General features: G+C 38.1%; 1 protein-coding gene across 1 annotated transcript; it reads right to left on the reverse strand.

Annotated features, from left to right (window-relative positions):
• Positions 1–4,641: 4,641 nt before the first annotated feature.
• Positions 4,642–59,869, reverse strand: Fam83b (family with sequence similarity 83 member B). Its single transcript, XM_052729377.1, has 4 exons — positions 59,426–59,869; positions 18,350–18,514; positions 17,413–17,537; positions 4,642–6,943 (listed from the first exon to the last, which is right to left on the reverse strand). The coding sequence occupies exons 1-4, from the start codon at positions 59,867–59,869 to the stop codon at positions 4,642–4,644; spliced, it is 3,036 nt and encodes a 1,011-aa protein (XP_052585337.1).
• Between the last annotated feature and the right edge of the window lie 12,220 nt (positions 59,870–72,089).

Consider the following 72,089-nt stretch of genomic DNA (forward strand, 5'->3'; position numbering starts at 1 on the left):
GCTAGCAATGCATTTAGGGTATTTCATTACTGTGAGATTGTCTTAGTGAACTTAGACTCCTGGCATGGCCTATAGCACCCAGTATATAAATCTGTACAGCATCTTGCAGTACTGAGTGGGTAACTGTACACACTCGCTTTGGTGTACAGAAACATCTATATATAGAAAAAGTATATTGTAAATATTAGACAATAGGACTTTTAGATGCATGTTCAATAGTGCACATGCACATGGTCCATTGTTGACCAAATGAACATGTAAAGTGAAGAGTACTGTTACTGTGTACCCATTATGGATAAAGTGTTATATGACAGATGTGTTTATCAAATGCATTTTAGAGGTTTTAAAGTCGAGGTAAATATTGTTGTTTCACATGTGTATGAGTGAGTTCATGTCTGTAGATGTGTATGTATGCACATGGAATGATGTATGCATGTGCCTGTAGAAGTCAGAAGTTGACACTGTGTCTCGTAGATCACTCTCAGCTTCATTTACCTTTCTTTGAGCCTTTCTTTGAGTCTAGAGCTCATCAATTGCACAAGTCTAGCTAGCCAGCTTGCCCACGGAACACTCCTAGATTTTCTATTCCTCCTGTATTGGGATTACAGGCATGCCACTACACCCTTCTGACTCTTATGTAGGTAGTGGGGATCTAAACTCTGTCCCTCACTTTTTTGTGCAGTTTAAGTGCTTTATCCACTGATCTATCTCCTTGTCCCCTAAGAAATATTTTTAATATATTATCTAAATCCCTGATTATAATATCTAAAGAGAATACTTGAATAAAGAAATCTAGAGTATAATGATAAAAAACTCAACAATATAGTATTTGTACAAAATTATTTAATATTCATTTATTAATCAAAAATTTATTTGGAATAATATTTCTTTGTAATAGTCTTTGTATATAAAATTTAATAGGTTGATTTATTTATAATTTCATCACTTTTTAAAGACGTACCAAAACCAAACTGAAATTGTAAATTTTAAACATAATCCCACATTAATCATGAGTCTAGTTAATATAAAACAATGATTCTACTTTAAACCCCTTAGCTAAAGGCACATTAAGAGCCAACAGATATCTGTAAACCAAAAATATCTGAGAAATAATAGTGGCACAAAGATAGTTCTTGAGAAAAGTGAAACTGAATGCAACCAAAATTCAGCCCTTGTCTGTATTCATTCACAAGCGAAGACTGACAACATGTACCCATACTTAACACACCATGGCAGGGCCTGGCTATGGCATCAGAGTGGAAAGATATAAGCATATTAGGATATACATCTCCTGTGCTATCATACCACCTGCCTAGGATCCCTTAGGAATATACTCAGTTCCTTGTGTTTCTGCTTAGAAACTAAAGCCTTATGCAGAGGGAGAAGTGTATTGCCAAACTTCAATAGCAAAATACATTTAAGTAACATCTTTCCAGCAATATTAATATGGGAAGTAAAAGAGAAAAATACATTGTTTGAAATTATATCCACCAAACCTGGGCAATATTTAGTAAAAGCTGTAACAATGGCTAATTTTTCTTAATGTATTACATGTTTTCTCAGTGTTAATTGTGGGGAGTTTATCAGTGAAGACATTTTGGGAAACTTCAGACATAAGAGTACTTCCAGAGGAAGATATTAGATGGGGGATAATCAAAGAAAAAAGACTAAGGAGAATAAATCTGACATGCAAAAGCTTAAATTACCCATTAGGCAGATGGAATAAAGCACCCCCCCCACTCCCTATTCCCATAGAAGAAAGAGCCAAGTGACAATTTAAAAAGATGTTTCTACAAGCTAACTGTATTTTCAGAAATTAGGGAAGTTGCAGTATTAGGTGTCACTGAACTTTTGCATGTGAACCTCTGGTCTGATTATAAGGAAATATGTGTTCTAAAAACTTGTTTTGAAGACAAAGTTTCTATGAGTTGGCTTCATTCTCATAATGAGGAAAAGATTGTTCTCAGCATTCTATTTTTATATTATTATTAGTAGTATGGAAAGTTTCAAGGTCATCACACTTCCATTTCTGACAGAATCAGACCAGAATCGCAAAACTTGGCAATTTCCTCAATTATGACGGGAGGTTATAAAGCGACTTTTGCAGTGGTGTGAAACTGAGCATCGAGTCTGCATTCTCATTCATCAACTGTCATTCCTCTCTAGACACTGGCATATTTGCACAGTTTACAGCGAGAGGAGGAGCAAAAGAGGGAGGCGATTGTTAACACTTCCAAGGCAGGCTCTCAAACCCAAGCAGACAAGAAGCGGCCGGGCACAGGATGCTGACCAGGCACAGGATGCTGACCAGGCACAGGAGGCTGACCAGGCACAGGATGCTGCTGTCCTGGAACACGGGCTCTGTGCTGACATCCAACCTACAGCCTGCAGTGCCCCGCACACCTTGTAAAGCACATTAACTTCTGGGAACTGTAGTTTTATATAAATGGATGTCCTTCCTAAGATTATTGCAAATATCTAATATCAGGCTCCTCCCCCCACCTACCTCCCCCTGCAGAGTCTTTTCTTCCCCAAAGCCCAAATGTTACAACTCACTCTGGTTCCTCCCCTTTGCTCTCACTGTCAGAGGCCAACCAGGAGAACAAAATGGCACAAAGCAATTAAAACTGGCCCTGCCAAAGTCCTTCAGAACTGATTCTCCCCTTCCTCTCCTAACTTTACCTACTATAATCCTTTAATCCTAGGGTGCCCTGTTATCTGGTGAAATTTAATTAAACTTTTCCTGGTTTGATTCCTAGTTAGGAAGTAAATGCTTTCTTTAATTCCGATAGAGCGGGTATTGAACCAATTGGGATAGAATGTCATACAGAAATGTTATAATTACAGCCATTAGTTATGTGACTAGAAACATTATCTCTAAGTCTCATATCTCAACTGAAATCTCAATAATTTATAAATAACAGTGACAATGTTATCATAACCACGTGATGGAACATGTTTTTAAGGCATGACCTGGTTATAGTTATGTGCTCAGGAAATGCTAGGTGTTCTATTCCATAGTCTCTCTTGTCAGGATTCTTCTAAGGTAAATTATTTCAACAACATAGACATTGATATTTGATAGTATCAACTGAATATTACATTTAAAAAACAATAATATAGTGTTCTGTGTAGCAATCTTGAAAATATAAAATAAGGTATTTGAAGCCAGGAGGTGGTGGCACATGCCTTTAATCCTAGGACCTGGGAGGCAGAAGCAGACAGATCTCTGTGAGTCTGAGGCCAGCTTGGCCTACAAAGCAAGTTCTAGAACTGCCAGGATTGTTGCATGGAGAAACTCTGTCTCAAAAAATTAAAACATTCCTCCCACACTATCTTTTGCTTCTTGAATTCTACATGTTGTGCATAAAACAAATCCATGTTAATGTTTCTGCAATAATCAGGAAGCTTTTTTTTTCTTTTAAGAATGGCAAATGGTATCTTATGACCTAAATATAGCCCTCAAGCTAAGTTATGGAAATTTTTTCCATCCAGCCTGGTTATAAGGTAATGAGAGACTAGCCCTGATTCTCACTGCCACATCTAATCTTCATGGAAGAGTGCGTCACCACACCATATTAACCCAAACTTTAAAAAAGTGAACAATTACCCACTATGAGGCGTGGATGGGGTAGGGTGGGGGGAGGTGGAAGAGAGCGGGAGAAGGAGAGGGTGGGGAACTGTGGTTGGTATGGAAAATGAAAAAGAATTTTTAAATAAAATAAAATGTGAAAAGAAGTAAAATAAAATCAAGTTCATAAAAAAGTGAACAATTTTCAAACAAAACATTTGCTGTGTCAATCTAACATAAGATTCAGCAGAATCTTACAGTGTTAGAAGGTTTTATAGATAGAAGGGGGGAGAGGATTCCCATACTGTGTTCACTTACTTTAAATTTTAATTAAGGCATGACTATAGAAAATGGACAGTTGATGAAAAAAAAGTGTAAGGCAGAACAGTGCTTAGTTCCTAAGGGTTAGGAAACAAAGCCTGTGTGTGTGTGTCTGTACTACACAAGGCTGAGGCTTCAGGCTGATGTATGTAAGTGCAAACACACTCCAGGTTCAATAAAACATGCTGGCCTCCATAATACAAAGGATACATTTTTGTGTGCAATGCTGCATAGGAAAGATAATAAAACAGTAAAATACACCGTTATTCTACAGGATTTATCAACAAGAAGGCTTTGATCTGTTTTCCTATATTTCTGAAAAATATGGAAAAAAAAGTAAAAGTATATCACACAGCACCAGTGGTAAGTAATAGGAAGTGTTTTTAAATGAAGACTTTGGAATGAAAGATCAAAAATCAAAATGTAGTCTCTTCCCTGAAGTTTCTTCTAATTAAACACTTACAATTTTTAGGAGATAGAAAACAATAAATCTCATCTTCTTTTTTAAAGCTATTGTCATTTAAAAACAACCTTTTAATGTGTTCACTGGGATAGTCCTTTGTAGGCTAACCAAGTACAACTATTTTTACCACAAAAAGATGAACTGTTCTGTACACTACTACACATTCCCCCAATTCCAATACAGAATGCTCTTGGCATGGCACAAAAATCCGTGCAGTGTTCTTTGGATAAATATTTACAGTCACATTCATTTTTTATTTCAATCACAATTTGAAATGAATGTAATTTCACTTGTTTTTGTGTATGAAGTTTCCAAACTTTTGCATGAATCCTCGGAACTTGTTTTCATTGCTGGCGTATGAATGGTAAGCACCAGTCTTGTAATTCAGCATCGGGCTGGACCTGCCGTAACTGCTGCCCATAGCTGTGGATTTGACTTCTGGGCGGTTGACATGTGTATTTGTCATGCTGCTCGCTGGCTGAATAGAGCTCTCAATCTTACAAAATGGCTCAAATCGACTGTAAACTCGCTGGTTGGTTGAATGAGATCTTAGGAGCTCATTGGACTTTAGCACCGGAGAAGAGGTTGGCCGTCTTTGAGGGGCAAGGACTGCGTTGATCTCTTTCGAATCACGGTATTGGATCTGCTCAGTGTTAAATCTTGGGGCAGAGGCATCTCCCGCTCTCTCTGAAAGCCTCCTTTCAACAGGAGTCGGAGAAGGAGCTATTCTCCTACTTTCCTCTGCTTGGGAATTTATCCCTGGAGATGAGCTAACTGCTATGTTCTCCTTGCTCTTGTGGATGCTGCCTTGAGAATTTGATGAGGAGGAACGTTTTCTTCTAGGAGATGAATCAACCCTGGGCTCGGATTTTTTTGGCTTCTGATTCTCTTCACCCTCAGAAACCAAAGTATCAGAACTACTACACATTCTGTAAAACGCAGGTGCCTTGTTCTTAGACAGGTTTTCTCTCTTTTCTGGAGTGAGACTAAGTAAGGACCTTAACTTCTGAGACCCCTTTTTCAAAAAACTTGGGGAGCCTTTAACTTCCTTCTTAGAAGTGAGGTCTTTGCTGGGTTCCTCTTTGTTCACATCAAGCAAAGCAGCAATGGAAATAGATTTGGTGGCCGAGCTACTTGGAGGGGCTCTCTTGATGGCCTCCTCTTCCTCATCTGAGCTGTGGGTCACATTGTGCATGCTTTTAGAACTCTTCAGCACATCCTCCTTGGGTTTTGCTGGTTGTCTAATTCGATTTCTGGTAAGGGTACTATACACATAATTCTTGCTATTTCCATGATCCAAATTGACTTTTGAGTGGTCAAAGGATGGGAAACTTCGCCTTTTGAGCAGATTCTCGCTTTGCTGGTTTTTTATGTTCTCCGTCTGCTTATTTACACACAGATTTGTATAGATACAGTTGTTTAATTCTGCTCGGCCATTGATTATTTGGTTCATGATTGCTGGTTGCTTTTCGGGAACCTGCAAGCTGTGCATTTTTGGTACCTCTGACTGTGCTGGGAGCTTAGGGATTGAGTCAGGCAAGGGTTTTTCTGTCAAGGGCAGTGCATTTGTGGAGTTATCTGGGACCTCCCTAGGTGTATCACTTCCTTGAGAACCGATAATGGTGGAATTTGAGGAGCCAGTTGTACAGCTGTTGACTTCTTTTTGTTCAGGTAAAGTTGGTTTAAACACAAAGGAGGAACGAAGCCTCGAATGAGTGTAGAGTGCATTGGCTTTCACGTTCTCGGGATTATCGTAGCCTTCAAATCTGTCACCCAGGGTGGAGCCATTTGAGTCAGGTGGGGCATCAGAATTATCACTTAAGTAGGAGTCAATTCTCCAGCTGCGAAGGAAAGACTTTGTGGTATTCTCCAGGGTTGGCATCCGCTGCTGTAAAGAGCGGATATGATTATCTGTCCCATTAAATGACCTCCGCACATTTGAATTCCTTTCGGCAAGATTTGTTGTTTTCCTCTGGGCGAGCCGATCGGCAAAACTCTGCGCAGGGATGTTTTTCTGGCTCGCCTGGCCTCCCCGTAATGAAGAGGCCACACTGAGACTGTCTGAAGGCCTTCTCCAGTGTCCAGGAGCATTATGAGTTCGATTCAGAGCTCTGTTGAGCAGCAGATATGGCGTTGTTTCCGGCTGTTCACCAGCATAACTATGCCTTTTCCAGTTTTCATTGAGCTGACTGGGTTGAAACTGACGGATTGTATTCGGACCATTGAAGTTTGGAACAAAATGAGGCTTGTACCCGTGATTTCTCATGCTGTGTTTGTCATGTTCGTTTAGGGTATACATCCCTCTGCCTTTGAAGTAACTAGAGTCTAGTGTGTGCATTTGGTCTTGTCTACCGAAAAGGTTTCTTTGGCTGGAAACAGAAGCTAATGAAGAAATGGAGCGCTGGTAAACGCCATTCTCCCACAGAGGTTTGCCTGGCTTCACCCTGGCTGATTCTTCCTGAGCAAAAGAACTTGGGACACAGGACCTAGCATAGAGCGTTCGGAATTCTTCGTCAAATAACTCCACAAGGTGTCCTGTGATTATCTGAACCATGCTGAGATGAGCTTTTTCAAATAACCACATGTAGCTGAAAACAAAAGAAAAACAAGAAACTTAATTTTGGTCAAAGATTAATGGCGCCATACAGTTCTACTGTAAATGACGTTTTAAAAATGACAGAAGAATTCTTGTTCTTGTTTTTCTTAGTAAGCATAATTTAAAATATTTTTATTACATACCAATAATAAATACATGTACATCTTCTTAAGTAACAAGGCAACTTGACTTCTGGTTTTAAGTCCATTCAAAAATTTCTATACTATTTTCCAAAAGCTGAAGGAAAAGTGGTTGTATATTTTGCATCTACATCTACCAAGATGTTATAGGGTTAAAAATCATTATAATTCAGAAATTCCAAACCAACAGGGTGTGGGAAAAGCCAGGATTAGAGTGAAACACTAGAGAATTGAGTGGCCTCTACAGAGCTGTGTCCACATGATGCCAGCTCTACTTCCCTCTTGTTTACATTGAAGACAGGGGTAGCATCACTGTGGCAGTGCCCTAACATGCCATAATGTGCAAAATGTCTGTGCTAATGCACGGAGTTTGAGCCTCAGTTCCTTTCAACTCTTATATCTGTGAGTTATTCTATGTAATCTGGGATGTAGAAAGGTGTAAACAGAGAAACTGCATTAGTCATTGATGGACAGATTTCACTGTACTTAATCCACACAGGACTACAATGCTCCTCATAAAACATGCCATTTAAAATGCCAATCAGGATTTCTGAATATAGTATACACCTTCTGAAAAATTAAGGTTTATAATGATTTCACAGTATTTTATACAAGTTTCAACCCTACATAGTTTTGAAGTGAGAAAAATCTTGAAATTTCATACCAATTTTTGAATTTGGCCTTTGAGTGCCTAAATTAAATAGAAAGAGTCACAATTTAACAATTTAAAAATAAATTGTTGATATTCTCTATATCAAAGAATATATATGACATACTGGAGTTTATTGAAAAACAAAGTGAGACAAGTGCTCTATACTGAACAAATGTAATATTTATATATGCAATATTTATATAGGGAAAACAAATACAAACACAAACATTTCTTGAATGTTTACAAAATTATTAAAATAAATTAAAAATTAATAAAATATCACAAATCACTTTACACTTTGAAGATTTGTCATTCTGTATGCTTGAATTTGTATGCTACTGCCCGTGAATTCATGGTATGAGAATAATATTTACTAGGTACCCTTCATGTGAATGTGTGAGCCAGCAGGATGACTTCAAGAGAAATGAAATGGAAATCAATAGTTAAAGAAATTTTCTGGGGAAGCCAAGCAGTGATGGTGCACACCCTTCATCTCAGCACTCAGGAGGGAAAGGCAGGCACATGTCTGAGTTTGAGGGCAACGTAGTCTATAGAATAAGTTCCAGGACATCCAAGGGCTACACAGAGAAACCTTGTCTCAGAAAAAAAAAGAAAGAAAGAAAGGTTCCAGGACATCCAAGGGCTACACAGAGAAACCTTGTCTCAGAAAAAAAAAGAAAGAAAGAAAGGGAAATTTTCTTAACGCGAAGTCAGAGGTAGAAAACTAAAAATAATTTTTTCAAAAAAGAATTTCTTTTTCAGTCAAACTGAAGCTGTGAATAAAGCAATGTTGGGAACAGTAAGCAATGAATAAATGTTAAATTAGCAGGTATGCTGAGTTCCCCAGAGAAAGTGGCAGTAAAAAGATAGGAGCAGGCAGTTTGTTTGGAAGAAACACAGTGAAAAGCAGAGGAAGCAGAAACTGCCACTGTTTAGTCACACACACACACACACACACACACACACACACACACACACACACACACCAAATTATACTTATCTGGTATAAAGAAGTGATATGAGGGACTTGTGAGGTGTGTAGGTAAGTTTGAAAGCTAAGCAGAAAGTTTGTTGTTTAGGATTTGTCCCCAAATTCAGATAAATTGTAAGAGAAAGAAATGTTTGGGGATCATTTGCCTAGTGGTTGCTTATAGCACACACTTGACAGATCAGGGATTGAATTTACTATAAAGAGAACATTAGAATAAAGTACAACCCTATAAGTTATAAAATAAAATAACCCCCAAGAACTGAGTTTAGGAAACTGAGAATATAAGACAGTTGGAAAAAGTTTCCTTTGAAATGCTGTTTAAATTGCAGGTTACAGAAAGATATTCAGTTGAGTGTTTTAAAGGTGAATGTGAATGACCAATACAGCATCTGCAGGATTTGGGAGGGATTCCTGTGCTTCTCTGTCACTTTAGGTGACTTGTGTTATCTACAAGACAAAAGCTACAGATCTGCACTGTCAGTACTGAGCTCCTCTGTATGTGAAGACTCAGTGTCCAGTGTCTGCTTGTAACATTAACCAGCCTCGCCAGACTACTGTGTCCAGTTGGTGACTCTTCATCCCACCCCATCCTTCCTAGACCTGCCATCGTTTCAGTCTTACTTGAGACAGTGTTTCAAGTACAGCTTTAGGCAATCCACCCACACAAGGCGCTTTCTACCTCAATCTTAATTAAATCACTCTTTCAAGCATCCTTTCAGTGGTCCACATGAAGCAAGGAATCACCTCTGAATATTCTGGCTCCCAGAACTAATAGAAATAAACAGATTCTGACATTTTGGAATTAGTGAATTCCAAAAATCCTCACAATTCTACATCACCCAAGTCAAAGTGTCATAAGCTAATCTCAATCTTTGCTTCTTCATTTCCTTATTTGTTAACTGATATAGATATCACATTCCAATATAGGATTTTCTAATTTACTTAAAATAACATGCAAATCCTCGCCTGGTCTAAAAGAAAGCTCTCATATGCTTTTATCCCAGGCTGGCCTTGGGGATCTTCTTGACTCATCCTCTAGAACACTAGGGTTAAGAGCAAGAACCACAACACCCAGCTTGTTTCTCTGGTTCCTTCTGGATAGCTTACCCTTTGCCTAAGATGTTCAATCACATTTTTTTTCTTTTTGTCCCCAATCGTAAAATTTATCACAGGGGCCCCATATAGCTTGTTGAGCTCTGTATCTTTGGGTATGGTACACTGAAGATACATAAAATATTTAATAAGAAGTGATAAAATAAATGTACTATTATCAAAGTAAAAAAATTAAAAGTCAGAAACGTTTATATTGGCAGAAAGAATATAAGTTTCGTTAAATCTGTTATTGTACACATTGGTTTCTTTTTTCTTCTTTATACATTGTTTAAAAGATATCAATTATAACAAGGAAGGCCACAGATTGGGAAAAATAACCCAACACATTAAAAAAAAAGATTCAAACTAATGGTGAAGTAGAAACTGTATCAGAGGATGTTTGTATAAGTTGAATGCCAATAATAATGAACCAATAGAATTTAAGCCTAGAATCTTATGATACACACTCAATTTCAGGTGGTAGGTCATGCTTAAGATCTTAGTACTTGGGAGGCTGGGGCAGGAGTTCCATGAACTCCAGGACAGCCTAGATTACAAATTGAAATCCTGTCTTAAAATGAAACAAAGCAAAAAAAAAAAGTAGCTATAGGACATGAGAAAAGAAAGAAGAGAATCAAGACACATCCCTACAAAGATGTCACCAAAAAGAAAGAAAACAGTCAGGGGAAAGGAGTTCCAGCTTGCCCTGAACACAACGATGGCAATGGTAACTTTCATGTTAAGAATCATTTCTGACTCTCCAACCAAAAGACATAACTCAAATGAGTGGATAAAAATTCCAGTCCCAAACATTGGCTGTCTTCAAGACTCAGATCTAAGGACAGAAAGGAGCTGAAAATTAAGGACCAAGAAAAGCAGCATCTTGAAGAGGATGACTAAGATAAGGACAAGAGGCATCATGATATCAGAGACAACAGACTTTGAAGTTTGAGATGTTATGAAAGACAGACATCATATGATGATAAAAGGGTCAATTTACTTTAGAGAGAAGATCGTGTTTAAAATGACAATAACACTCATTCATAATTAATGAGTAAATATCACTCATAATAAAATTTAATTTATGCATCAGATCTTTGAAGTATATTAAGCAAATTATGACAGAATTGAAAGAGTGATCAAAATATAATAAATAGTAGCTGCTTTCAATAATAGATTTATAAATAGACAGTTGAAAAATGCTACAGAACAACAGGACATAACAGAAACATTTAGAATGTCTAGCAAAGCAGAATGTACATTCTTCTCAGTGTTGAGAAAGAAAAACAAGGGAAAATGGAAGTTAGGCAAACATGGGTCAAAGCACCAGAAATGTGGACCATGCTGGGACCCGAGCTTGTGCTCCTGACGTAGGCCCCACCAGCCTAGATTGCACATAACACAATGTCGTCAGTTACTGAGTATTAGGAAAAGTCACTCACGGGCTGAAAACCGTGCAGTCAACTGTAAAGCAAGAGCAGTAAGTAGGAGAAGGCAATGAGTGGGAAAAACAAGGAGGCAAGAAAAAAATACAAGCAAACAAACAAACAACCCAAGCCTTTTGGAAAGTCCTGGGGAGTGAGAAACAGGCTGACTCCCAGCCCAATGGAACTAAACCTGAGATTGATCTTTGTTCTCCACATAGATGTGTGCATAAATCACACACACACACACACACACACACACACACACACACACACACACCCACCCCAAAACCACACAAAGGGAAGGCATTAGAGGAAAGACATCTGAGGTAGTCCTCCTTTGGCTTACAAATGCAGCTGTACCTAACTTGCTAACACATGTGCACACACATGAAGCAAAAATAAAATAACTATTAATTTTGTGAAGGCAAAGGAAACACTTCAGCAATGTGCAGTTTTGACCCAGTTTTGATCATGTAAACCTGGATTTCTTGTGAAGCAGAAATTTGTGATAGCACTCTACTGGAAGATTGGCAATAAGAAAGGAAAGTGGACACAGGTGGGTGGGAAATACACCTCAGTCACAACGAAACAGGAAGAGATAGTGACAAATTCATGAATTGGAGAAATCAGTCTAATAAGATTATTGAAGATTTTGGCATCAGTATCAGAAGACCTAGGCAGGAGAAGTGAGTAACTGCACCTAGAGGCCAGGACCAAGGGCAACTAAAGGGAGAAAATAGCAATTACACTTCAGACTGCATGTCTTTAATATCATTTACATTTTAAAAACATACACATAGATTTACTTGGGTTAAAAACACTTTCTCTTCTCCTAACAGGACATCACACATCAGTCATGAATGCTGAGTGGAGTTATTAATTCACATACCAAAAGTGACTTAAGCAGCTGGGTTCCTGGCCAGGGGTTAAGAAGGAAAGGCAGTAAAGGTCACTGGAGCAAGTAGTGAGAGTATGTTGGTTGTAGCATGAATCTCAAATGTGACCATCCTCAAGCCTGATTAAAAATGGAACCTTGGAGACACCAACTTTAGGGAAAGTCTTGCAAATTTTACAGAGGTCCTAATATTTAAAAAGCAGGAGATTACAATAATTCTTTTTCGGTGGGGTTTAGAGGCTCACATCTGTAACCCCAGCACTCAGCAGACAAAGGCAGGAGGATCTCAATTTAGGGGCCCTGTCTATAACAAACAAGAAGTTCTTTGAGTTGAATTTATTTAAAATAACTTATAAATATCTCCAAAAATGTCCCTTACAATTTCACGTGGGGATACCAAATTCAAAGTATTATTTATACTCATTGACTATAAAATACGTGTGTTTTATATATTAAATGCTTGTGTTTTTCTGATAAGCCATCATTGTGTGAGCTGTTATAGACATGTGACTGTGAAGACGGCAGATTCTAGGCATCTCTACAAATAATGGGACTTTATAACCCAATGCCTTCTATGGTGGGGGTATCAATTAAAGAACACATTTTCAGCTGAGTGTGGTGGTATACACCTGTAATCTCAATATTGGCCCGGCAAGAGCTAGAAAATTGGGAATTTAAGGGCAACCAGACTACATAGCTAGTTCACAGGCAGCCTGGGCAATCGAGGAATACTTTGTCTGAAAAAAAGGAAATAAAAGAACTCAAGAAGGAAAAGGAGAGGAAAGGAGAAAACGGAAGCAGACAAGGAGAAAACAGGAAAAGAAATACAAGGGTGTCCACAAGGAAAATGGGGAAATGAGACGCGATAGTATACGGAACTCAAGCCCCTTTTTTTCTGAGACAGGGTTTCTCTGTGGCTTTGGAGCCTTTCCTGGAACTCACTCTGTTGACCAGGCTGGCCTCGAACTCACAGAGATCCGCCTGTCTCTGCCTCCCGAGTGCTGGGATTAACGGCGCGCACCACCACCGCCCGACTGAACTTAAGCTCCTCTAACTAGAAGGAAACAGGTTTTGACCAAAGCGGTTTATTACTATTATACAAGAACGTTTGAAATATTTTTTACAATATGAAACTCAGCCAAGGATGACAGGAGGGATGGCTTAACGGTTAAACACCCTTACTGCTCACCTAGGGCACCTGAGCTTGGTTCAGCAGGAGGAGAACAAGGTCATCAACAGACACGCTGAAGTGGATAGGGGAAAACCATGAGGCTTCAACCCTATACAAAGTATTACAGGGAACTAAGGAGTGCCGAGAGAGGGCAGGAGAGCATCCTTCCCCGGGGAAGAGCACAGCATTTGGTTGTCAGTTTCAGCTCTGAAAACGCACATACAAATATCATTACATAGACTGACTGAGCAGGTTGTATTTATGTAGTTAGGAATATGTGTGTGTGTGTGTGTACGTGTGTGTGTGTGTGTGTGTGTGTACGTGTGTATATGTGTGTATGTAATAACGACTGATTTTTTTTAAAGAGCCCATGAATTGGAAAGGGATCAAGAAAGGGTATATTGGCGGGTTTGGAGGGAGGAAAGGGAAGGGGAAAATGATGTCATTTTGTTATAATCTCAACAAGGGAAAGAAATAAAAATCACTTAAGGAAATGAACTGGGAGGTGAGGAATGATTTAAGGGAAGTTGAGGGTACAGACAGGAAACATTCCATGCACAACATACACTTGGGTGCACTGTGTAACAGTTCCCTGGACAACAAATGGCACAGGGAAAATAAAAACAAACAAAAGTGACAATGGCTTACAACTAACGATGTTTAAAGATGTGTATTTAAAATGATCTTGCAATAACACAGAGAATGGGGTTACCAGAAAGACGGCTAGATGAACCATAATATTCTCTGCTCTTAGAATATTCTGCTCCACTCCTCCCCATGACCTGGGGTTAGAGAGACTTTCTAGATTTGGCTTAGCTTATTTATTTATTTGGTTTTGGTTATTCTTTTCTTTTTTTTGTTAAATTAATTTTCTTCCCTCCCTCCCTCCCCCTCCCTCCCTCCCTCTCCCCCTCCCTCCCTCCATTCCTCGTTCGTTCTTTCTTTCTTTCTTTTCTTTCTTTCTTTCTTTCTTTCTTTCTTTCTTTCTTTCTTTCTTTCTTTCTTTCTTTCTTTCTCTCTCTCTTTCTCTCTCTCTCTCTCTCTCTCTCTCTCTCTCTCTCTCTTTCTTCCTTCCTTCCTTTCTTTCTTCACTGCCCAGTCGCGCATGCCCAGCATGACATTTAGTCATTTCTGGGTCAAATGTCCTACATTGTTACATAAAGTGTGCAGTGCAACCATGTGATCTATGCGCATGCGTGGAATAGCCACGTGGGTCTGTGTGCGCAGGCGCAGCTCAGCCTTTATAAGCCGGCACCATGATTCCTTGGCTCCCTTCACACACGAGTCTTTCTACAGGCCTGTGCACATCTATCCCTCTCTCCTCATCTTAATAAAACTCTTGTGAGTGGATTCTGTCGTGTTTCATGACTTTTCCTCACAGAGTAAGAACTCCTTTAAAAACCAACACATATCAACCTAAGTAGCTCAGCTCCAGTAGTCATGACATTTAACTATCAAATCCTAGTGGCAGCAGCAAAGAGGTAAATTCAGTATTGAAAATATTGTTAAACATCAAAGAGTGAAAACACAAAGAGCAATTGGGATGTACTTAAATAAGAGACACCATGTATAAGTAAACTCAATCTTAATTAAAAGCTTAATTAAAAACTCTTTAAAACTAAGGGTGTCCGAACAAATATATACATATATAATGAGACTTTAAAATGACTCATTAATTTCAAGTACTGGTTGTAATTTCTGGTCTTTACAAGTTTTCATTTGGAATGCCAAATGGCTTTAGAGGAGGGGGAGTTCCCTGAGCCTATAGCAAACACAAGCTAAAGAAAGTCCTAAAATAATAGCTAATATTATTGTTTGGGAGATGAAATTGCACAGAAATATCATGTAGTATGTTCCACGATCATTCTAATTTTATATAAACAAAGGGAAGAACAAGTTGAGCCACTTGCTCAAGACTTCAAGGTGTTATTTCTTCATGGATGTTTAAATTTGTCAAAGGGCGAAGCCTCTGCTATTCTGGCCTGTTCACTGCCACAGCTCACTGGAGTCTTGACAATGTCTTCTATGGTAGGTCTACAATAACTTGGTGACCTGGGCTTTAGAAGTATTTGTTGGTGTTTTTGTTTGCCTGTTTATATCAATACACTATGTACCACATTCAGGAATAATGCCTTACTGGACATTACTGAGCAATTACTAGACAATGTCTACACTCCAGATCAGCCTGACCAAGATATGATTGCAGTTCTGGTTTTCTCAGAACTGACCAACCCTACAGGTACATCTCGTGGTGGACTCTTCAAAGTGCTAAACAACTTCTATTTTTTTCTTTTGAATAACTTGTTTTTTACATTGTTTTGTTTCTACAGGTGTCTGATATTTATTTTTTATATTTTATTCATTGATTATTTATTGTGTGTGTGTGTGTGTGTGTGTATGTGTGTGTGTGTGTGTGTGTGTGTGTGTGTGTGCATGTGCCACAGTGTGTATGTGGATGTCAGTGGATAACTTGTTAGCATTGGTTCTATCATGGGAGTATTAGGGATCAAACTCAAAGCATTAGGATTGGAAATAAACACCTTTATGGGCTAAGTAATCACTCCAGCTCTTGTTTTGGTATTTGAGACAGGATCTGGCTATAACCCTAGCTAAACTCAAACTCACTACATAGACCAGGCTGGCACTGAACTTGTGGCAATCATCCTGCATGCTGAGATTACAGGCATACACTACCCAAACTGGCCGAAGTGATTGTTTCTCAGTTCATATTACACATTGCCTTTGTAGGACTTAATACACTTTTGTTATTTTAGAGTTGCGAAGCACCTTAAATCTTAGCTAACTCCCTTACTGTTTTGATGAACAGGAAGCCAGGTTACAAGATTGCCCATAGTCATGTGAGTAGCCTAAGGACCATGAAGAAGTTAGCAAAGCCCAAGTCTCCAAATCTCCATGCTATAGATTCTGAATCATTTTTCAAATTTTAAAAAGGATTTTTAGAAAAATAGGTAAGATCTCCTGAGTATACTGGGGACATGGGGGGGTAGATAAGGGGAGGTGGCAAGAGAACTTGAGGGAACAGGATGGTCAAGGTGGGGGAGGGACAGAGAGGGAGAGCAGGGAAAGAGATATCTTGACAGAGGGGGCCATTATGGGGTTCGGAGAAAACCTGGTGCTAGAGAAATTCCCAGGAACCCACAACCCAACTAAGACTCCTAGAAATAGTGGAGAGGGTCCCTGAACTGGCCTTCCCCTGTAATCACATCGATGACTACCCTAATTGTCATCATAGAACTTTCATGTAGTAACTGACAGAAGATGCAGAGATCCACAGCCAAGCAGTGGGTGGAGCTCCTGGAGTCCAGTCGAAGAGACAGGAGGGATTATATGAGCAAAGGGGTCAAGATCATGATGGGGAAACCCACAGAGACAGCTGACCTGAGCTAGTTTGAGCTCACTGACTCTGGACTGACAGCTGGGGAACTTGCATGGGACAGAACTAGGCCTTCTGAATGTGGGTGACAGTTGTGTAGCTTGGGCAGCATGTGGGGCCACTGGACCAGGATTTATGTGCAGTGCATGAACTGGCTTTTTGGAGTCCATTCCCTATGGAGGGATACCTAGCTCAGCCTTGATACAGGGGGGAGGGGGTTGGTCCTGCTTCAACTTGATTTGCCAGACTTTGTGGACTCCCCATTGGAGGCCTTAACCTCTCTGAGGAGTGGATGGGGGGTGGGGTGGGGAGAAGGTGGGGAGTGAGCAGGAGGAGGAGAGGGAGGGGGAACTGTGATTGGTATGTCAAATAGAAAAAAAAACTACTAAATAAAAATTAAAAATAATTCTAATTATGTGTATGCATCTATGTGTGGGTTTATAATTTTGAGTGCAGTTCTAGAAAAGGCCAGAAGAGGGCTTAGATCCTAGGGCTGGAGTTAATGGTGGTTGTGAGCCTTTACAAGGCAGCTGCTTGGAAGCAAACTCAGGTCCTCTGTAGGAGTAACAAGTGCTGAGCACCCCTCTGGCCTCTTTTCTTCTTATTTTTGAGATACAGCTAAGTTGATTCTGCTAAAATATCAAAGTAATAGCTTATTTGAATGAATGGAAATGTATAAGATAAATGCAGTATTCTTACCTGTAAGAACCGTACATCACTTTCTGGCAGTCAACTAACAAAAATTTCTGTTCCATTTTCCCATGGAATTTTGCTCCTGTTTTCGAAAGATAATCTTGGCCTTTTACTGTCCGTACTCGAATGTTCTACAATTATATGTAAATATAAAGTAAAATTATATCTAGAAGTGAGACATTTTGAAAAGTAAATAAATAACAGTGTAAACACATCAAAAACACTTTTTTTTTCAAGACAGTGTTTCTCTGTGTAACAGTTCTGGCTGTCCTGGAATTCATTTTGTAGACGAGGCTGGCCTTGAATTCACAGAGATCCACCTGCCTCTGTCCCCCAAGTGCTAGGATTAAAGGCATGTGCCACCATTGCCAGGCCCCAAAACGCTTGTTCGAAACAAACTTTTAAAACACATAAAAAATCATTAAAGAAAATTGTAAGCATTTCTCTAAAATTAAATACTCAAGAAAAAGAACCATTTCAAAATATATTTAACACAGTTTAAATGGACATGTTTTCTGTTTACACAGAATTGTTTCACAAATGATATTAGATTTCACTGTGAGAGATACTTTCTGATTATAATAGCATGAAAATCTTTTCATAAGTCAAATATAACTGAATACACTAATTCAAATGCTTTGACAAAGCAACACATATCAAATTGCAGGACTGCTTGCCAGAGGTTTCAAAGCTGTATATGTGAAACAGAATCACTCACTATTCCTGGTGGCAACTAACTCCAAAGAGTGCCCAGGCATCCTCTGTCAAGAAGCACATTCCAGAACAAACAAGTCTTCCAATCTTCCAATCATCACTCTGTCTTCATTGTTTTGTCTTCTTCTTTTAATTTTTTTCTGGCTAATTTATCTTACCATGACTCAAATTTGAATAGAAATGAAAATGGTAAGCAAAAGAACTTGAGGAAAAAAAATTGAAGTCTTACCCTGAGACGTTGAATTTGACAACCCTGTTTTTCAGTCATAGTTAGAAAATGATTAAAATTGGACTCATCAAGTAAAATATATACAGATATCCCTCGAGTTGATGCCTCCACTATTTCTTTGAAAATATCCACATCAGTAAATATGTCCATCACTATAGCAATGACCTGTTAAAGACAAAAATATGAGACAGTTTTAGAAACATAGTAAAGATTATGAAACTGCTAAGTTTAAGTAGAAATCAAAGAAAATAGAAGGCAATTAAACATGTCACTTAGAAATGCATAAACACGTGTGTTGTTTTTTAAAGTACATGATAATGAATACAAATAAAAATAAAATATGTGCAATTCTATAACTCGGAAATCTTCAAATCAGTCTAGGATAAAGGAAATCTACATCTCAGTCGTTCCTGCAATTAAAGGCAAATCCAAACACGGTCTCCAGAGCTGTTTATAAACCCAAGATAGTAAGGGAGTTTTTAAATTTTCCTTGGAAGGCATCCAGGCAAAGGTGGGATTGTAGACATTGTTGAAGAATGAAGATGTTAAAAGACTGGAAGAGGAGACTATCTAGGAAAGGATGGACGGCAGAAATGAAGGAGATAAAGAGGTGTGAAGAATATCTAAGCACCTGGAGTTAGCTTACCAGACAGAATCATCAAAAATGAACAAAAAACAACAAAATCAACAATAAACCCAACAGTCAAGGTCAATACGACTAAGAAAGAAACACCCTTAAAAAACAGGCCTCTAAACTGGAGTGCATCTGGGCTACTCACTGGTGGAGGGCAGATGTCCAAAAGTGCTGAGAGCGAAAGCATGTTTAAGAACAAGAAAATGGCTTAATTGACTTAGCGCTTACAGTGCCAAACATACTTACTGACAACGTATCATGTGATCGGCAGTAAGGTAAAAGTCCCCAACCTTGTAAAACTTGCATTAACCTGTAGAAAGACACTTTTGAAGGACATGGAGCAGTAGGTATAAGGGATCAGGGTTTCCTGACACTGAGTGGTGTGACAGCTCAGGGCAGGAATTGCAGAGACGGTGTTTGCTTTCAAGGAAGTGCAGCTCTCCATGTGGAAGAATGAAAGCATTTTTTATTTACCCTATACACCATTTAGGCAGAACACTGGATCATCCTTCAATTATATGAGATGGTGACATTCTTGAGACCCCTTGTAAAATACACTGCAATCAGGCTTGGGGGAAGCAGACTCTCTTGCTCCGGCTTCTCCCATTGCTTTCCTTTACATGGACTGCTATGAGGGGCCAGAAGAGGAGGAAAGCAAGAGAAAACCATTTCACTTGTCTTGAGTGATTTCTCACACTCTCAAGTATGTGATATCTTCAAATCACATCCATGGGTGTGAACTTATTTACTGTTCTTGAACAAGTGATTTGATGAATATTAATGATAGAAAGTTTTTTTAATTCATGTTAAAACAAATTCTAAAATATATTTCTGACATAGTGTGGCAGTACTTCTTGGCTAGAAAACAAATGAAATTTAAAAAAAAAAAAACATTACTATCCCAAATAGTATTTTTAATCAGTATGTATGAAGCCATTTTAATTTACCAGCACCTCTCATGTAACAAGTTATTTTCGACTTTGAGAATGATCAAAAGCTCATTTCACAGGGTTTTGTTTGCAAAGGTAATTGAAATCACTCAGCCGGTGAATGATTCGATCACACTGAAAGTAGAACAAATGCCAGTCTTTCTTGTGTGACAGAGAAGAGACTAAGTCAAGATCTAGATACTAGATTATACATCTTCAACAAGCTTATCTGCAGCCAGCCAAGTCTGGCAGCTTCCCAGACATCTGTTTTCTGACCCGTCACTCAGTGTTTGGAAGTTGCATGAGCTCTACAAAGCTTCCGCTGTGCTGCAGAGGGCAACACAACATGAACCGATCTGTACAGGGATTAGTCTTGGTATATGGAACATTGACCACAAGTGATGGATGCTCAACTTGACCTGAACGTACTGCATGCTCACTGTGCTCCAGAAAATTATCACAATGACTACATTTAATCAAAAAGAAGTGTAGAAATATTATATCTAGATTTGATATGAAATACAATACAAATTCTGAAAAGAGAATACTGGTCATTGCAGTCTACTAGGAAAAAGTGTCTGATAATATCTGATAATGAAAATATCTATTCTACAGATTCATGTGCAAGGAGGATTGTAAGACTTTCTTCATGAATGGTATCACAATGTTCATCTTTATAAGTATACCAAGACTAAGCCTGCTGTCTCAGTTACTGTTCTATTACTATGAAGAGACATCATGAACAAGGCGACTCTTATGAAAGAAAATGTTTAATTGGGGCCATGCTTAATGTTTTAGAAGGCTGGTCCATGTTTATCATGGTGGGAAGCAGACAGGCATAGCACTGGAGCAGTAGCTGAGAGTTTTCCATCCTGATCCACAGGAAGCAGGCATTGAGAAAACCAGACTGATCCTGTCTGATTTTTGAAGACTCAACCCACTCTCAGTAACTCACCTCCTCCAACAAGGACACGCCTACTCTTACAAGGCCACACTTCCCAATCCTTCTCAGATAGTTTCACTAACTGGGGAGCAAGCATTCAAACATATCAGCCTATGGGGGCCTTTTTCATTCAAACCATTACATACACATAGTGCAAATCAGTGATAAATTTTAAGAAGTGAAAACTTGGTATATGTTGGAAAGAAAAGTATCCACTATGATGCTGAAGGCAAATGCCTGATTTTTTTTTTTCCAGAAAAAAGGTCCATGATTGCCAGGATTTTCTTTTGAGTCTTATTTGGTTTCCCTTGTATAACCTGCTGGAAACACACTTTCATAGGACCTATTTACTTAATAACACACAGCTGTAGCCTGGGTTAATATTCTGCAGTCACTTAGTGGCCGCCACCACTCTCCAGATGCTTCATTTAAAGGGATTCTGACTTCCCTGGTAATCATCTGAAGTGAGACAGCAGGATTTATTTTTTTCTGGCAGAAGAAATAAAACAATGGTAATGGTAAAATTAATTGTGATTTTATAAAAAAAGGTATTTGGAATAAAATTGAACATAACTGAAAACTTTTTAGAACTGAGTAATAGAGATCAAGGAAAATGATGACTTAAGGGATATATATTTCTAAGTCTGTAAAGACGTGTCAAAAATTATGAGCTAATGGGTTTCAAAAAAGAAAATGAAGCTGCTATGGTGAGCAAATGTCTCTGGCCCTTATTCTTGAACAGCTTAAGTAAGAACTAATAGCTTGTAACTGTATATCAACTACTTAGATTTGTCATAAATTAAATGGAAAAGTCACTGAAATGACTCCTTCTATAATAAATCAACTAAACTAGAGAAGATCTTAAATGCATTAAATTCTAAAATTTTATGCTGCAGCAACTCTTTTCTACACTTGATAATGATGACTAAAATGATGTAAACAGGGCTTCTATCCTGAAATGTATATAATAGGTAGCTTCACTCTCACATACTGAACATGAGAGTTAAATTATCCTAGAGATTCCAGGAGTTTACTATTCAAAATTGATTTACATACTGCAAACCAAACTTCATGTCTATAGTCTAAATGATCTAGAGTATGTAAAGAAACGTATTTCATTTTTCTTTAATAGCTTAACAAGATAAATTGTACATTGTTTACAAAAGGATAAACTATCACTAACTGGAAAAAGTGAGAAAACTCTAGATATAAAATATATAATAAAAGTCAACAGAAGAAGTGAAGGGAAAAGAAGCACCATGGCAACAGCTGTAGTTTACAAAAGTGATACATATGTATGGCAACTCGGGAGAAAGTGAGTAAGGGATTCCTACATTATTTGCATAATACAGGATCCAGATTGCTTAATACACACATGAGATTTTTGCTTTTACCTTTATTTTACTTAAGCAAACTTTTATACCAGCTCTATACAAATAAGCATCCTTGCTTTTGAAAATAACTTTAATGGGGATTTGAAAATGAATTATGAGGAAAGAGACAGAATAAATGAAACTGCAAAGGACCCATAGTTGTTTCTTTGATTTCAAAAATTCTATCATTTCACATGTTCTAATTTCTTCATACTTCTTCCAAATTGTCTTTTTCTGAAACTTGTGGTAAGTAGATTTAGCATGGGATCTCAAACCAATTGTGTCAGCAGAGGTCTTAGACAAAGTGGGAAGAGGGGTGGACTGACCTCAATATCATCCACCCCTATTTTCTACTAAGATAATCTAACTATGTGATCACACAGTCTGCCTTACAAAAGCTCACAGGGAACTCTGTGGAAAGGCAAAGGCTAGAGGGGCAGAAATGGAGAGGAGGAAACACCAAAGCAGATTCTGCCCTACCAAAAATCAAACAATTAAAATGCCTCCAACTGTGTGCAAGCCAGTTCTAGAAGCATCAAAGGGGTGTTCTATAAATAGACTTCTATTACCAGTCACAAAATCCAAGTCAAATTGGATAGAAGCCTTAAACATAAGGCCACAAAATATAGTACTTGCAGAAGAAAGCACACCAGAAATAAGTCAGAACCATAGAATGAGCAAGAGATTTTGGACAACACCCCAAATTTTCAATTAACTTTGAATAGTAAGTTTTTAGGATACTAAATATGACTTGGTTCTCCTATTTTAATGTGTTAAAATGAAGCTCTTCAAATATGGGCAAAGGGCACTGTATTATTAAAACAATATCAAAAATAAAAAGAACTCCACAAAACTTTTGTACAACAAATGAAGTCAAAATGGAGAAATAATACAAAAATATGGGAGAATATATTTGCTAGCTACATGCCTGAGAAGGGGATGGCACCTGGAACATGTAGGAAACTCCAAAATTCAAAAGCAGAAATATAAATAATCTAATCTAAAATTAGGCAACATAATGAAACATCATTTACCAGAAATTAATACAAATAATTAAATGTATAAAATAATTAATAGGTATAAATATAAATAGCTAATGGGTATAAAAATTGCCCAACGTTATTAATGATCAAAAAATGTGTATTAAAACTATAATGAGATATTTTTCTCATAGTAGCAAAAAAATCACTATTACCAAAATATTAACCATAACAAGTGGTAGTAAGAATATGGAGGAAAGAAGACCTCAATGTACTGCATACTCTTAGTGGGAAGGTAAATCAGAATAGTTGTTATGAAAAACAGTGTGGTGTTTCTTATTAAAGAGGACTAAATTATAGAACTATCAAGCACTCCCAGGTGGGTGGGGACCTAGAACACTTGGTAGAAGATAGAGAAGCAAAGAGTGGATGAATCTTGATCCAAGATGGATTGCCCATCTGAACAGGAACTCACCAGTGGCAGAAGCTGAGGAAGCAGGGAGCAAACTATTATCTAAGCAATGATGATACACCCAGGTACATAAGACCCACAATATTAGCTGGGGACAGTGGGAATGTGGATCAAATGGAGTTGCTTCGGGTTAGGGTATCTAGGTGTGGAGAGCCAAGGTGGCAAAAGCAAAGTTCAGGCAGAGGTGTGTTGACCCATGGACGTGACTCATAGTTACTGCAGATATTTGCTGATTCTTGGGGGGAGAGGGGGAGACTAATGATGAACCTTAAAAGCCTAAACCAGTTCCACAGAGGAAATCAACATTTCAGGCCAACATACCTTAGATCTCCCCTGAACATTGCAAACCCCTATATAAAAAATAAAATGGGAAACTTGAATTAAAAAGAAAATGGAAGTGAGAAAGAGAAGGAAGGAAAAAAAAAGACTCAGGCAACACTGACTCCAGACACAAAAGTCCTAGTGTAGAAGCAAATAAACAATGATAATACAAAAAGCAAGACCAAACCTACCCTCCAAAATGCACCAGTCTCATAGGTGTGGACTCAGAGGACGTGACATAAAAGAACCCTCAAAGAGTACAAAAGAACCATAACAAATATGTTCAATCAACATAAGACTTCATGAAGGACTACAAGAGAATAAAAAACAAACAGCTGAATGACATAAGGAAGTCAATTCAAAATGTGAAAGTAGATTTCAATCAAGGCAACTTCAGAAGGAAAGCCACGCTGAAATGATATGGAAACAAAAACCTCCATGAAAAGTGTCACCAACAGATCACATCATGTGGAGAACAAAATATCAGAGTTTGAAGAGAAGAGAGAATAACTGGGTCATTTAATCAATGGGAAAAATTTAAAATATGTGAGTGGAAATGTAGGAGAAATTAGACCCTATGGGAAAGGACCAAGTCTTTGAATTATGGGAACTGAATTAAAATTGGCAGTCAAATGCATGGAATGTTCAATAAAATTATAGAATATTTCCCAAAGACAAGGACATTCAGGTTCAAAAATTCACAGATATTCTTCACAGAAGATTGCACCTCATCAACTGATGGGACTCAGTGATTCACAAAGTTGAATTCAGTTCACAAAGTTGGACTCAGTGATTCAAAAAGCGAAACTACAACCAGAACCAAAGACATGAAAGCAGAGATTAGGAGATGGCTCAGTGGCCCGAGTCCAGTCCCCAGAACTCACAGAACTGAAACCTGTCCTCTGATCCCCATATATGCACTGTGGTACATGCATGGCTACACACACACACACACACACACACACACACACACACACACTAAACAAACAAATAAATAAATCTTTTTAAAACAAATACAGATAGATGTGGTGGACACTTGAGGGTTAGGGGTTGAGTAGGAAAAGGATAAGAGGTTAAATGAATGAGTGTGACCAGAATGTGTATAAAATTGTCATATATTAAATTAATAAAGGTTGTGAAAAAGTAGAACTACCACATTATCTAACAATCCCCCTATCAAGTATATAGCCATAAGAAATTAAATCAGTTTCTTAGGCATCTATACCTCCATGTTTATTGCAGCACTATTTACAACAGCCAAGAAATGGGAACAAATTAAGTGTTCCCTAATTGATAAATGGAGAAAGAAAATGTGGTACATCCATACAGTGTAATACTATTCAGCCACAAAAATGATGAAGTCCGACTACTTGTAAAACATGGATGGGATGGATGTGATAAACACTGCAGGGCTTCCCCCATATGCATTGTGGTGGTTTAAATGAGAAATGCCCACCATATGCTTGGATACTTGGTCCCCAGTTGGCACTGTCTGGGGGAGGTTATGGGGAGATTTAGCCTGGTGAGAGGAAGTATGTCACTAGGGATGGACCTTAAAAATCCAGAGCCTCGACCCACTTATAGCTGACTCTCTGCTTCCTATGTGTGGACCAAAGCATGATGTCTTAGCTCACTGTTCCAGGTTCCGGCTCCCATGCCTCTACTGTCATTGGAGACTTCCCTTTGGAAACAGTAAGAAAGACAAACTCTTCCTTCTATACATTGCTTTGGGTCATGGTGTTTTATAACAGCAACAGCAACAACAACAACAACAATAACAAAGCAGCTAATATATGCAGAATCTAAAACTGTTAGCATCACAGAAATGGGTAGTTATGGAGGTGCCATGACCTAGAGAATGCAGAGGAAGGAAGGCATAGAGAAAGCCAGCAGTGGGTACTAAACTGTGTTTAGACTGGGATTGCTGATATGCTATTGCATGGTAGGATGACTACAGATATTATTATGTGCTTTACTTTCTCTAGAGGAAGGGATTTTTAATGCTTTCAGACTAGTAAAGTAATAAATGTTCAGTAAATTGAATTTGATATTGCAATGTATACATGACATAGTACTCCATTAAGATGCACAGGTTTGTGTCTATAACACATGGATAATTTTAAGAATTAAAGTGTAAAGATTGTTGCTAAATAACTACAGAACTAAAACTGTCTCTTCAGTGGTACTGCACTAAAGAATGAGGGCCACATTTAGTCAAATCCTAGCAGCGTATAAAAGATAATGGGAAAGCTGAGTTTGTTTGCATACTCCAAAGAAATCACCAATATCACTAGGAAATCATGACACACTCATGGCTCTTCAAAACCAGTGCCTGTTACTATATTTTAATATCTCAAGATGTACAGACGGCTGAGGTAATAGGTGTTCTGTAGCAACACCCCACTACAGAGTTTAAGAACCCCAGTATCTAATTAACATTTTGCTTTGTAAACTTTGCTTTTAATTTTATTATTAAATTTGTCAAACCTACAGAAAAACTGAAAGAACAAATCTATACTCTACCATCAATATTTTATAATATTGTAATTTATTTAATTTTATAGATAAATAGCATGATCTGGGATCAAAATTTAGAATAAAAGTAGATAATGTTATCAACTATATTTTTCAATGAGGCTTGAAGAGAAGGCATAGAGTCTATAAGGTAATGTGCTAAAACAGATCATTTTTTATAGACTAGAAACCATTCATTAAAATTGGTAAACGTTTCTTTACTTAATTGCTTGTTACTTAATTGCATCAGTGATATTTTAAAATGAAACATTATGGAGAAAATGAATATATTGTAATGAATATCACTTTAAACCCTTAATTTGAACCAAAAAATCTATTCAAATTATGATTAATGAGGAAAGAATACAACAAACATTTAAAATTTCATTAATCATGTGTATAAACATGGCACTAAAGTGAGAAACAATTAGAATTAATTTAAATATGATAATAAGTTATTATGATTAAAAATATTTAAAAGCAGAAAGTTTAAAAAATCATTTTAGAGTTTGTGAAATCTTTCTGTGTAAAATATTTACATTGGGTTAAATAATAATTCATTTACAAAACTGTATTTCCTCAGATATATCTAGCTTTTGACATAAGTATACTTGACAAATACCAAATGTTGATAATTTTGTTGAGATGCAGGGTATACATATCATGTCTGCTCTAGGAGTACAGTTATGTGAGGCATTAATTCATAGAGCTATAAAGGAACATGTCATTTTTATAATAAAATTACAATCAAACTACTGCAATTTACATGTAGTTAATTTCCTCTGTATTTTGCTTGACTCCTCTATTATCTCTTGTACTATTTTTTCACAACATCAGCTTTCTTAAATTACGTGTAGCTGGAACTTGAGAGTGTGGCTCTGGTGGTGAGGGAAGGCTATCTTCAAAGCTAGGAAGTATGGGGAATATTTTTCAGGAGATCGTCAAACTGAACTGGACAAGTTTACCCACGCTACTTAGAATGTTGATCCACCACCACCCACTTCAAGTATCTCCAGTATTTTGAATATCTAATGAGAAGCACTCTATAGACAAGCAGTACATAGGCACAGAGCACAGCTCGTGCTTTGAGCTGAAAGTTGCAGATTCTCTTCTCTGTTACAGTTTCTACTCGGGTCATCAAGATTATAAAAGATCAAAAATTTCACTGTCCAATTCTTAAATTTTTTCACACTGAGAAAATCATAAACTATAACTATTTTCCTTCAACTGGTTCATAAAATATGTTTGTGGTTAAAAAGGCTTTTTTTGCTTGTTAGTCTACATTTAGAAATTGCACCAATAAAAACTGAAATAAGAGCATGCATTCCAAATGTTCTCATTAGATTAGATCATATTGTTTTATTAAAAGCAATTACAGAAATTGTATGCCTATATGCATTGCCCTTCATTGGTATTCTACATTCATGTTATTGGAAAACAAATGATCCATATAAACAACCAAAAGCTCACAGTTAAGCCATAAACATAGTGGAGACGGATTATTAAAGAAGAGAGAGCAAATGATGAGGACATAATGGGGAAGAAAATCCATATAAAATTATCTTGCAGTAATCGTCAAATTTGGTTTCTTTAGCCATATAAAGTACAATTTTAGAACTTACTTATTCCCTAGGTGAATTTCCAAAGGGTGAATAATTTCAATTTTCATACATATGCACAACTAACACTCTAAAAGCTCTCTCTATTCTAGCTGGCAAAATTCAAATTGGAGTCTCAATTTGGTCAAGCAGAATATTTCTGAGGCAATTATAATATGCCTGAAATTTGGGTTATTTGAGACTTTGTTGGCAAATAAATCAAAGGGTGTAACAAAAATATACAGATATTCTTGAAAGCATTAAAAAGTCAAGGAAGAGGAAAAAATTATTCAAATTATTAAAGTGTGAGGCACTGCAGTAAGACATCTACCCTTTAACTTGGATTATTGAGCTGATTAAACGCAATGGTAAGCCTGGAAACTCTGGTGAATTAAATACCTGATGGGCTGTATCATTTTCAATAATTTAGTTTTAACCTAAATTACAATTAATGAGCATGTAAAAGATCCCACCTCCGTTCATAAAGTGGCTGTAAGGTTCAGAGAGAATCTCACTGCTGCTACAGACGTCATGCCATGTCAGATTGCATTCTGTTTATTTTTAACATGGACAGCAAACCTCGTATGTCAATATAGGGCATTTCTTTCAATGCTAGGAAGCCCAGCACGTGCTTAGTAACATTCTTAAGACATGAAAAATATTATTAAAAAAATACTTCTAATATTTACCATACAGTCTGTCCTTCCCCCTCCCTTCCTTCCTGAGCATGTAGATTCTATTAAGAGCAAAATATATAGAGAAAGAAACAAAACCCTAATTTCTCAAAGAATGATGTTTTTTCCTTTTCATTTTGGTATACATTCATTTTCATATGGTTAAAACCATTTTATATAATACTGTATGTTTTGTATTTGTGAGTATAGAGTATTTTCTTCTCGTTAAAAACTGTTGGAATGAGCCGGTGGTGGCGCACGCCTTTAATCCCAGCACTTGGGAGGCAGAGGCACTCGGATCTCAGTGAGTTCGAGGCCAGCCTGGTCTACAAAGTGAGTTTCCAGGTCTGTTATACAGAGGGACACTGTCTCAAAAAACCAAAACCAAGCAAACAAGCAAAAATTGTTGGAATGATCTCGTGTGGAAAAGACTTTCCCACAACGCAGTGTAAAGATTGCAGCATGAAGATGAAGATGAGTCAAAATCTGTTACAAATATGCAGAACAGAGCATTAAAACCTAATTGGTTCAGGAGATTCTGCCGTTCAGAGTTCTGGAAGGAATCCAGATTTTCCTAGCAGCTTTCATAGTTGAGACATTTATGAAAGAAAGAAACCTATCTACAGAAGCGTATGTATTATTAAGGAAGGCAGCAAGAGAGAACTCTAGTGCTTTATCAGGAAGAGAGCAAAGAAAAACAAGTAAATGACTCCTCTCTGGCTGGTGACTCCCACCTGACAACTTCTCCACAGTAGGAAGACAAGCCCCAGGGAAAGTGATGTCTGGGCTTCAAAATCTCAAAGAAGGCAGAGAACATTGGCTAGGAAATATAGATCCCACCCTGAGGCTGGGGATGGGTGTTTAGAGAAACCTCCCCAGGGCTTGTGAGTACATAATAGGCAGCAGTGATGTTTAGGAACTAGATGGTTAAAAACTTGACAGTCTATGGGACAGCAAGGGTTCTGAGGTGAATGTACTCTCAGACAACTTTCAGATTTCTGGAATGAGTAACCAAATGATGAGTGGTACCATCAGTGACAGAAATATGCAAATTAAATGTTGGGAAAAATGAGTCTGTTAAGGTTCAACCACCTATGATCCTGATGGGTGGGGATTCTCATAGCTACTTGGGATTAGGGAGAAAGCTCTTAGCCTTGGTTTTTAAAACTAGTTTTATTATTAGCATGTATCACATAAGGTTTCATCATGATATTTTCCACACACATGTACAATGCACTTCAATAATATTGACTCCTCTTCAGCCTTCCCTGTCCTTCAGCTTCCCACTGCTGTCCTCATGGCACATAGGCCTTCCATTTATAAAATTGTTTTCAGTGTGTGTGTGTGTGTGTGTGTGTGTGTGTGTGTGTGTGTGTGTGTGTGTGTATGTGTGTGTATGTGTGTGTGTGTGTGTGTGTGTGTGTGTGTGTGTGTGTGTGCGCGCCTGCATGTATGTGTCAGATCCCCTGGTGCTAGACTTACATGAGATTTTGAACCATCCGATGTGTTGCTGGGAACTAAACTCAGCCTTTTGAAGATTAGCAAGTGGTCTGAAACACAGAGCCATCTCTCTGGTCCCCTTCATTAGAGAGAAAACACACAATATGTACTCTCTGAATAGATCTCCAGTTTCTCACCTATGTATCAATTATTTAAAAGTAATATACAGAATAATATGTGAATTCTTACAATGTCATTTGTAATCTGCTAAAATCTAAATGCCTTTCTTCTTGGTTTAACACTGTTTCGGTTTGAATATGAACTCTCCCTCAGGAACTCCTATATTTGAACAATTATTCCCCAGCTATTGGCGCTATTTGGAAAGGTTGTGGAACCTTTTTAGGGGTGGAACTTCACCAGAGGAGGTAGGTCACTGAGGAGGGCCTTGATGTTTTATACTTTGGCTCCACTTCCTGTTTGCTGTGCTTCCCAACTCTGAAGATCCAAACTCAATAACTTCTTGTTTTTCCCAACTCCCTAAAAAGGGCTTTAAATAAGTACTGTTAGTTTTGTGTGTCTTAGGCTCATGTAATTTTTCATAGGTTTATATGTCATATTTTGTGTCATTCATTTGAAAAAATCATATCATATAGTGATTTATTCAAGCTAAACATGTTAATCGTGAGTGTAGTATTTAGGTTTTTCTTAAAACAATCAAGCCAATTTAAAAGCATTAGCATTAGAAATTGAGAGTTCTTGAAATTAAAATATATTCTCTGATGTTATAAATGTTATAGTGTGCTGTGGGATGGTCTGTATGTCAAATGTGTTGCTGATTGGTCAATAAATAAATCACTGATTGGCCCGTGGCCAGGCAGGAAGTATAGGCGGGACAAGGAGGAGAATAGAGCTGGGAAGTGGAAGGCTGAGTCAGAGAGACACTGCCAGCCGCCATGATGACAAGCCGCATGTGAAGTTGCCGGTAAGCCACGAGCCATGTGGCAAGGTATAGATTAATGGAAATGGATTAATTTAAGCTGTAAGAACAGTTAGCAAGAAGCCTGCCACGGCCATACAGTTTGTAACCAATATAAGTGTCTGTGTTTACTTGATCGGGTTTGAGCGGCTTGGGACTGGCGGGTGAGAGAGATTTGTCCTGACTGTGGGCCAGGCAGGAAAACTCAAGCAACAATAGTGTTTGCCTAGAACCCTGCATGGAATAGAAGAAAATCACACACTGAACAAATACATAAACTAGATCAACTTTGACCACAGACATGCTATCAAACTGATTCTGTGATTCTATGTCTTAAGAATCTTTATAAGACATTGTCTTTGAAAATATTATCATCATTATCCTAGGTCTCTTAATATTAGAGGATCTAAGATACTGGGTCTAGATAATGGTTCTCAACCTATGGTTCTAGATTCTGCTGTGGGATGTTCTGTATGGCAAATGTGTTGCTCTGATTGGTCAATAAATAAAACACTGATTGGCCATTGGCTAGGCAGGAAGTATAGGCGGGACAAGGAGGAGAATAAAGCTGGGAAGTGGAAGGCTGAGTGGGAGAGAGACACTGCCAGCCGCCACGATGACAAACAGCATGTGAAGGTGTCGGTAAGCCAAAAGCCACGTGGCAAGGTATAGATTTATAGAAATGGATTAATTTAAGCTGTAAGAAAAGTTAGCAAGATGCCTGCCACAGCCATACAGTTTGTAACCAATATAAGTCTCTGTGTTTACTTGGTCAGGTTTGAGCGGCTGTGGGACTGGCAGGTGAGAGAGATTTGTCCTGGCTGTGGGCCAGGCAGGAAAACTAGCTACAAATGGCGCCCAACGTGGGGCAAGAGTTTCCACCTAAAAACTGAGAAAAAAGATTCTAAAACGGAGCTAAAAACAGTTCCTAATTGTCTCTCTCAAATGAGCGGCAGCTGCGGGTTTGAGCTGCTGGTTTGAGCAGCTGGTGGGTTCCTAGTGTGCTTGCTCGACCTGGTGCCGTATGATAGGAATGAGGCCTCTGCAAGTGGCACATTAAGCTGCATGGTGGATTTAGCCTTTGCTAGTACAAAACAAAAAAAGAGGTTTCTGGGCTACATGCTGCTTGGATAAAAGCATAGACCCAAGATAGCTCCCAGAGCTGGCGGTAAACTACCACCGCCATGTTGGGAAGCTGAGGTGGGCGGAGCCAGCAGCCACAGCTGCTGCAGTATAAAGCAATAGATTCACAATAAGACAGATTCAGATGTAATAGTTTACAATGTGTGTAAAATATATGTAGGCTTAAAAGAGACAAAAAAGGTGATATATACAGTTATAGAAACAAATACATAGTTTTAAAAAATAAAGTTTTTAAAGAGACAGTAAAATTAATATAAAAAATAAGCCACATAAAAATGGATATTACACAGAGAATCTGGATTGTGTTGTCTTTGGGATTTTTAACTGCAGAAAAACATTTGATTGTAAAAGCTGTTGAGTTATGCCAAAATGTATATTTTAAAGGTACCTTCACTTCAAAATTTGGATATAAGGATATGTTGCTTTGGAAAAGAGTCTCTGCTTTTGTTCCCACAGAAAGCCGAAGGCTATGGATTTGTTCCAGATTAAGATACATCGGGTTTGACCAGCCAAGACCCCCTGAAAGGCCTCTGATGACACCAAGGCTCAGATGATCCAACATCCAGAATGGTTTCAAGGCAACTGGCTCATACAATACAGCCTCATGGACTATTCCATAATCCTAAAATTTTCTTTGTGTTCCCATAAGATACAGCGCCCAACTCCAGCAGGAAGTAGGAAGAAAAGCTATGCCCAAATTCCCAAATTATATGTAATTTTACTTTGTTAAGGTTAAAACCTTCCTTTTTGAAAAAAAAAAAAAAAGGGGGGGGAAGTGCTGTGGGATGTTCTGTATGGCAAATGTGTTGCTCTGATTGGTCAATAAATAAAACACTGATTGGCCATTGGCTAGGCAGGAAGTATAGGCGGGACAAGGAGGAGAATAAAGCTGGGAAGTGGAAGGCTGAGTGGGAGAGAGACACTGCCAGCCGCCACGATGACAAACAGCATGTGAAGGTGTCGGTAAGCCAAAAGCCACGTGGCAAGGTATAGATTTATAGAAATGGATTAATTTAAGCTGTAAGAAAAGTTAGCAAGATGCCTGCCACAGCCATACAGTTTGTAACCAATATAAGTCTCTGTGTTTACTTGGTCAGGTTTGAGCAGCTGTGGGACTGGCAGGTGAGAGAGATTTGTCCTGACTGTGGGCCAGGCAGGAAAACTCAAGCTACAAGATTCCTTTGATAAACATATGTTTACATTATAATTTATATTACATATTTCTACTTTACCAATTATTAATGATGCTTTATGGTTATTTTGCTACTTGCCAATGGTAACATATACAAACCATTGAGATCTTGTTATGTATTAAAATATAACTTACACACCATTTGATTAAATAACACAGTGATAGTAATAACTTGTTTCAATTAAAAATATAAGATAAATTCAATGCCTTTCTTTTAAAGTAACAGTTTTTAAAAGCTGAATTATATTTCTAGCATATACCTTCTTTTTCATTTTGCTTTTCTGGGGCTGAGTTTTAGACTGAACTGTCATTTAGTGTGGGCGACAGAGAAAAGATGTACATGGTACACAGTAAGAGGACACTCTTTCCATATTACTAGCTGAGATTTACATCTTTTTAACCATACTGCACTATTAGAATATAAACCAATGAATTTCAGAGGAACCATAAAAGAAGGTCTAAGCAAAAAATATTCACAAATATACATTAGATAAAAGAGACTCTATACTATCCAGCTGTTCCCATGAGTGTCTATTTCTGCATGCTGTCATTTAGTTATAATGTAGTAGCAGTATTTATATATAATTGTGATCAATATCCTCTATTTATAAAATCATCATAGTTTAAGATCACTACTAACTGAAGAAATACTTAATAGCTTGACTTATTTAACTATAGAGCATACTATACTAAATTGTATTTTTAATTAAGAAAAACAATTTTTCTTATTTTGATGACAAAATTAGATGAAATATATACCCAAACACCCAACCCAAATGACTACATATATTCTATCCATATGGGGTCACTACTATAGGTTTGGATACTTTTATATTTTCTTAGTACTATAAATATTTAGTCTATTTCTACGTAAACTAGACATTGTATATGTTGTGATTTTTTTCAAACCCAATTACTTAGAATTTTGATTCTTTATAGAGATAGAATAGTATGACAAGTTGAAACAAAACATTTTCTTCACTGGAATATCATCTGAGCTTTCAATAAGTATATGTATATAACACACATATATATATATAGAGAGAGAGATACAGAATATATAAGTATATTGGGATGAATGGGAAACAATAGAGGAATGGTAATATATAAAAGCTACCTTTTAGAAAACTTAATTATGAAATGAAAGTGTAAAGGTCATGGCTAACATAAACAGAGTGAGTAAGAGGCATTTGTTTCTCTACATACATGAATGATATGTTTACATGTGCAAATAAAAGAAGTGGCCAGGTGTGGTGGCACATACCTTTACTGCCAGCATTCAGGGGGCAGAAGAAGGTGGATCTCTGTGAGTCTCAGGCCAGCCTGATCTACATAGTGAGTTCAAGGACAGGGAAAGGCTACATAATAAGACAGTATCTCAAAAAATAGACAGATAAATAAATAAAGTAAGCAAGGTTCATAATACAGCAAGAATAATTTGTGATGAAAGATTGTGATCTTATATCAAATCTTGATATTGTTTTAGCTTTACTGTAATTTCTGAAATCTATCCTGATTACTTACATTCTTATAAGTTTTGGCCTTTAACTCATTACACCGCTTCTCTAAATTTCGTATTATACAGGACCAATACATTTTTGAGATCTACTGTACAGTACAGTGATTATACTTAATAATAATATTGTGTATTATTATTAAAACATATTTTAAAAATTTTAACCAGTATTTATTTTTTTATTAATTTATCAATATTTTAATAATTTTAATTATATTATTACATAATATATTGTATTATCATAATGTATTATAACAATACTATAAATTATTAAGAAGAGTTTAAAAGTCTCAGTGAAAAATGTTATAAGGATAGGAAGCAACTAATATATTCATTAACTTTGTTTAATAATTGTACAATACATATGTTAAGATATTACATAGGAAGCTCGCAAGTTGGCTCAGCTTGTTAAGGTACTTGCTGTCAAGTCTGACCATCTGATCCAATCCCCAGGATATACCTGGTAGAAGGAGAAAACTGACTCCTGCAAGTTATCCTTTGACTTCCACACTCACACCTTAGGACATGCACACATGAGTATACACACACACACACACACACACACACACACACACACACACACACATACACACACACACACACATACACACATACACACACACACACACACACACACACACACATACACACACACACACACACACACACACACACACACACACACACACACATGCACGCACACCAGTGTGAAATAAATGAATAAATGTAATAAAATGTTTTCCCACTTTAAAAAAAAACTCACATTGTATGCCTTAAGTATACATACATAATACATATCATCTTGAAAATATTTTAGGTTTCTGTTTATGTCTGTGTAGCACAATCAGAAACACACTGAGGACTTCATGGGCAAGGCAAATTGGCTTCCATTCGAGTGTTCCTGGCACCTGGCTGATATGAAAGCTATTGAGAGGTATCTCAAGAGTCAAGAGTGGTTCTAATCAGCTCAATAGTTATACTTTTCCCTGCAGCAGGTAAATAGTCTCTGGCTCCTCAGCATCCCTTTCTCTGACTCTCCCTCTTTGAAGAGTAGAAAGGGCTTTACTCTTGAGGAGACAGCATGTCATTACCAGGTGCTTTCAGCCACTTTTCATATCTGCCTAGCTGGTTCCCACCTTCAACCCATTGCTTTTGCATCTGGGAATCCTTTGGATATATTTTACTTTGCATTTCTTCACTGATTTGCATGTCCATACATTTCTTACTGTTTGTCCCCCAGTCCTAGTCTGCCAACTTGGTTTTTCCCAAGAGCCGTGCAGCTACCACCAGACTCTGGTTCTTAAAAATTCTTGGCTTTGTTGTTCTAGTGGTAACAGTACAGAGCCCAGTCCTTCATAGTGTAATGTTCTAATAATCAGGATGATACTGACTGATGCACAGAACAAGAGTGATGAGCAGCCTAGGCATGGGCCTGTCAAACTGATGCTTAATGATAAAGTATGTACTGAGTTTGCCAGACAGTGTAAGTATCAGTTCAGGGCTGGAGACAGGAAAGGTGTGAAGAGGAGTGTTTTATCTTCAACGTTATTATTAGGGTTAGCAATGATCTACCTTCGACGAGTGCTCAATATTTGGACAACAGTACTTCTAAATGGAAGGCAGTACCCATGGATTCAGTCTACAGGGTACCCTAGGACCCTTGGAAGATGATGGTCCTTACTAGTTTTAAACAGGTTTTTATCTAAGATAGGCTTTTTAAAAATTTAATTAATTTGTTTATTTTACATCCTGGCTGCAGTTTCCCCTCCCTCCTCTCCTCCCCCTCCTTACCCCCATCTCCCCCCTGCTCCCTCTCTGAATCCACTCCTCCTCTTTTTAAGGTAAACTTTTGGATAAATGGCCGCATGCTAGCTTATGTCCTTGGTTGGTTAATGCTTTCTAAGTCACTAAATACCGTGAAGATGAAATATTCTGTAGAGTGTTTTAGAAGAGATAATCTTTCGTTTGTAAATTAAGAACAAACAAACAAACAAAAAATCAAAAACAACAAAAAACTGACCTATTGTTTAATCAGGCATTGAACAAAATCTAAACAGAGTTTAAACTACTAGGGTTAGTCAAAAGTCTCTTAAAGCGTATAGAAAACTGTCTTGACTTGTCATATTGGAACAAAAACAGTCTGAGTTCCCAGGATAATAAAGAGCCCTCCCCTAGTTATGACACAGAAGTGCTAAGCATTCATGGTGTGAAGGCTCTGAGATTGTTGAGAGTGATATTAGAGCCTACACATGTGGACATATCTGGTGTATAGACACATAGAGCAATGATTCTAACATCTACGTGGAAAACAGTGTGTGTGACTATACAGAAAATTTCAGAGAAAATCCTATTGAAAAGCATTATGTTAAATAAAATAGTATGCTACAGGAATTAAAAAAGCAAAAGAGTAGAAAGTAATGTAGAAAAGTAAAGAAGAGTAAAAAAAATAGTGTGAATTTTGTTATGTTGCTGATTTTTGTTTTTTGAGACCTGGCCCTATTCTGCAGTAAGGATATTTGGACTACTCACAGCAATTCTTCGGAACCAGCCTCTGAACTATTGAGATCACAAATCTCCTGATATTTTTTGATTAGGATGATTTTAGATTGCTTATGATAAAATGTTTTACACTAACAGAATAATAAAATAAAGACTAGTTCTCCCAGAGAAATCCGATTAAGAATAATACATGTGACTATTAAACACATAAAAGGAGCATAAAACCTCAACAGCAAAAGACTGAATACCAAGCTATCCATTACCTTTTAGAAATTGGTATGAAACATACAGACTCACATGAAATCTCAGAAGTAAGGCTCAGGGAACACCAAAAAAAAAAAAAAAAAAAAAAGAGAGAGAACAAACAGACTGTAAGAGCCAGAGGACCAGGATACCTGGGAAAAGATAGACTCATCTAGAACTGACAGGGGGTTGCACTCATGAAATCTAAGCGGCACGGTCTACTGAGACCTGCACAATGTCAACGTGCCAGCATGGATGGGTAAATGTCATAACACCCCAGCCCTAGATGAAGAGATCAAGGCTGCTGAGAGAAGGAGATTCAGTCTTCTCCAGGGTCAAATTCCCTGATAGCTTCTCCACCCCTAGGTGTTCCGGGCCAAACACATATACAGATGAGCGACACTCAATGAACTATTTACAGAAATAGATATAGGTATAGATGATATAGATATAGATAAGTTATAGGAGAAGAAATGAGTTTGACCAGAAGTAGGGAGGGGCAGGGAAGCTGGAGTCAGAGAGGGTTAGAAATGATGTAAATAGTTATATATGAAATTCTCAAAACACTGAAATTAAAAACAAGGAGAGATACCTGTCACCTTCCAAAAGAAAGGAGACATTGAGCAGAACTGTTAGAAATACTTTAATCAATGCAGAATTGAAGACTATCGTGGCGCCGAGACAATCTGTAATGATGGGTCTTCAGATAAGAAAGCATCTCATATGGTAAATCTCACAACATGGATCCTGATATCAATGTCACTGAAGTACAGGAAATGTATTTAGCCCCCCCCCAATTGAATTTCTTTGCTAATGATTAAATTAAAAGCAACTACTGAAAGTGATTCAGGTATATAAAACCAAACTGATTACAATCAAAAGTAGGTTTTATCCACAAATAAAGAAATTCAGGATGGGAAGATAATTGACTTCTAAAGGTTTGAAAAGATGCAAAGGATGGCTAGGAGGAAAGAAATGTATTCAAGTTATCTACTAGTCATAAAACAATATTCCTGTCATTACATATCAAACTGTCAAAGTACAAAATTACCTGCATTATTTCTCTATATAGAAATGGTTTAATAAAAACCATCTGTATGCTCAATATGCATTGTCTTCCAGGTCATGCCAAGGAAAGGCTTAGTATCTCAATGGTTTACTTTTAATTAGCAACTGCCTTTGTTTTCTTTCTGTTCTGGTTTTTCAGGAATGAATAAAGAAAGCAAGGTTTTTTTTTTTTTTTTTTTTTTGGTTTTTCGAGACAGGGTTTCTCTGTGTAGCTTTGCGCCTTTCCTGGAACTCACTTGGTAGCCCAGGCTGGCCTCGAACTCACAGAGATCCGCCTGGCTCTGCTTCCCGAGTGCTGGGATTAAAGGCGTGCGCCACCACCGCCCGGCGCAAGGCTATTTTTAAGAAGAACCCCCATATTACTTTCCATTACATTTCTATATCATACAATGTTGAGTTACCACAGCATTTTAAAATGTTTTCTTCTGCCAACATGTGATTCATGATACATTTTATTCACATATTAGGAAATTCTTTAATTTCCTAATATGTAAATAAAAAGGGATAAGGCTAAATGCTACTTACCATATTATAACAGACAAAAAGTTGTTGCAAAAGAGAATTGTGCGTAGAGAGACAAATTTGTAAACATGAAAACCACTGTTAAGTGAGAACCACTTTCCTTACTTTTTACATGGATGTGGTGTGTTTACCAGATTTCCCTCTGCATTGATGTTTTAGTGAAGCTACACATGGAGCAAAATCCCGAGAAGGTAACAGTATTTAAGGGTGATAGCCTGAAAGTAGGACCAATAGAAGTATATTTCAAAATACTTATTACCTTTAGCGTCAGGGTCTTTTCAGACTATTCAAGAACCCTAGTTGAGCTAGGATAGAAAGATACTCAGGTCTTCCTCCACAAGTGAAGAATACCTGAGATTGCCATTAAGTCAACAAAGATTTCCAGTGTCGAAGAACCATCATGTTCTATTGAAAAATGCAAATTTTGACCTATGATTGCCTTTTAATGTCTGAATACACAACTATAGTTGCCTTCAATATTCAGCATACCCCCCTTAGCAAGTAGTTGGCTGCACATGTGGCTACAGTTCTCCCAGTTCAACACTCACATACTTTCTTACTAGTAGCACAGGGCTGGGAGTAGGGAATGCTTATCATATCCATCAGTTCCAGCATCACTCACTTCCTTGTTTAAGGGAACAGTTAAAGTTTCTCATATTTGGCTGTGACCTGCAGAGTTTATTAAGAATCTATTAAGTCTTCCTAAAGCAAGCAATAACAATCAATGCGTGTGTGTGTGTGTGTGTGTGTGTGTGTGTGTGTGTGTGTGTGTGTGTGGTGTGTGTGTGTGTGTATAAGTATGTATTCCCATGTTTTGTCAATGACGTACTTGAATCTGTGGCAGGGCTTTATAACTCTTTGGTCATCAATGATTAACAGGATCCATGGAATAGTCAGCACTGACATTATGTTTTAAGAATTCCATTGAGTATAAAAACAATTTTATACTTGGTAAATATAAAATAAAAGATAAACTAATGACTGTTCTTCAACAACACCTTTTTGTGCCCTGCCCCCATAATCGTCAGAGAGAGCAAAGTCCCATCAGGCAAAGCTCACATTACAACTGATCTTTGTGCTGAGGCCAAAGAGACGGAGCAATTTGACAGGGAGGCCCTAGAGACTCTGATGTGCTGGCATGGGGTCAGATGAGGCTGGGAGTGCCCCCTTCTTCTCTCATCAGTCTATTCCATTCTCTTTGTTCTTGTTTGCATGCCTCCTTTTAAAGAAAGATTTATTCACTTTTATTGTGTGTATATGTGCGTGCCTGCATGAGTTTATGTTCACCATGTGCATGACAGTGTCCAGAGAGGCAGAGACATTAAATCCCTTGGAGCTGGGTTTACAGGTGGTTGTGAGACACTTGATGTGGGGGCTGGGAACCAAACCTTGGTACTCTGAAAGAAGAGCAAGTGCTGTTAATCACTGAGCTATTTCACTTGCTCCAGTATGTGCTTTTTAGATAAAGATAACTGAAGGAACATCCCCTCAGTAAGTTTAAATGTGCTGTAGCAGTAATTTACATTCATTTCTTCATATATGTTGTAAAAGCTGCACATCTATGTGTGTTAAAGGTTTTAGAAGATTGATTGACTAGTTAGAACTTCAGCTATGGAGAGCTGGAATGTTACAGGTCCACAGCTAGTGAGCAACAAATATTATGTTGTGCCATATTTAACTCACTAAATACCCATTTGTTATCTACCTCTTGTGTAGACATTCTCATTCTATTGGGTAAAATCCCATTTGGAATGTGCAAATAGATCCCTAGCTTTCACCATCCAAAAGCTAAGAACATCATCAAATAATATCTGAGGCCTATATGGGAGCTCTTCTGCTTTGCTATAACCTGCCTATCTGGTCTACTCATTAAGGTATTTTTTTTTTTTTTTTTTTTTTTTGGTTTTTCGAGACAGGGTTTCTCTGTGTAGCTTTGCGCCTTATCCTGGAACTCGCTTTGGAGACCAGGCTGGCCTCGAACTCACAGAGATCTGCCTGGCTCTGCCTCCCGAGTGCTGGGATTAAAGGCGTGCGCCACCACCGCCCGGCTCATTAAGGTATTTTTAAATGTCTTGCTTTATGACTTTCATTGTCCTATTACTATACAAAGCTGACAAAACTGTTACCATATTGGAACATTTTATTTGGGGCAACCCGAATTGGCTTTCCTAGGCCATGACCTCTCATATTTGGCTTTAGAATTAACGATCTTTTATTCCCTTTGGAGTTGGAACTGTGCTTTTGAAATTATAAATATCATTACTTTGTACACATCTAATTTGAAATTTTGGCACCAGGCAGCTCATTGGCTCCTTCTACCACAAGTGGACACAGTAAGAAGATGGTTAGCATCAAGCCGTGCCTGGCATTACTTCTGACATATGGAAATGTGACAGTGTGTCTCCTATCCTCGTCCAATCCTTCTGCTCACTGTGGGGCATCTTTATTGTTCACCCCACTGAACTCTTGTCTCAAGGATAGTAGGAGTACAGCTGGAGCCTCCTGGATCCTGGATCTCAGTTACCCCTTCCCTCCAACACTTTCTTACTGAAGTTCAGTAGCATGAGATGCCTGGTTCCCAGTCTGAGCTCCACGTCAAATTCTCATGAGAACTTTGTAAGAGGCCCCTCATGTTCATGGCCATGAGGACAGGCATTAGTAATTCTTTAAAAGCTCCCAGGTGATCGTGCTGGGCAGCTACGATGGGACCCATGGCTGTTTCCAAATTTTGTCTAATCAAAAACACCCTTTAAAATACTGGCCAGCAGGTAAAATACAGCACTCAAGTAGAAGCATAGGATCAGGAGTTCAAGACCATTGTTCCTGGGGGGGGGGGGGGGGGAGGGGGGTGTCAGCTCTGCTGGTTGGGGACAATACTTTGAAACAACATCAATTAGATTCTTGGAAAATTGTGATCGGGGACTCTGAGTGCCAACCTTGGTGATCTACCCCAGGTTTTAGATTCTGAAAATATGGGGTAATTCAAGATGTATTTCTCAGGAGTCCTAGGTGCTGCTGGTGGTGGTGGGGGGGATACACTTTGCTGGCTGGTGACACAGTCCCGACACTTTGTGCTTGGATGACATGAGGCTCAAAGCATGACACCTCAAGCATTCCCTGGTACCAGGTCTTATCAAAAACACCTGAAATTGTTCTGGACTGTAGAAGAAATCCAACAAACAAGGAGCTCAGTTTTCATAGATAAAAAAAAATAGCATCTGCATTTATTCCTCTCCCTAGTGTGGCCACATTGAGTAAATCCCCTTTATCTGATTTTCACTATAAAGTGTCTCTTTAATTGGCATACTGAGGACAGTGAGCTGAGCCTACTTTTTGAGGGTACTAGGATCCAGGATCGGACCCTAACACACTCCAGTGACAAGGACAGTGAATACAGAACCAATTAGACATATGTGAGTAATAGAATTAATTAGTCCTGAGAAAACTTCACATGAGGTTATGGGAAGATAAAGGGGAGAAAATAGATTAAACAAATGACTTCAAGGTTTGTAATTTGAATGTGTGTTAGATAGTGATAACATTATCCTACAGAGAAAAGGAATTCAGTCTCTAGTTAGAAAGTAATGATAAACAGCTCAGTTGAGAATATATTAAGTTTAAGGTGTCTGGGACACTCCACTGTGAATGTATAGAAGCTACTGGACATGAACAGAGATAGTGGACAACGCCTCATTCTTCCTGGCCATTGTCCCAATTCCAAACACATGCTAAATGACTACAAAGACCAGCCATTCCCTTCTCTGACTCCTCTGAAATATAAGGAGTAGCCAGTGGTACGTTGTATCTACACAGAGGAATAATGATGTTCATTATCAGCAAGGAAATTACAATACTTGTGGCTAATCATGATATCCAAGATTGTATTCCATCTGTGAATTCACCACTATCCAGATAGTACGTGTATGGGTATACATCTGTTATATCTATATGTCCCCTACTAAGTTAGGCCATTGGCTATTGCAAGACCAGTATAATAGAAGATTGGCCAGGAAAGTATTCCAGCTCTGCTGAGAAGTACCGATTTGCCTAACGGGTCTCAGATAAAAAGACCTTGAAAGGACCTGGCAGTGGTAACAGCCCCAAAACAAAGGATCTCGGTAAGGAATAGTACAGTGGCTTCCTGATGAATACGGTCAGAATTGTGTTAACTGTGTTTCATACTGCTCTGAATTCCTATTATTTCACTATGACTTCTAAAACTTAGAAATGCTATGATTCTGTTGTGTTTAATCAGCAAACTAATTTTCATTAGACAAGTTCCAAGGACTTTGATTGATGTGTAATCTCAGACCTCATGAGTTTCCCTGACAACAATAAAAATGAGACTTAAAGTATCACAATATTTTGCCATTTCCATTCTGTTTTAATGTAAAATGCTTGTAAATGTGTACTACTCTTCCACAACTTCTAGAAACTATTACCAAGGAGTCATTAAAATGTACTAGAATGAGATGACAGTTGTAAGATTTTCAGCATGGACTGTCAGTATATTCTAGGGCAGTGGATCTCAACCTTCCTAGTGCTGCAACACTTAATATCATTCCTCATGTGGTGACTCCCAATCATAAATTATTTTCGTTGCTATTTCATAACTGTAATTTTGCTACTATTAATGAATCATAATGTAAATATTTTTGGAGATAGAGGTTTGCCAAAAGAGTTACAACCAACAGGTTGAGAACCACTGTTCTAGGGCCTTCCTTAGAGAAACAGCCATTATACACAGCACACACACACACACACACACACACACACACACACACACACACACACACTCTAAACAGAAGGTAGAAATATGAACATCAGGTGATTATTTTCAGAATAAGTAACTGTTCAGGCTTCACAAAGGAGTGAGTGTGTTTGAGCACACACTACTTATACACATTAAAGTAGAACACAGGAAGAGCCAAACTGGCACAGCTATGTAAGGGTATAGAAACTCATATATAAACATGAATGTACATGTTTCAAGGAAGCACAGGGAGAATAATGTAACTTTTGTAAAAATGAAGGGACCTGGAGATATCACAGGAATATCCCTCTGTGGTCCTCAGCTCACAGCTGTTTCAGCTTAATCAATCTCATTCTCTCTAGGCTGAGGAGTAATAATTTTTTCAATATCTCTTTATAATGTCCCTTCTGATTTATTAGGGTTTGGATGCTATCTTAGGTAGGGTTTCTATTGCTCTGATGAAACACCATGACCAAAGCAACTTGGGGAGGAAAGGGTTTATTTGGTTTACCCTTCCACAGCACTTTTCATCATGGAAGGAAGTCAGGACAGGAATTCAAACAAGGCAGGAACCTAGAAGCAGGTCATCGAGGGCTGCTGCTTACTGGCTTGCTCCTCATGGCTTGCTCATCCTGCTTTTTTTGTAGAATCCAGGACCAGAAGCCAAGGGATAGAATGTGGGGCGTTTGGTTTTTTTTGGTCTTTTAATGGGTTTTGGGTCTGGGATAATTTTCATTGATTAGGGTGTTGGTTACAAGTTGTTGTCAAGGGTTAGGAAAAAGGCTAAGCAAAGGAGATTAGATTTAAGGTTCTTATTAAAAAAAAAAAGAAAGAAAAGAAAAATGTAAATACTTTACATTGGATTGGATTGTTTTATATTGTATACAAATTATATATATTGAAATTGATATTGTTAGAAAATGTTATATATATTTTTCTAATTGTACCGTTCATCTAACAATGTAATGCAATTTTCTGATCCTTGAATGTTATTACCAATTATAAGGATATAAAGAAATGAAAGTTAGTAGTTAGATATTATAATAGAACTTGTAGTTATATTAGGTATGTTTTCAAGATTGAGTAGATATATTTTAGATAGACAGGTTATCTTCAAACCCTTCAGAGATCTACAGAATATGGCATTTAAAATGTTTTAATAACTTAGAAAATTTTTCTTTTTTGTTATGACTATGAGACATGTTGGCTCCTGGCAGTACCAATCTACTTCAGAGAAAAAATGGGCATTGAAGAAACTGCATATGGAGTTAACTTTCATTGTGGCAAAAGTTAGCCACTGGACAACAAAGTATCCTCGAATCAACAGGACAAAATGGACAGACAGGACATAAAACAAAGGATTACTGATTCTTGCCAAAACAAGTGTGGTTATGGCTTTATCAAAAGGCATCTTCAGAGGCCAGGACAATATGGCACCATCCCTGAAGTGGCCTTCGCAATTCAAAAAAGGTACAGTGCCCTTTTCTTCGAAGGCAGCTGAACAGGCAGTGGGCCGATGGCTTCTGATGTGCAATGGAACAGTAGCTGAAACAGTTATTCTTGAAGAGTAACTAAGCTCACGCCTCTCAATAGTAGACTGGCATTTGATGGAGGGATATGGAGAAGAATGGGATGCTGAGATGAAGCCATATATACACAGCCAAGAAGAATGGACAGCTGAATTAAAAAACCATCAACAATTTCCAGAATTTAAAATCCTGAATCATGACATGACACTAGTGGAATTCAGGTGTTTCTGGTACTGGTACATGGACTACTCTCACTCAATGTGAGGTTGAACTGTTGACCTTGTGTACATCCTACTTCACAAATGAGTCTGTCAGATATGCTAAGCCTATAGGCTGAAGATGATGCCCCAGCACTTCGGAGAAACCTCAGGTGACTGTCCAGACAGCTGTCTGTTTCTGTCAACTCACAAATTTTTTGGAAGTTGCTTATGTGCACTTCCTGTTTTTATTTTTGTTAGCTAATATTATTTCCTTCTTGGGTCTCTGAGGGAGTTGAAGATTAGTTAGTTATAGTTGAAGTTTAGTTAGTTATAGTTGAAGATTAATTAGGATACATTTTGGACTTACCAAAATAGGATAGATAATGAAATTATTTTCTCTGAATTTGTCAAATACAAATGGACTAGACATTGTTTAGGTATTTATTACTTGTATATATTGTATATAGTTATTGTACTTTTGTATATAGTTTTTCTTATATTAGTTATAAGCTTTTTCTTTTTTTTCCTTTTTATTAAAATAGAAAAGGGGAAATATGGTGATATTTTATTTGTATTAAAATATTATTTGTATGTTAATAAATAAAGTTGCCCGGGGGTCAGAGCTCTTAGCAAGCCATAGGAAAGCAGGGCAGTGGTAGCGTACACTTGTAATTCCAGCACTTGGTAGGCAGAGCTGGGTAAGTTTCTGTGTGTTCAGGGATACAGCCATTATTGGATACACATGCTTTTAATCTTAATACCAATCATGGAAAACCTGGAGGCCTATACAGACAGGCCGTGAGGAGGCGGTCATGTGGTTGGGTTTACAACCAATGAGAAGGCAGGACAGGAACTCTATATAAAGACTTTAACACAGGGGTAGCTCTGTTTTGGAGAGGTAGGACCACCGCAGGAGGAAGGGTAAGGTTTTAGCTCTTAGCTCTGACCTCTTGGCTTTCTTCTTTGCATTGGTTCCGTGTTTATTATTTAATAAGAAGGTTGGATACATCTACAATAGAACCACCCATCATGGGCTGGGCCCTCCCCTATCAATCACTAATTAAGAAAATGCTCTACAGGCTTGCCCACAGCCTGATTTTATGGAGATATTTTGTTAATTGAGGTTCCTTCCTCTTAGATGAATTTAGCTTGTGTTAAGTTGGCATAAAACTACCCAGCACAGATGCTGTTTGTGTTTCCTCACTTTCCTTCTCTGTCACAGTCTACACAATGAAGCATTTTCAAAGGCACCAGCCATAGCTGAATCAAATCCTAACCTTTGGAATTGGAGATTTACTTCGCATTCTCAGACAACACACTTATCCCACAACATTTTAACAGTCAACTTAAATACTCTTTGAGGCTTACAGGATCACCCCCAAATATATGATAAAGCTAAGGAGCAGAGCTAAGACACAAAATCAGGTAAACTTACCTAGAATTCAGGTGTTACGCCTGTGTATGAGCTAAAAGTTCTTTCTAAAAAGTTTAATAACAAGTTTGTACCCGCTCATTTCTAATACTTCTTGACCAAACAAATCATTTATTTTATTTTAATCCTGATTTCTAGGGACTTGCTACTCTTTCCTGAGTCATTTATTAAATAAAAACACCTAAGGAACAGGCTTCATATTGTACTCCAGAAAAATAACCCACAAAAATATTAAGCTAAACACCAGATGGCTGAGGACAAACCCCTGTAGAGTTGTATTTCTTAGATTCTTAATTAAAATCACTTCAAGTGAATCCTCTCAAATATGACACCTGAACAGACTAGTTTTACATCTTGCATGGCATGTGTGTGCATACACTTCTTGGCAGACACCATGCACATATGTTAAAATTACACAAAGTTGATTTTCTTCCCCTAATTTACCTTTGAGATTGTCAGTCTACATAAAATCAACAGATGATCACAGTCCAAAGAGCTGGGGGCTACACTTACAAATTCATGACACATCTATTCTTATGTCGGATATTGAACAGTTGGGAAAGCTGTGTAAGTCTGTGGAGACCATGCCACAAATAGTGTTTACGGGACTCAAGTTAATGCATGATTGAAGCATCATACACAATGTTAAATAGAAGTCCTGAAAGAATCTTCCCTATCGAACAAGTAACCCTTTAGCAATGAATATAAATGACAATGTAAGACAGATCATACTGTACTTCGTGGAATACTAGTGAAGGAATGTACTTTCTGTGACTGTAGGTTTAATTTAAAAGACTATTAGTACTTTAATGTATCTGTATATGTTGTACACATATCGGAATGAGAAATAAGAAATTTAGGTGTGATGTGATGGTAAACCTTTATATCAGTAAATACATTAAAATACCAAGCTGATAACTAAAATTTTGCTAATCTTTTAAAATTTTGTGTACTTACATGATTTATCAGGTAGTTTACAGTTGTAAAATTGTATTGATATAGCATATTATTCAGTATATTAACAAAATACTACAATATGATTATAAGAAAAATCAGTGATTAAAAATAATCATTCTCAGGAGTTATATTATCTCACCAGGAAAGACAAGACTTCTTGGAAAATATACTGTATTTTCTATCTGTTATTGCACAACAAATTATCCTCAAAACTTAAAATGGTGACATCTTTATCTCATAGCTGAAGAGGATGAGGAATGTAAGGGAAAGCTGGTAGGTGCTAAGAGGCTCTTCTGGCTCCAGGCCGAGTCCTCTGCAGTTGGTAGGAGGTGCAGTTTCCAAAATGGTTCATTGGCATGGCAGTTTGTAGGTGACCTCAGCGCCTCATTCCAAGAACACTATGTAAGCTCCTAGGTGACCTCATGAGGTAGCAGCTAGATTCCTCCAGAGTGAAATGCAAGCCAAAGGTAGATGAGACTGCCTTATGTCCCGAGCTCACCTCATCCGCTCCCTGCTCTACTCACTGGAAAGGAGTCACCAAGCCTAGCCCACAGGAAGCGGGAAGAGCGAGGCTTCTCCTTTTAAAGATTGCTGAAAACCGTCATTAGTGAGTGCTCTCCTTGGGCGCCATTTCCTGCGATGTTACATTGTTAAGACCCTCAATTTCCTGATATCACCCTAAAAAAATAAAACTCTGTAGAGACATGCATGAATGTGAAACTAAGCACAGGGAAACCTGTGGCTTTGACCTCCAGGGATCATGCCTCAGAAACTATGTAAATAAATCCTAAAACCCTTCTTCTGACTGAGTCAAAATTGGTCTACTTTTACAAAACTATGGAAAGGCAGCAGACAAAGTAATATTTAATTCTGGGAATGAGCTGCAGAGCTTTTAAAATCAGGTTGTTGCCAGCTGAAACAAATACTTAAAAATGTGACTGGAAAGAGGAAATTGTGATTAGCTTCTAATGGACAATTTTTAATTTCAATGTGACACGTGAATGGAAAAAAGTTAATCCATATATAGTCCACGAAGGTTAACATAGCACTTCCTCAAACATATTTTTCAAAAGTAAAATATTTGTAAAACAACTATAATTAATATGATGTTATAAGGTTCTTGTATTTTGTTGCATTTATGGATATACATTTTGATCTTCACATTTACTTAAATTATGGGTTTATATACTTTTTAGCAATCATGTTTAACATAAATAGATTTAATGTGATATATATATGTATGTATATATACATACATATATATATCAGAACAGTCCAGTACTAAATTTCACATGGTTGTTTAACTTTATAGTGTTACTTGAAACATGCTTTAGCCTGTAGCTACAGAAGCCTGGGGCTGGAGAGATGGCCAGGTGGTTAACTGAACTCATGGCTCCTGTTTGGTTTGTTTGGTTCCTAGCACCCACAGGGCAGCAACAGCCACCTGTCACCCCAGTTTCATGGGGCCCAATACCCTCTTCTGGCCTCCACAGTCTCCTGTACACATATGATACATATACACACACCCAGGCACAACACATGCCAAAACTTAATAAATAAAAAATATAAATACATAAATCTTTAGATTCAGAAGTGCACAAACTCTGTTAAGTTTCTCAGAGTTAAAATTTCGCAATGCATTTCAAGGACTTGGTGGGCTTTCTAAGATACTAAAATTGAGGGACAGAAGTCCAAATACCCCTTCTTAGCAGTGCCATCTTAACCACAGAAGCATAACATATGCAATTTTGATTCACAGAGCTTCATTAAGACAACGTTGGAAATAATATGTTTCCTCATGTGCCCTACATTAAAAAAAAGTTAGAAAAGTATATGCAAACTAGGTGGTAGTGGCACACACCTTTAATCTCAGCACTCATCAAACAGAGGCAGGCAGATCTCTGTGAGTTCGAGGCCACCCTGGTCTAAGAGCACATTCCAGGAAAGTCAGGGCTATACAGCAAGACCTTGTCTTTATAGAAAAAAAAAGACATAAAAAGAAAATACAAAATGCAGAACAGCTCCCATCTACACAAATGTTGAAAATACTCAACATGAGAGTAAAATAAATGCAAATTTCAAGATTCCCTAGATGAACAATATCTGTATTTTAGTACTAACATTAGTTTAGACAATTGTCTGGTGAATTTTTCTAGTGATAATTTACTTTCATGTTTTAAGTCCTTTTAATAACTCCTAAGGTAGAAGCATTTTTATTAAATTCACATGTGGTTCAGACTACAATGGTTTGCATTAGACCAACTGTCTGATAGAAAAACTGATCTGGGCAGAAAAAACAACTTTTAAAATAAATAAGGTCAAAGCCAAGGGTTGTGGAACCAAGATCCCGATAAGGGCAGATTCTGCTCCTGTCTCATCTCCCACAGCTCTCATTTGCTAGTTCAGGGCAAGACACTGAGGCCCAACAGTAACTATGGTCAAGAGCTGTCCTTCAATCTCAGAGGAAAAAAAAATATCAGCTCATAATTACCAAAGTAAAAAAGCCTGAAGAGTACTGACCACACAGAAAAGGCAATTCACATGAAATCAGTGTCTAGGCAGTTAAAGCTTGCACCAGATTCCACACAGCACAGTGAGCAAGAAGGAAATCTACCAGATCTAACAGAGAAAGTGAAAATCCTAAAAGCACTTTTGACACTCACTAGGGAGCTGAAAGTTGCAGTCATGATTATACTAAGGAAAAGTAGACTCTGGCAAACATTTAGGCTTTTAGGGAGAGCCCAGAAGGGTTACATTTACGTGGTATAAGGAAAAATAGATGTAGACCACTATTTAATGACAGCATCATAAAACCCCAGTCCTTATCAGAAATAGGATGATCTATCTAACTGTCAAGTTCTTCTTAAATCCCTCATGTTTTGCACACTAAATTCCTAAAGGCACTACAATATTCCAGGCATGTAAGAAGACTGAGCCAAATCACCAACAGCTTAGAGAAAAAAAATGGGTAGAAAATACTGGAAAATACACATAGATGAAAGCTTCCGTATGAACAACTAGTGGCTAGTGGAGAAACCATGTAAGTTGTAGTCTTTTGGTAGATCCCATCATCAGATGATGTCTTGGGCACCATCCTAAAATGGTCTATACCATGGCCATCAGAAGTCCAGAGGACAGGGCTGGAGAGAGGGTACAATTCTTGCAAAAGATCTAGGTTCAGTTCCCAGCATCCACATGTTGCTCACAGGCATGCATGTGGTGCACACATGTGCATGCAAACAAAACACTCATACAGACAGAATCAAACAAATCTAATAATGATAATAATAACAATAACAGCAATAATAGAAAATTTAAAGGTAAAAAGATCCAGAGGTGTGAGTCTTCTTGAAGGACTCCATAATAAAGGCTACCTTTTCCCATTTTTAGAGGAGTAAATATGCCATGCCTGAGCTCTGTAGGCAAAGCACAGTGATGCATAATAGTCCAGAGCCTGGCTACTGTGAGTACTTATAATTACTGATCAGCTGGGTGACTGCAGACTTTGGACTTTCTCTACCTCTATCTGCCTGTTTGTGAGAACAGAAGCATCATGTGTTTTACTATCAATTGCTTTAGAGTTTCTGTCAGCTGAAATATGACTCCTGTGTCGCTGATGGTTTCCATTATGGATTTTTCAGTAGTGAATATTGGATTGATATTTAGCCAAATGGCAATGCTTTTTTCTTTCACAGTGATTGGCTTGTTTAAGAGATTCCTTGCATTCCAATCCAAGAGGCAAAAATCAAAACGATTACTAGTAGGAAATTAGTAAAACTTAAAGGAAAGTCCTGCCTTGTGAAAGAAGATAGGGAGACCACATTTTCTGCTTTTTAAAATTCAAAAGCCAAGTAATGATTTAGTAGCAAACATTTATGCACAGTTAGGAGACTTTCCTCATTCCTAAAGGAATCCTGCTGGGGGACTCTCATCTGAGAACTATTATTGGGAGGGATACTAATAAGTAAGAGATGGGTGGGGGAACAGCGATGAAGTAGGCCTCCTTATCACTAATGCTCTTCTCAATTGCCAGTGCTACACTGTAATAAAAAGCCAGAGGCCTTCTAAGCAGCCTTATTACCAGCAATTTTCAAGTTTCCACACAACAGGGAACCCCTTATCACTTGTACCCAGGGTGCTCCATACTGTTAAATTATTGCATCACTACACAGAGGTTCTATCACTTTATGGCAAAATCAGAAGCAGAAAGAGGCAGAGGTGGTTGTTCAGTATTATTCACAATACGTATATGGACCCAGTACTTAACAAATGAACACTCTCTTTAAAGATATGTGAAAGGCATTAAAATAAACACACACACACATAAGCACATACTTGGGGATACTGATGCTTTTACATTAGCGTATTTAGCTCGCAAGGAAGAAATTTTTTCACCTGGAAACTGGCTAAATTTTATTTTCTTATCCCATTTACTAATATTTTCAGTGTTTTCCAGAGAGGATATAAGTATTCCGAAAATAATGAAGAGAAAAACGAATCTTAAATATATACATTTATAGAACTAATAAGCTTGCCAATATCTATTTTCATGGCATTTTATTACATAAATTATATATTATGTTTTTCTTTCTTATCTATTTTTTAAATGATTTTCTTTACTTTTTATCCTTGAAACAAAGGTCTTAATACATAGCACTGGATGGCCTGGTATTCACTATGTACACCAAGCTGTCTTTGAGTTCCTGTCAGTAGTTTTGCCTCGGTCTCCTGAATGCTAGGATTAAATAGCTGTAACATAATTTTTCTACTTTGAATTTTCAGAAAAATGTCATTTCCAAGCCTGATGGTAAGTCAGGCTCATGTTTCTAGATCACTTGGGGTGACTACTTAAAAGATCCCAATAATTGATATAAAAGTATATGCTGAATGGTGAAACTGAATAGCAGAGTCCTATAATACAGAATGTCACATCACACATTTATCATCCCACCAAGACTCCCTTGCACACTTGCACCACTGTCTCACTGAGAAGACTGGCAGGCAAAGGAAGCCATGCCCCTGTAGTATGAAGAAAGCCAACGAAGTTATTTCTGCTGTTGCTCATTTTGTTTGTTGCTGCTGCTCTTGTGGTTTTGGGCATTAGTGTCCAGCTGTGCAGCCTTTGCTGGTCTGGAACTCACAGCATAGACGGGGCTAACATTTTGCCTCTGCTTACCATTAGACATATGGTTCTACCACATCCAGCCTGAAAAGTAACCTTTGATATGAAGCCTCAGTGAATACAAAGGTCTTTAGCTTATCAAATCTATAGTGTTTTAAAGGGGAATACCCATAATCAGGACATGTTATCTCTTCTTTGTCAATGTTCTTTCATTCCCTAGTGCAATGCCACCTTCTCTTCCTCTTTGTCCTTATTGATTATCATCATCAACATCGTCATCATGAAAGCATCTAACTTTGCAAAGTGGTTAAAATTTGTTCTTATAAAATGTAGTGGCAAGCAGGAGTGCTAGCACACACACCTTTAATCCCAGCATTCTAAAGGCAGATGAAAGTGGATCTCTGAGTTCAAGGGCAGCCTTCTACAGAGCAAGTTCCAGGACAGCCAGGGATATACGGAGAAACCCTGCTTAAAAAAACACATCTCTTTTCCTTTCCTTCCTTTTTTTTCTTTCACTTATATTCTCAAACATAAATATGTGCCACCAAAGAATACACTTCATTCAAGTAAAAGATACTCAGTTCAATGCCACTGAATAATGATGTCATTAAATCTGACGAAGAAAATATACTTCCAGGAAGGAACTAATTTTGAGTCAAACTCAATGAAAGGATTCACAGCGAGAGTGGGAACAGAGATGAGGCAGAAAGGAAACTCTTAACAAAGACTGAGATCATTGAGAGAGAGATGATCCTAGTGTAATGAAGGTGCGGATAAATACGTAAGTGTCTCTTAGCTAGACAGGACATGCTTGCAAAGTGATGCAAAGGGGAGTAACTCTGTGACACAATGACACTCACATCGTACGCTAACTCAGCCAGGAGAATGATACATTATAATAACCTTGAGTTGCTGAGAACTGTCAGAGGCTTAGAAAGGGATAGTGGACTTAAAAAAACACCAGAAAGATTTTGCTTTATATCTTTTACAAAGTAAGTGAAGATATTGATTCTAAAAAGGTACAATACTTGTCCGGTGTCACAATTAGTGCAGAGTCCTGGTGACCAAATACCTAACAAATCACTAATTTTATACAAACAGCTGATTCCCAAGAAAAGCAGCCATCATCTGCTCACCTTTACCTCTGCATTTGTGGGGCCCAGTGATGAGCAATGTTCTTCTGTATTGCTAACAACTAACAAGGCCAAACAAACACTCCTAGGAACAGTGACTCAGGGTGGAGCTGAGACCTGAACCTCAGTGATGTGGTGCTGCAGGAATGACTCCGCCCTAACTCATACTACACTTCTGCTCACGAGCCTTCTGGATTCCATATGCCTAGGTGTAAGATTTTTTTATCTCACAAAATAAGCTGTGTTAGCATGAGGATGCAGTAGGAAGCAGAAATGCAAACAGCATTCTGAACACACTTAGATGCAGTATGATCAAAAGTAACAGCTCTTGGAATGCGTACCTCGGAATTACTAGGAAATATACTCCAGGCAAAGATAACTTCTTGAAGTAATCAGTAGGAGCGCTGCATAAGAGGAGTTCACAGTAATTAGCATATATACATATATAATCTTGGGAGTACTTCTTGAGATCTTAATAATTGCCTGGGAAAAGTCATGCTAGACACTATCAGAATATATGAAGATGATACACATGTAACTATGCCAACAGCACAGAGAGGAGCTTAGGAAACTGAAATACATTACTTTAGAGAACATGTATGAGAGTAGCTACAGTTGGCTTTTCCAAGGTGAAAATTCAGAAGAGAACAAAATAAGAAAGCACATAAGAAAGCACATAAAATAAAGCGGAGGGGCCATAAAACAACTTTTAAGCAATAACTGGTAAAATTATATTTATAAATTTTTAAAACCTAGATAATTAAATGCTATAAAGTAATATTCTAGTTAGAAAAACAAAGTGATTCATAGACTGTATCACAAGCCAGAAAGAAAAATTTAATAGTAACATTCAAAAACATTTAGGAGCTGGAATCAGTAGTTCAATGGCAGAAGGTGCATGCTCAGTTTCCTGTGAGGCACTGGCTTCAATCCCAAGCACAAAACAAATGGAAAAATAAAGTAAAAATAAATGGTGAGTGTAAATATATATTCCACAAACATACACAGAGTCACACACACAGTCACAGACAGACACAGACATTCATTCTGAGTAAAGACAGACAAGATAAAATACAGTGGAAGTATCATCTCTTTGTCCAAGAATGGGAAGGTGAGCTTGGTGTCCAATAAAGACCTCACCTGCTGGACACTGCAGCACGCAGAATTTACACTCTTTCCCTGAATGTCATATTTTTACATAATGAGGCAGGCACTTATTTGTTGTGGAATATTAGTTTAACATGTGTTACATTCATTTATGCTGTGGGATATTTGTTTAATGATGCAAAGATGTGCTGCACTCATTTATGTTGCATTTGTTTAACTCTGTGAAGCTGTGTTACTTTTGCCTGTCTAAAACACCTGATTGGTCTAATAAAGAGCTGAACAACCAATTGCTAGGCAGGAGAGAGGGGTAGGCAAGGCTGCCAGGCAGAGAGAATAAATAGGAGGAGAAATCTAGGCTGGGAAGAGGGAGGAGCCAGAGGAGGAGAGGGAAAGGAGGACTCTAAGGGCCAGCCATCCAGCCACTCAGCCAGCCATAAAATAAGAAAGAAAGGCATACAGAATAAAGAAAGGTAAAAAGCCCAGAGGCAAAACGTAGAAAAGAAACAGGTTAATTTAAGTTAGCAAAGCTGGCTAGAAACAAGCTAAGCTAAGGCTGGGCATTCTTAAGTAAGAATAAGTCTCCATGTATTTATTTGGGAGCTTGGTGACAGGCCCCCAAAGAGTAAAAACAAACAAACAAACAAAAACTACACTTATTTTCCCAAGTGTCTTAACTTAGTTACTAATGGATTTAACTTACTTCAGGACCACATCCTGGCTCTGCTGTCCCTTGTCCTAGCCATATTTATTTAGTATTGCATTTCTATAAAATTTTACAAGACTCAAGACTGTCCTGAGAAGTGCTAAAGCAAGAAATTTGTTTTTACCACTTAAATCTATCTTATTCAAAAACATTAAGATAAAAGGTCATCCCAACACAGTATTATGAAAATATATTGAGTTACTAATAAAGAAAATTAATCCTCTGAAAGAAATCCAAAACAAAGTTTATCACTGATTAGCAGGTTCCCATGACTTTTAAAGGATAAGAATATGGCATGACTTCCTGTTGTAGAGATGACAGGCATGAAGACCACAATTCATACTTAAACATCCATGTGCTAGCTTTCAGAGTAGTTTTTTCTCATTATATAGTTAGTTAACTTAGCCTTTTGAGACAGCATCACACTACAGAACCCATGCTGATCTCAAAGTTCATAATACTCCTGCCTCAGTATCCGGAATCTGGGTGTTATGTGTGTCTGATGCTCTATCTGGCTGATTATTTGCTCTTATATTGAAATTTTTAACAAGACCTTGTCCAGCTATGGGGTTAAACATGAGTTAAAAAAATAGAAATAATACAAAATTTCCCGACTATTGAATCCTTTCAAAATCTGTAAATAAGTGGAGTGACTTCTGAAAGGACATCCAAAGTCCTTGAGATAGAGTATCCCTGATGCGGTCTCCTTTATGCATGGAGCCAACTAGACCTTGATAATCACTGCATCTGAAGAGATGAGAATATCTGATCTCCTGAAGTAATGAACATTATCTTCTGTAATTTATACTCAACTGAAAAATATTTATGATATATTTTATATAATATATATAATAATCTATAATATCAAATAATTTTCTTTGACTCAGCATGTATATAATATGATGAAATGCTTTTTACTTTAATGTCATTTTGATTGTTTGGACAGGAAGCAGAATATAACCTTGTTTTATAGTATAGACTTTTAATTCCTCTGGAAGCCCCAATTCAAGTGGTAGTTTTCAGATAAAGGTATTATTTCAGGGGCTCATTAAATACACAGTGCCACATTAAGAAGAATAATATATTAAAGCCAAAGAACATATGCTACTACCTGCATTATGTTTACAGTCTCACAGCTCAGGGGAGGCCGATCAATGTGTGTGCAACCATTTTGATGCACTCACCAGTTTTCTTTTAATACTTTGACTCAAGGTATATTACGCCCTCTGATAGAAATTAGCAAAAATTAGCAAGTGGCACTTCTTATTATGATTTTTTTTTGTTCTCTCTTGATTTATGAAATGTAACTGTATCATTTGTTCCCAACACAAATGAAAGGGGAGTTTTTAACGTGTGCCACCATGCCCAGGCTAGCCCAGAGCTTTTAAACTTGAGAAATGCTGTCCTACTCTTAAAAACATCTTCCATGGTGATCATCACATTTAAACACACACAGGAAAGACACAAGAAACAAGTAATATCAGTTCAGAAAACGTGACTGGCGGTTTAATTCATTCACTAAAAGCTTGGTCCACTACTATGTTCTCACTTGATAGCTAATGCTTAGTAATTAAAACAGACAAGCATTTGTGTCAACATAACACTGCTAATGGGGTCAGCGCTCCTAAAAAGGGAGGCTATCTGAATTCAAAGCTTCAGGGGTTGCCTTACTTCCACAAAGCCAACATCCAACACTAGCTTAAGAATGACGGGTCTCCCTTGTGTATTTAGTTATGTGTCTTGCAAACTGTAATGCCACTGAGAATTCTGAGGTCCTAATTTTTTACACTTCATAAAACTGTATTTTTCAAGCACTTTTGTGTCGTGTCAACATAGGAAAAAAAATGAGGACATGTTTGCGAGTTTCCTCAGACTGTTTCCTGTCCTAAATTTCTCTATTATACAGGATGAACCTAATAGATACTTTATAAATAAAAATCATATTCTTGTCCATTTTTTTTTACTTTTTTTTTTAAACCTTGAGTCAGTGTTTTACTAAGTCTGTCTGGTCCAGAATTCACTATAGAGATCAGGATGATCCCAAAGACGGCCTTAAGGTCCTGCTGACTCTGTCTCTTTAAGTGCTGAGATTATGGACATGTGCCACCATGCCCCGGCTAGCCCAGAGCTTTTAAACTTGAGAAATGTTGTCATACTCTTAAAAATATCTTCCATGGTGATCATCACATTTAAACAAACACAGGAAAGACACAGAAACTAGTAATAATTTTCATTGATTGAAAGGATATTTCTGCAGTTTTAGCTGAACTCTAAAATAAGTTTTATAAGATTTATAAGGCAATATAAGTACTTGATATAGAGTACAAGGCCCCAAACTGCTAAGTGCTTCAGAACTTTGGTCGAAAAAATTGTCATAATATTGATTTTACATTATACATGAATGTAAAATTCAGAAAACCGTTAAATATAACTCTGGTTTATATAATAATAGAATGAATCATTCTGAGAGCAAGAATTTGATTCTAGTTCTATAGCAAAGATTCACCAATATATATATATTTTTCAAAGAGTAAGAAAACTTGAATTGCTTTAAACACATGAATATGCCAAAAATCATCTTATTCCAGTCCATGTACCTTCATCTCTAAGGGCAAAAGGCTTCATAGGCCTATTATGAGAGAAAGCAATTTCTCATAATAGGTCCTTTAGTGGGGACCTACTGCTCCTCTCTCAGATACACCTAGGACATGCAGGACGTAGTAGCTAGGGAGATGGCTGAGTTGTTAAGAGCATTCGTTGCTCTTCCGGAGGACCCAAGTTCAGTTCTGAGTACCTACGCTAAGAAGCTCACAACAGCCTGTAACTCCAGCTCCAGGGCATATGATGCCTTCTTTGGTCTTTATGAGCACCCACATACATGGGCACAGGTGTGCACATACACAGGCACACACACCACACACACATGAACCTTAAAAAAGATGAGGAGTGTGTGAGCTTCCTATATGTCTATAGGTATATTTTCTGAAAATAACAGGCATGAGCCATACCCATAGATTTTTAAATTAACATATATGTCCATCATATACAACACTGCACTTGTCCACACTTCATATTTCTCATTTCAAAATAGATGTACTACTACCTTTCTTGCTTCTTTTATCATCTTCCGAACAGTTTCCTTTATTGTAAGTAGATGTGCTCTCGGTGGATGAAAGAGAAGGTCTATATGGGTACTCCCTAGGAGTCCGGGCATCACATATGGCCAGCCTAAATCAAGATTGGGAGCCTCCACATCAGACACATTGGGCCAATAAGTCCCTGAAGACGAGCCACCATCACAGGAATGATCGGAGCCACGTTCTGTATTTTCTGCAAACTTCTGGACATTTTTCAAAATATAATTAATTTCTTCCTCAGCTAGAAAGTCTGAAACTCGCTCCTTAATGAGGAATTCTTGGTAGGCTTCTAACCCATGTTCAATCAGAGCATCAACAGCCACACGGTACCACTCCTTGTAGTGCGGCTCGATGTAGTTGTCAGATCTGTACTCATCATTTAGTGAGGAAAGCATTGACGAGGTCTCCATGGTTGCCGATGTTTGACGATGGTACTTTCAAATGTTCATCTGTGCAGAGGCAAGAGGTACCTGAGTGTGTGATAAAAAAATTAAGGTCAGTTAGAATTCTATGCATAGATATTTATCATCTATGCCATATATCACTTTGATAACATTTACATTAAGTACCGTTTGAGGCAAGCTAATACACTTTATATCCAAAATGACATTAATAGAGCCACAATTCAATATCTATCACAGTCAGTTAAATGGATCTCCCTTACAAATTCAAGGCATTCCAACTTAAAGTGTCTCATGTGACATAATGGATCTGTCTTCTCTGGTGATACAGAATATCTACTCAACTTAAATCTGAGAGCAGAGTGGGCTTGGTGAGCCACTCTGGTTTTGACATTAAAAATAGTACTGGAATAGGATTAATGCCTGGCTAGCCATTAATACAAATACATTAATATACTGGATGAAATATAAAAAGCCCAGAACATGTGTCTTCCAGGAATTTACTATTTAGTTCAAGTACATAGAAAGACATACATATAAAACTATTAGTTATTATTCTAAACGAAACCATAAGTCATGCATTACAAAGGGCCAAATAAGTCAGTATTCATGCTCATTAATTAATCATGCCATATTCACTAGTTGAAGAATAAAAGCAAGTAGAAATCGGTACATAATAAATGAGCTATGTGCAGCCCTGAGCAGGAGGCATGCTGCAGCTGAAGCTAGGGCTACAAGAAAGAAGCTGATCCTCCAGCAGAAGATCCTTTCATTTCAGGCAAGGCCAAAGACACAGTCAAAAGAACAGAGCAGAAATGAGAGTGTATTCAGGATGCAGAGAGGAAAACTCGGTATGTGGGAAAACAGGTTTCTCTTAGGAGTGAGAGACTGAGCTGAGCAGATAAGATGGACTGATGGAGCCAGGTGTGGAAATCAGGAGACTTCTGCAGTTCCACCAAACTAATGGTTAAAAACAGTCCTGCTGTAACTAGAGGCTCCACATCTGACACCTTGTTTCCTGCTTCACGGAAAGAGACACCGGGCTGCATCTCAGTCAGATTTGGGGCTTCTCAACTGTTTGAAGTCCTGATACCCATTGTGGGGCTCACAACACAGCTGCATCCTGGGTTACAAGAACTACAAAGCTGATTTGACCAAAGCGGCCTTGGCAGTGGTTCTGACCTACTTTAACATTCTACACTTAACTCATCTTTTTTAATCTTCCTCCCACTCCAGTTCAAATCCAATCTGTGAGGGGCAAACCTGGAAGCCATTACCCTTCCTCACAATACTCACTCAAGATCTACTCTGCCAAACACTGAGGAGATGTGAGGGAACAGGCAATAGGGTCTGTTGATGAGCAAGGCTCAGAAGATCCATCATCTGCAGAGGCTTTCACTGTGAGGAGATAGCTACATAGCTAGCTAGCTATCGAGAGAGAGAGAGAGAGAGAGAGAGAGAGAGAGAGAGAGAGAGAGAGAGAGAGAGAGAGAGAGAGAGAATGCCTCACTTCTTCATTTTACTGGAGCTGAACCTGTCCCCAAATCTGGGCTCAGAATTGTTCAGAGAAACTCGGCCTACAAAGTGTACATGTTAATCATAAATTAAAACAACAGATTAGCCATGCTTATGTAGGTCTGTATTTCTAGAGCTCAAGAGGGGATAGCAGGAGGATCATGAATCTAAAGTCAAGTGAGGTGCCCCAGTGAGGCCCTGTTTTAAAGAATCGGGTGCTGGAGACACAATCCAATAATATGTTCAAGGTCTGGATCCAATCCTCAGCCTTCAGCTTATGGGCAGGAGTGAGTGTAAAACAAGGCATGCTCTTCACTGCTTCTTGGAGACCCTTTGGCTTGAGTAATGCCTTAACCCAAGGCTAGCCCACCAGAACTATCCCTGGACCCTTATTCATTAACATTCTTTTTGATAAATAGCACTCAACAAAGAAATACAGTATTGTTTTCACAATAAATGCATGCTTAAACTACAGTTTCCTAAGGTTTCTGCATTGCAGTCTTCGAATTTGACCCCTCCATGTAGAAAAAAGTATCTGGTGGTTGAATGAGAAGTCCCATCAATCATTTATTTATACGAAGTGGTAGATAACGACTTGTTCATGTTTTTAAAAAACCAGTTTGAGGTTCAGTTTTACTTAACTTAAAATCTAACTTTTGAATCTCTAGAAATTATAGATGCCTATTACCCATTTGCAAAGTAAATTACATAAAGTCCTTTACAAACATCATTCATGTCTCATTTTCATTATGCATATGAAAATTCGGCAATTGTTCAGAATTAATTGCTGGACTATATGTACACTGAGAAGCCACAGAGGTTAAAAAGATGATGACCACAAAGGAAAACTATAATTTTAGCCTTCACATTGAAGGTCATTCATAAAGGAACAAAACCGCACTATGAACTAATCTGGAAAGAGAAATGCTAGGAGGTTAATCTAAGAGTTAAATGTGAAATGCCAAGTGGGAGACCATTGTGGGAAAGTGCAAAAGCCACGTGGAATATCCAACAATGAGTTTTGATATTACAGACAAGACTTGGGATAATAACATGCTTGATATCCTTCTTTGGGAATAGCTACACTCCAGACAGGCTCTAACAATACTGTTTTATCACAAGAGCTGTTTACAAGGAATCATTTTGCAGGGAACAGCTACAAACAAATTTCAACTTAGAATAACAAAGTAATATCACTCCCATAAATGCATACTGAAACAAAAGTGTGCCTGTGTTTAGTTACAGACTTAGGATTCCATTCTGAAGAGCTTTGCTGAACATTTAGAAAGCTTCATTAGAGTACAAAATTAATTAGGTGTGACTCTAAACACAAAACTAAAGAGTACTTTATTAATAATGATTAAAACAGCTAGGAAGCATGTATTCTTTTAACATAGAAATAATGAGGTGGTAAAAATAAGTCTCAACGTGGTATAAAAGCTGAACTGACTACTAGGATTCACTGCTAGTGAAGTGATACACTCTAGGAAAACATACCCAAAAAGTATATGCATCAAAAAATATAAATACTTTCGATATCAAGTTTGAAGGGTCATTTACAGCAAGCAAATAGAAATTCAAAACATAAATTCTGTTATTACAAAGGCTATAAAATAAGGCAGAGAAATAGATTTCACAAGTTGTTCTAGAAAACTCCATTTAGCCATCATCAGAGAAGCTTCCTCCTGCAATATATAGGTAGTAATACAGAGACCCACAGCTGGATTACATGCAGAGAATGAGAGACCTTGGAACACCCAGTCCAGATATGGATGTCTCCATCTAATCCCTTCCTCTGGGCTCAGAGAACTTTGCAAAAGAGGGGGCAGAAAGATTTTAAGAGCCAAAGAGGATGAAAGATACCAAGAAACAGTGTGTTCCAGACACAAGAGGACTGATGCACATCTGAACCCACAGAGACTGTGGCAGTACACACAAGGCCTGCACATGTTCAAGACAGATAGGGTACCAGCACTGAGAGGTGGAAATGGCCATCATCCTACATCCCTAACCAAGATGTTACCTCCAGCTAACAACTTAGTTTTCTCCAATGGAGTCTTAGTAGTTACATAAAACAAACTTAAGGGTAGTCCCCATGCCCAGTTGTAGAAGGCCACGCTAAAATGAACTCAGTAGTGTTTTTTTGTAGACATTTTGTCTCATATTACTTTGTTTTGGATTTTTTTTTAAATCTTCCTGGTCTTTTGCTTGCATTTTATGATTTCTGATTTTGTGTTTGTATGTTGTGTGTGCGTGTGTGTCTGTGTGTGTGTGTGTTTCTTGTGCTTTTTCATGATGTTCTTCCTCATTTTATTTTATTTTTTTCTAAAGAGAAAAAGACAAAAGGCTTGGAGTTGGGTGGGTGGTTAGGTGACAGGATCTGGGAGGATGAGGGAGGGAAAACCACGATCTGAATACAATGCATGAATTTTCAATTAAAAAAATACAGAAAACATGAATGTTGAAATTGGACCTCATGTCTCAACATTTCGAGGCTTTATTTTTTTCTGTGGTGTATGAAGCACTTTGATGAAGACTGAGGGAAGAAATGTATATAGTCTGGTGGGGGTTTCTAAGTGGGGAGGGAGTCCTGATGAAGAAAACTGGGGTAAGGAAAACCACAGATACCTAAATGAACAGGCACATGCTGGTAATATTCCTGTAGAGGCACATGGACAGAAAGGGAAGAAATAGCAGCTATTCGTGCACTTCCATCTTATAGCTCTGAGATGCTGTAAAATAGTTGAAGATCTATAGGCCAAAAAAAGTAAAACAATTCATGGAAATGCAAGTTTAGGAAGAGTGCAATAAAGTATGAGCTCGGAGCTAGAAGGGAGTACTTGGGTAAATGCTGTACAGTTAAACAAGCAAGACAATGTGAGAAAACACAGAAAGAAAGAAGCCAGTGTGGTCTACCCCCTCTTTATTGTGCAGCTCTTATGAAGGAGAATTCAAGTGAGATGTGTCACTGAAGTGGAAAGACCATGAACACATGTGCTTTTTAACCAAGAACACACTAACCTGTCCCTGGTACAGAAGTAGATTTAAAACTAATGACGGACTTTGTCTCAACTCCCGCAAGTTTATTCTAAACTATTGAAATATCTGTACGGACTAAAAATGTTGGAAGAAATCATACATTCATATTATTGAATAAATTCTAACCATGAACCAATCCCAAGACAATTTAGCTTTATTTAGAATCACTTATGTTAAAGTTTATTTAGAATCAATATATAAAGCCACTAATACACGTAAATCTATCAGTATTTATATCCCTGACAACTTAATACCAATGGTTATCTTGAGTAATTTTGAAAACTTTATAAGACTGAACATCTTCTAAGTATAATATTGAATAATATTTTCATATTATAGTTAGAGAAAGTTTATAGTAATGGATAAAATATGATTCCTGGTATTGTATAATTCCATGCACAAATTTTGTTTGTATGAAATCTCATATGGGTCAATCTTTCTGTCAGGTCAAAACCAGCAATAGTCTTTTGTTCAATAAAGTATATATTAAAACAGAAAATAAAAAGAAAACCTTAGATCCCTTCTACCTATAAAGTTTTATTTATGAGGATCATGTTTCCTTTCAAATTTGATTCTAGAAATTTAGAATGGCAAAACATTCAAGATGCTGCAATTAAATCACAAACTTATTATAATAAGCTGTCAAGTGTAAGGTAATAGGTGCTTCTGGTATCCAGTGTTATTATGATTTTAAAGCGGCTTCCTAATTACACTAACGATAAAATGGCTCAAAAACACAGGTTAGTCAGGACAGGGGACCACTCTGCCACAGGTGCTGGGTGCAAACATCCCAATGTATAGAATAGATTCCTTATCTTCTTGAGGTCCTGGGAAGGTTAAGCCAGGACATCTCAGATTCACTTTATTAGTCCCAAAGCAAATCCCAGCTACTCAATATCTAATTTTTTTTAATTACCTTCAATTTTTAAATTGGAAGATGGGGTAGCAATATCGCTTTCACATCAATATCATTTCTGAGTTTATTAGTATTGGCTGTTATTCAATACATTTGCCATGCCTGGTCTAATATGGCAATTTTGGATATTAGGGGGGAAAGTCTTTAATAAACAGTGATACCTTTAAAGCATAAACATTATTTGGAAGTCCATACTGAGGAATTCCCACAAAGTAATTTATAAGAATAACAATAAAGCAGGCAGGCGGTGGTGGTGCACACCATTAATCTCAGCACTCAGGAGGCAGAGGCAGGTAGATCTCTGTGAATTCGAGGCCAGCCTGGTCTACAGAGCAAGTTCCAGGACAGCTAGGGCTACACAGAGAAATCCTGTCTTGAAAATTAGAAAAGCAAAAAACAAAAAGAAAGAGCAATAAACCAGTTGCCAGGACAGCCTACAAAGGTACACAGAGAAACCCTGTCTAGAAAAACCAAAAATAAATAAATAAATAAAATAATAATAATAAGCCGGGCGTTGGTGGCGCACGCCTTTAATCCCAGCACTCGGGAGGCAGAGCCAGGCGGATCTCTGTGAGTTCAAGGCCAGCCTGGGCTACCAAGTGAGTTCCAGGAAAAGGCGCAAAGCTACACAGAGAAACCCTGTCTCGAAAAACCAAAAAAAAAAAAAATAATAATAATAATAATAATAATAATAATAAATAAATGAAATAATAAATAAATGAACAAACCAGTTGGGTAAAGGGCACACAGGATTTCTCTACACAAAGTTTAGAATAGAAGTAAGGTAAACCAACATTTTACCAATTTCCAACCTATTCTTGAGCGTCTATCTACCAACCTCTGAGTACTACCAGCTACAATGAATGGAACATGGCTGTCCTGATGCCGTCATACGTTGTGCTATGCTGAAGTGCTCCATTCTCTGTCTGTCCTTAGTAAGTGTAGGAAACATTTGGATGAATAAATATAAACATAGTGACATAACTTTGGAACTAGATGCTAGAATAACATTCAATTTTAAAAAAAAAATGGTGCTAACATGGAAAAATAATAAACATTAACAGTACTGAGTTGGGGTGGAGTTCAATTCAGTAATAGAACATTTGCATAACATATACAAGTCCCCATTTGCCCCAGTAAAACAGTCTTAAGGTCAAGTGCAGTAAATTCAGAGGTGCGAATTGACATCCAGAAGTTACACAAATACAGGCCTGTACTAGCTGTGTAGCTCATTATTTAATGTGGACTAGTTGAAAAATAAAAATGTTTAATGCAGAAAGTGTTCAATTATATGAAATAAAGAATCAGAATTCTTTTAAGAACCAGATGAGAAAATATGGGCGGCATAGCAAGTAAAGTGACTTAGGTCTGACTTCGGTTAAGACCTTAGGTCGGTGTTGCAAAGGCTCGAAGGGCCCCCTGGAAAAAAATGGGTAAATTTAACAGTTTTAACCTCAAAGAGTTTCCATAAAGATTAAATGAGATGCAACTCCTCACCTTTTTACCTGCCATGAAATACTGCTTAAAGCTGTTAGGTGATAACCTAAGAAATAATTTCATGTCATAAGAAAGCAAAATGTCAGGGCTGGGGAGATAGCTCAGTCAGAGCTCAGTCTTAAAACCTATGCTAAAAAATGCTGGGCAGGATAGCCTGGCGTGTGGTCTCAGCCCTGGGGAGACAAAGGCAAGGAGGTCTCTGGGACTCACTGGAAGCCCTCCTAGCTCCTGTGGAGAGTTTCAAATAAGAGACCTTGTCAGTAATAATAGTAATGATGATGATGATGGTGGTGGTGGTGATGGTGGGTGAAGAAAGATATACAAATCACATATACACACACAGACACACAGAGAGAAAGTAAAATGTCATAATAAAACTCATCATCTTGCCGGGCGGTGGTGGCGCACGCCTTTAATCCCAGCACTCGGGAGGCAGAGCCAGGCGGATCTCTGTGAGTTCGAGGCCAGCCTGGGCTACCAAGTGAGTTCCAGGACAGGCGCAAAGCTACACAGAGAAACCCTGTCTCGAAAAACCAAAAAAAAAAAAAGAAAAAAAAAAAAAGAAAAAAAAAAACTCATCATCTTGTACAGTGAATATTTGTAAAATGAAAATGAATCTATATAAAATTTTAATGGGCACCCTCCACTTTTTTTCTTTACTAAGGCCTTTCTTTTTTTTTTTATGGGACCTGGCAGGTGCCACCAATTCAAAGTACCTCCATCACTCATGCTGGATGAGAACTCAGGTCTGTTAGGGACCAGTTAGAGGTCTCCCACAATCCCAGCTTCATGGTGGGAGTTGGATCCTCCCTGTTGTCTGGGTGTGCTGTGCAGTGAAGCTCCATGGCCAGGCTATACCTCCTCCAGCTGATCCCTTCTCCTGTGTCCTGAATGTTCCGGCTCCAACACTCCTGTAATCTAGACCAACAGCCTCTTAACCCCATGACTTCAGATAAGATTCCGAGCCATCTGCTTCTAGACCTTAAACATTCCTCCAGCAGGCATCACTTCCTCCAAAGTTTTACAAATACACAGAATAGTTACAGCCAGAAGAATCCAAATGATCATTTTCCAGATTTTTACTCTCTTGAATTTTATAAATATTGGATTTTTATAAGACCTGTTCTATATACTTCAGTACAATTTAGAGAATGAAATAGTAGTTGCTTATGTAATAATTTTGTCCATGACATGAGCCAGTCTGGCATCCTCATGAGCTGAAGGGCATCAAGGACAAGGAAAGTGGATCAAAGGGCAAGGGATTCTGCAGCACTCCACAGAATGGGGTTTTATGTCTGGGTGGAACACTTCCTCTAAGCAGAGGATGGCCTTAGCTTCCGCATTTTAGGTCTACACTTCATCTTGAGTTAACTTTTTCGTATGCAGATTCATTTGTTCCAAGACTATTGAAAAGACACGTTTCCCATTATACTCTTCAAAGTATGGAATGCTTATCTGCCCGTTGAAAATCCCATACTGCATAACAGACCATCCGTTTCTGAGTTTGTTTGTTTCTCTTTCACGAATGTCTTCGTTGATCTATATGTCAGTTTCAGAGTTTTTGGATGCTATCGCTTCAAGTCAAATAATATAAGCTCTCCACTTTTTTTCTCCTTCAAGATGGTTTAGTACATTCTGAGCCTTTCACATTTTCATAAGTATTTTAAAATCAACTTGAAAATTTTCACACTGGATTATCGCAAAAGATGCAACTTATGAACAGCCAAATGGAAGAGATACACAGGGCAAGATAAGGGAAAATGGTAAAGGGAGCTCCCAGGCCCTGGGGGCATGTCTCATCCCAGTTCTATCCCTAGCAAGTCAATACCTCCCAAAGAGGAAGTGTAGTTTCACTTCTGGCCTGGTTGTTAGTTTATGGATGTTAACTAAACATCATAGCATCAGAATGCAAAAACAAAGCAGGAAGGCCAGAAGCTGTGTGAAGTCCTTTCAAATAACACTCAGAAAAGCTTGCTATGGTACTAATCACAGGTAACAAGTGAGCTGAATAGTATGAAAAAAAAGCATAATTATAATTGAAGGTAAGTTTTCTAAAAACCTAATGAATAATTCTCAAAATGAAGGTGGATTTTCATTTCGTTTTTGGTTTGTTTGGAAGGGTCTTATGTGAAAGGTCTCACGTATAATAGAGGACAGAGCCAGATGGCTCCTTAGGACAACAAGGATTAGTTCATGCCAGGGAGTATGGCAGGGTGTGGAGGGAGAAGGAGAATTTCTGGGACCACTCTAAAAAAGAAGGAAGTATACACTATGGCATTTGGAGAAGGGGGTGGGGAGTGTCTTGCCCTGTGGGGAAGGAATATATTATGTGGGGGAGGTATGGAAGAAAGGCACCTTAGGTGTGTTCACTGGACAGTCCAAGGATGAGCCTTAGCCCTTTGATATCTGAGGCCTCTAAGTTCCTAGGTGCCTGCCAGTCTCCAAGAATTAGGAGTTTGTTGTAGAAACTCAGGTAGACTGTTTACCCCTCTCTGAGTAACAGCAGAGATCCCATCCCAGAATTGACAGTATGGACCAGCTGCTGGAGATAAGGAGATAAGCTACCTGGCCTGTGGGAGTAGCATTCCTCCCCTGAAGGACCTTTGTCCTGGGAGCCTGCCACAGACTGGAGGACATCTTCCTGGCGAGGCGCCTGCTGCTATCCGTAAAGCTGACAGAGATGTGCTCTGTTGAGTTCCTAACTCAAAGTTCATATCAAGTAGTCGAGGCTAACCTCGTGATCTAGAACCTGCTATTGAGCAGAGGCTGGCTTTGAACTCTGGGTTCTCCGGTTTCTACCTCCCAGGTTTTACAGCTACAGACTTGCAACAACACACTGAACTCCACAAAGGAGGTTTTCTGTAAGTGGTACCAGAGATTTTTTTTTTGAAACTTCTTTCCACATTTTTTTTTATAATTTAAAAAGTTTAGTAATGAATATACACTGTTTTGCAATGGAGAAAAATAAATTTTAAAAAAGTTATTTTTAATTTTAGCCACCCTGCTAACCCATGCATCTAACTGATGGCAATCTCTGATTCAGAACTCTCCATATAAAGCTGTTTAATAATCCTTACACAGAAATGCAAACAATATAGATGATCCACAAGCCAAAGCTATAATCCCAAGGAATAAAAGGAAGGAAGAAGGGAGGGAGAGAAGGAAGGAGGGAGGGAGGGAGAGAAGGAACAGAACAGAATAGGCTACAGGCTGCACTTTATTGGAACTTAACAAGAAACGACCTGGGCAGAGTTGCCACAGCACTCCCTACCCAGGTCACACATCAGCAATACATCAACTATCCTCTTCACTGTGCTTTATGAAGGCAACAATTGTGTCTGTCTAGCCAAATTCTTAATGCTCACTATATACCTGTTCAATGCTAGGCTAACGATATATACTATAATAATGATACACTACCTTAGCGACTCAAGTATGACACCTTAGAGAATACTGCAGGCTAGTTGAAAAACTGAGTCATCGATGCAGAACTTCGCAAGATTCAAGCACATGGCTGTTTCTATTACATGGAGGTGTTGTGGTAATACAAAACACAGGGCTTCTGAAAGAACAACAAAAACATACTGAACACTCGAAAGCAATCAATAAGGCGCTCTCAAAAGGCAAGTAATAGTTTCAGCTGAACCTTGCCAGAAAAAAATAGAGATATTGCATATTTGGGGGCATTCTCCTGACGTCTTGTATTTTCATTTCTTAATTACATTAGTCATTCTGCAGGCAGCTGTTGTACATTTAAGTTAATCATAATGAAGGTTCTAAACTGTGTTTTCAATACAAGTAGTGATTCCAATGAGGTGCCAGCATGACTCATTTTTCTTGTTTCTTGTATGGGTTTTGTTTCTGTGTAAACTTATTTCACAAGGAAGAGTGAGTATTAAAATTAATTATAGTTGCGTAGTTTGGTGTATCATAAACTAGAGGAAACTGTATCGGAGTTCAGATTCTATTTTGACACCACACACTGGTTAGAGGACACAGAGAAACGAAGATGAACAGAGCTAGAAACCCTCTACTCTCTACTGGCTAGCTTTCCTGGTGCCAAAGATGTCATGCAGAATGCTGGGGGAGCAGAAAACTCATCCAAGATCTTGCCTAGCCGAAGAAAACAAGTGTTGCTCACTGGGCAAGGTATGCCATTGGTGCAGCAGTGGCATGATCCTTTCAGAGAGAACCAGCTGCTTTGCTGTTAAGCTGCCTTCTAAATATGTATGTTTACACTCACAGACCAACACAACTCTCAGCCTGAAGCAGTCCTTTCTGCAGAGGATGGTCAATGAAGAAACTCAAACCTGGTTAACGTGCTAAGAAGCAGAGACTGACGAGTGCTCAGTGTTAAGCATTCTATCTGTATCGACACTCACCCCTCTACCACCCCATGCTAAGGCCCAGTGAACAGCACAAAAAGCAGAAAGAATTTAAGCGCCAGAGGATGGGGTAGAGTGACATAAAAAGCCATCATCCAGATATGACATTGCTGTGTCAACCATGAATACATAGCAACTATGGATATCTACATAGGATTGGGCCCATGAGTCTTCCACTATCAATAGAGAAGCTGCCCACTAACCCCAACCTTTCCTGAGGATCATATTGATGGAGAAGGGATTGTCATTGTCTCTAATGGTGCAGCTACTGGGGTACCAGGTATGAAGGAGTGTGTTCAGGGTGCAAGGCTGATACTAGAGGGTCATAGGTATTGAACGTAATCACAATGCACTGACACTATCAAAAAGGGAACAAAAGACTATGTCGCAACTTGAGGAAATAGCACAGTGATGTTTTAAGTTATCAAATAAATCAATCCTCCAGTTATGATCCTAGCTTAGGGGTTGAGAAGCATGTCTCTTTCTCTAAAGTGAAAACAGGCAAAGGTGAGAACAGGAGGGAGGACACTTTTTCCCTGAGACACTGGAGGTGTGGGGAAACGATTTTAAAATAGTGATAACCACGAGTGTGGAAGATCTCTGAAAGCCACTGATTCATATCCTAATGCTGGGTTCTGGAAAAGATTAAGAATTCCCTCAAAGCTCATCAAAGGTACCTGTCTCCTAGTTGCCAATGTTTGGATGAAGGAGCTCTGCTTACCTGTTTTCCCTCATCTCATTACTCACCTGAGAACAGCCTCATTCACTGGTAGATCCATGGACCACTGGAGAATCTTTGCTGCTGTCTGTTCTGCTAAGCTCCCCACCCACATGTCCGTTGGCTTGTGGGCACTTTGCCAGACATCCAACGAAGAAG

Source organism: Peromyscus californicus, unplaced genomic scaffold (assembly GCF_007827085.1).
Source record: "Peromyscus californicus insignis strain IS unplaced genomic scaffold, ASM782708v3 Scaffold_11__1_contigs__length_118956290, whole genome shotgun sequence".
NCBI classification, from domain to species: domain Eukaryota; kingdom Metazoa; phylum Chordata; class Mammalia; order Rodentia; family Cricetidae; genus Peromyscus; species Peromyscus californicus.

What these genes read in the sequence shown, in the direction of transcription:
- Fam83b (XM_052729377.1), bottom strand. Translation starts at nt 59,869, where the DNA reads ATGGAGACCTCGTCAATGCTTTCCTCACTAAATGATGAGTACAGATCT. An exon ending in TGATAAAAGAAGCAAGAAAG is followed by an intron (nt 18,515 to 59,425) that starts GTAGTAGTACAT and finishes TGTCTTTAACAG; the next exon opens with GTCATTGCTATAGTGATGGA. An exon ending in GTGATGTACGGTTCTTACAG is followed by an intron (nt 6,944 to 17,412) that starts GTAAGAATACTG and finishes TTTTGTTTTCAG; the next exon opens with CTACATGTGGTTATTTGAAA.